The 72089-nt window shown below is 26.0% G+C and overlaps 2 protein-coding genes across 5 annotated transcripts; one reads left to right on the top strand and one right to left on the bottom strand.

The window, feature by feature from the left end:
• The first annotated feature begins 3931 nt into the window (after positions 1-3931).
• On the top strand, positions 3932-10472 carry LOC145830098 (uncharacterized). Its single transcript, XM_082937987.1, has 2 exons — positions 3932-4977; positions 6549-10472. The coding sequence occupies exon 2, from the start codon at positions 6582-6584 to the stop codon at positions 9372-9374; it is 2793 nt and encodes a 930-aa protein (XP_082794113.1). The 5' UTR covers positions 3932-4977; positions 6549-6581; the 3' UTR covers positions 9375-10472.
• A 31951-nt stretch (positions 10473-42423) lies between these two features.
• LOC145849971 (uncharacterized) lies at positions 42424-71823 on the bottom strand. 4 transcript variants are annotated; one of them, XR_014372377.1, is made up of 13 exons: positions 71240-71823; positions 71054-71144; positions 56762-56956; positions 55208-55282; positions 52955-53046; positions 52546-52672; positions 52271-52413; positions 51829-52009; positions 51232-51313; positions 43870-43946; positions 43473-43616; positions 43142-43337; positions 42424-42818 (listed from the first exon to the last, which is right to left on the bottom strand). XR_014372377.1 is itself a non-coding variant. In XM_082955098.1 (12 exons), exons 1-12 carry the CDS (start codon positions 71791-71793, stop codon positions 43315-43317), a joined length of 1788 nt encoding a protein of 595 aa, XP_082811224.1. In that variant the 5' UTR covers positions 71794-71823; the 3' UTR covers positions 43182-43314. The 4 variants fall into 4 exon arrangements, 2 of the variants coding, with proteins under 2 accessions (XP_082811224.1, XP_082811225.1); XR_014372378.1 differs by lacking the exons at positions 71054-71144; positions 71240-71823 and adding an exon at positions 67817-68617; XM_082955098.1 differs by lacking the exon at positions 42424-42818 and having other exon boundaries at positions 43182-43337; positions 43469-43616.
• Between the last annotated feature and the right edge of the window lie 266 nt (positions 71824-72089).

Below are 72089 nucleotides of genomic sequence, written 5' to 3'. Positions count from 1 at the left end.
ACATATCGAAAAAAAATGACGATTATTGACGTCAAAATCGACTGTATAAACTAAATACTCGTAAAAACACCGAATTATCGGAAATACCCTGCCATTTCTCCGTTTACTCCTTAAATATCCTTTTAATATTTCGTACATACAATTTAGAACATCTCCTCTTTAAGAGTTTGAACATATCGAAAAAAAATGACGATTATTGACGTCATAATCGACTGTATAACCTAAATACTCGTAAAAACACCGAATTATCGGAAAGACCCTTCCATTTCTCCGTTTACTCCTTAAATATATTTTAATATTTCGTACATACAATTTATAACATCTCCTCTTTAAGAGTTAGAACATATCGAGAAAAAATGACGATTATTGACGTCATAATCGACTATATAACCCAAATACTCGTAGAAACATCGAATTATCGGAAAGACCCTCCCATTACTCCGTTTACTCCTTAAATATCCTTTTAATAATTCGTACATACAATTTAGAACATCTCTTCTTTAAGAGTTAGAACATATCGAGAAAAAATGACGATTATTGACGTCATAGTCGACTGTATAACCCAAATACTCGTAGAAACATCGAATTTTCGGAAAGACCCTCCTATTACTCCGTTTACTCCTTAAATATCCTTTTAATATTTCGTACATACAATTTAGAACATCTCTTCTTTAAGAGTTAGAACATATCGAGAAAAAATGACGATTATTGATGTCATAATCTTATTGTAAATAAATAACAATTTTAAGTTTTTTGTGTTAAAACGTATCTATATTTTAGTTAGGATGCTCAAACTGCAAAAAATGGTTTCATTTCTGTTTCTTCCATACAATAACTCAAACGAAATATTTGAGTCTTTTGATAAGAAGAAGTGGTATTGCACACTTTGTGGATACGTCCAAAGTTCTGACGAAAAGTGTTTTAAAGAAGATTTTTTTAAACCACATACAACTTGTTTAATAGTTGATAATTACGAGATGATATTTTTTGTTTAGTTTGTTTTTGTTTATAATAAATTTTGCTTACAATATGACTGACGGTTTTTTATATGCGAAGGTGGCATTTTAATAAATGACACTCTTTAATTAGTTCAAGTATGTTACATTATTAAAAATTTATTAAAAAAAGTTACTAAAAATCTAATACTTATGAACAATAAATTAGTATTACTACACTTTTTTATTTTCAATATTCGATTTTATATAATTATACACTGAAAATGCTACTAGTAAAAAAACAAGTAAAAACTGCAACACATGTACAAATATTATAACAAAATTAATTTATGAGTATTTGGTACGAAATATTAAAAGGATAATTACGGAGTAAAAGGAGTAATGGAAGGGTCTTTCCGATAATTCGGTGTTTTTACGAGTACTTGGTTTATACAGTCGATTATGACGTCAATAATTGTCATTTTTTCTCGATATGTTCTAATTCTTGAAGAGGAGATGTTCTGAATTGTATGTACGAAATATTAAAAGGATATTTGAAGATTAAAGTGAGTAATGGAGGGGTAAGTCGATTATAGAACTTGTATTCGAATGTGTGTCTAACTTGAGTAACTTAAAGGGGGGGGGGGGGTAAGTTATGTTTTTTACAAGTTGATCTTATTTTATAGAATTTTTCTAAGCTCTAGATGCTTTAAATGGTTTTAAAAATTTCGAATAATTTTTGAGATATGACTAGTCAAAGTCGAGCCGCATAATATGTTTCCTATGGGAAGGGAAAACTAAAACAACAAAAAAAGACTATTTTGTTTAAAGTCTATCTCCTCCAACATTTTTCAAGCAATCTTCTTTAAACTTTCACAGTCTAATCTTTATACAATAGCAAAAAAGCGTTACTTGTGAATTAAAAAAAAATTTAGTAAAAATATATTTCTTTTGTAAAAAAAAGATTTTTTTTAAATTTGTAAATTTATTTTTAATTTTTAAATTATCAAAATTTATAAATAAGGTTTTTTTTTAAATTGTAAGGAACATTTCCTGAAAATTTGAAGAAGATTGCTTGAAAAATGAAGGAGGAGGTAGATTTTTAGTAATATTTTAAAATTTCTGAGAAAATTGACACTGAAAAATTTGGGGTCCATACATTTGTATCCAAAAAAAAATTTGGTTATGGTTAACTTTAGGTGAGCACCAATATCAAACTGAAATTATAATATATTCGATGTCTTATTAAGGGCATAGGGGGAGGTAAACACCCTTTTTTGGTTTTTAATCTTATTTTATATAGTTTTTACTAAGCTACAAAATGCTTTTTACAGATTGAAAAATTCAAAACAGGTTTTGAGATATAGCCGGTCAAAGTCGGAGCCAACAATAGGTTCCTTATGGGAGGCACAAACTAAAACGGCAAAAATAGACTATTTCACTAAAAACCTATCTTCTGCTACGTTTTTTGAGATAACTACCTCAAACTTTCAGGAAATGTTCCTTGATATATTTAGAAAATTCTGTTGCAAGGAATTTTAAAAAAATTGAAAAATAAAAATTTTATATAAAAAATAAACAAAAAAAACAGTTTTTTTTTTTGTTTTTTGTTATAAAATTATAATTTTTTAATATTCAGGGTTCGTGCGCGTCAGGCTAAATCAGGCTAAGTCAGGCTAAATCAGTTTTTTTGCAAAAAGTTGAAAAACGTCAGGCTAAATCAGTTTTTTTATTTAAAAATCTGAGAATTTCAGTTTTTCTGAGTTCAAATGCTTCAAAATTTTTATAAAAAAATAAATTGAGAAATCTTTTTAAGATCAAATTGAGATGTGAATTAATTTATAAATAATGATTTAGTTATTAAAGACAAAATCAGTCAGTATTTGTAAAAATAAATGCTTAAAACCTTTTGTTGTATCTCTAAAAAATTTTTAAGATTCTTCATTATTTTATTCTGAGTAGATTATATACGTCATAATTATGAAAATTCATAAAAATATACAGTTTAAACATTACAGTTTAGTTCAACAAATTAGCTGTTTGCCTGAATTTTAGTACTCGTGTAAGCGTTTCATTTTAAATTTTAATAAAACACCACAATGCACGTCGTTTTATTATAAATCTTCTAGTTATAATGTTGTTACATTGAACAATTGTGTTTAGTAATATATATTAAATTTTATACTAGTAATAGATTAGATATAACACTTATTTTAAAACTTATCACTGAATTTGTTATGTTAAGGGCATAGGGGGGTTCAATCACCTTTTTCACAATTTAGTCTTATTTTATTGAGTTGTAACTTGTAACTAAGCTATGAGTTGCTTTTTGCAGATTTTTAAAGCTCAAAATATTTTTTATATTAAGCTGGTTAAAGTTGGAGACTACAATAGTACTAATCAAGACCCCCCAATATCTAAAATGACTTCTAAAGAGGATTTTCCTTACTTTGAAAAAATGTCAGGCTAAATTGGTCCCTGTCAGGCTAAATGAAAAAAATTTCGCGCACGAACCCTGAATATTTTTAAATTTTGTTCCGACAGAATTTTCTAAATATTGCAAGGAACATTTCCTGAAAATTTGAGGTAGTTATCTCAAAAAACGTAGGAGAAGATAGATTTTTAGTGATTTCTAGTTATTTGCCGTTTTAGTTTGCGCCTCCCATAAGGATCCTATTATTGCCTCCGACTTTGACCAGCTATATCTCAAAAAATATTTTGATTTTTTTAAATCTGTAAAAAGCATCATGTAGCTTAGTAAAATATATATAAAATAAGATCAAAAACCAAAAAAGGGTGTTTACCCCCCCTCACCCCTATGCCCTTAACCATAATGTTAGGCTAAAAAAATGATACTTTATTTTAAAGAAGCTATATAAATACATAGAAAGAACTATAGTGGTATATTATAAACTAAAATACTTAATCAATTTTATTTTACAATATCATTATCATTATAAATTATTGTATTGAAATAATCATTTTTATAGTGTAAATTAAAAGCAATTAAGTATATAAGTTTATTAGTTATGATATATAAGTTTAATTTTATTCATGTATTTGTAATAAATATTTTTTTAGTCTAAAATTAGGATTAAATAAGATATCAAATGTATTATGATTTCAGCTTGATATTGGTGCTCACCTCAAGTTAACCATGACCAAAACTTTTTTAAAGTAAACTTCTGCAGCACCAATCTCATTACTGAAAATTTGAGGTAATTATCTCAAAAAATGTAGCAGGAATTAGATCTTTGGTGATTTCTATTTATTTGTTGATTTAGTTTTTTATTTTATAAATAACCTATTGTATTCACTGACTTAAACTTGCTATATCTAAAGAAAAATTTAAAAATTATATGTAAAAAGCAACTTATAGCTTATTTAAAACTACAAAACAAGACCATGTTGTAAAAAAAAGATTAATTCTCCCCTATGCCCTTAATATACTAGAGTTTTACACAAATCTGAAATTTTATACAAACCAGAGCTCATTAAAGTAAATGGAAGTACCCACAAAGAAAGACTTCTAAACTTCTGTGCTCTTGTGGCAGAGATTGATGAGTGTTTTTGAGTTATTTAGTAACATACACTAATGATTTTAGGGACTTCTTCCCCAAAAATACATGAAAATAGAAATGAAGATATTGTGGTAGGAATTGTTGTGCTACATAGTATTTTGTTACTTGTAAAGGTAAAAATGATGATGGGACTAATAAGATGGGTTATCTAATGATAAATATATCTAGAATCAATTTAAAGTTAAAAACCCTGCTTAAGCGTTATATGCTAAATTGCATCAAGGTTTTATTCTTGATAGTAAAATTGATGGGGAATGTGATGCTTCTAATGAGTAATTGTTTTTTACAGAGAAATCATACCCAATAGCATCCATAGTTAGTGCTATATTTTAAAGACAGTTGAAAATAGTTGTTCAATAGGTTTTTCATTCATAAATAAAGCAATTAGCATATTTACTACTATTTATACATTTATAGCTAAATAAATAACTGCACAAACATGATCACCTCCATTCTAAAAAGTGAGTATATTTTTACAAAATTAGTTTGATAATATGTGTAGCAATTAATATTAAAAAAACAGCTGTGCTTTTTAACTTTTTGAAAAGTACAATATAACAGATGAAATTTTATAATTTTTTATGATCATGATACTATATTACATTTAAATCAAATGATTAAGATTTATTTAATAAATAAAATTGTTTATATCTAACTAAACTAGGAAGTTTAAAATACTGAATTATTTTACTTTAGTATTATAACAGGGTTCGTGCGCGTCAGGCTAAGTCAGGCTAAATCAGTTTTTTTTTTTTAAGTTGAAAAACGTCAGGCTAAATCAGTTTTTTTATTTAAAAGTTTGAGAATCTCAGTTTTTCTCAGTTCAAATGCTTGAAAATTTTTGATTAAAAAAAATTTAGAAATCTTTTAAAGATCAATTTGAAATGTGAATTTATTTCTAAATAAAGATTTAGTTATTAAACACCAAATCAGTCAGTATTTGTAAATATAAATGCTTAAGACCTTTTGTTGAATCTCTAAAAAAATTTAAGAATCTTCATTATTTTGTTTTGAGTAGATTATATACGTCATAATTATAAAAATTCATAAAAAATACATTTTAAACATTACAGTTTAGTTCAACAACTTAGCTGTTTGTCTGAATTTGTTTACGTCAGCTATGTTTTTCAGAGCTTAGTTAGTTGAACTGTTTTAATTTCTAATTTAAAGGCTTTATACCATATACTTTTTAGATTAACATTCTTAGCAGTGTATTCATATATTTTACTGTTTGTTTAAAGTTATTAGAGACATTCACAACACTAAAACTTAGCTTTAAGATATAAGTACTAAGTTTTGTGGGAGTACAAATTTTAGGTACAATTCATTTTTCTTTACAAGAACAAAATACTAAAGGTTTTTTTTTCAATTTAAGTGTAAGCTTTTTAAATCTGATACGACGTCAACAATCACTGTATTTATTTAGAGTTTAGGATTTATAATTATGGATCAGTTTTAAGTATTAGTCAAAATACTATAATAAACATTTTTGCTTATTTTAATATTTAATACTCGTGTAAGTGTTTCATTTTAATTTTAATAAAACACACAATGCATGTCAATTTATTATAAATCTTCTGGTTATAAAGTTTTTACTTAGTGATTAATTAAATTGAACAATTGTTTTTAGTAATATATATTAAATTTGTTCACTAGTAATAGATTAGATATAACACTTATTTTAAAACTTTTCACTGAAATTCTTATGTTAAGGGCATAGGGGAATGTCAATCACCTCTTTCTCAATTTAGTCTTATTTTATTGAGTTGTAACTAAGCTATGAGTTGCTTTTTGCAGATTTTTAATGCCAAAATGGTTTTGAGAAAAAGCTGGTTGTAGTCGGAGCCTATAATAGTACTAATCAAGACCCCCAATACCTAAATTGACTTCTAAAGGGAATTTTCCTTACTTTGAAAAAATGTCAGGCTAAATTGTTCTCAGTCAGGCTAAATGAAAAAAATTTCGCGCTTGAACCCTGTTATAAACTAATTGCACTTCAATACTTTTTTGAATTTTAAAACTGGACTTTTAGACTTTACTTATACAACCATAACTTTTTGTTCAAATGAATGGAGCTGGTGAGTCGAAGTGCCCATTCTCAAAATATGCAAATGTACAAAAAATTTTAAATGAAGTTAATTTTTCCTCAAAGTGCGCGTCCCCATCAACTGTAACAAATATAATCATTTTACCTCAACAAGCCAACAAAAAAGCTCTCAAGACTTATTTAAGAGAAAAGCTATTTGAAATAAATCATGATATCAGATCAGTTCTGTACAAAAGACTTATTAAAAGAATTGATTGCAACAATCACATGTTTGATAAAAGCCAGTTTGATGATTTTTCAAACCAACTTAAAACTTCAAGTTCTCAGATATCATTTGCAAATTTTTCAGTATTAGACGTCTTCCCTCTGAATTACTTGAATGATAATGGACACACAGTACTTAAAAAACTGTTAGCTAGTTTGGAGTTTAACTTTCCTCAAGTTACTTATAGTCCAATGCTTCTTGTTTCCTGTTGCATACTTTTAATGTACGATGATGATCCATCACAAGTTTTTGAGCATGTTTGTAGACTTATTTTTTCAACAACTAGAAATACTCAATATTTAGATATTACAGAAGTTGAGAACACAGCCTCTGCTAAAGTACTCCGTGATTTAAGTCAGAAGTTTGCTCCTGGATCACATAAAAGTCTCCTTCACTTGACTTCAAACCCTGATAAAGTATATAGTCAGTGGTTGCGTTGTCTTTTTAATGCTTTACCATTTTCTTATATGGTAGTTTTGTTTGACATGTATTTATTAGAAGGTTATAAAGCTTTGTATCGTGTGTCTTTAGCAATATTGCGCTATTACAGAAAATCAGGAATATCAAATGCTGAAAATGTAATTGAAAGTGTGTTTAATTTTGTTAAAGAAATTGATGGTAAAGTGCCTAAAGATGTTTTTTTCAATAAAGCATTTAAGTTTAAACTTCCATCTTCAAAAGATATTTTTAAGCTTCATGCAACAATGCTAGAAGTATGTAAAAAAGATATTAAGTTTTCAACCACTAACATTAAAATTAAAACTAGAAATCCGTGGAACTATTTACATTTAGTGAAAGAAGTTAAATCAGAAATAGTTGATGAGTCTTTAATGTCTAGTTTATACTGTTGGATACCAGAACAGTATGCTCTGAATAAACCACAGCTTCTGTTTTCCACTAAAGATCATGGATTTTTTATGAATACCTTTTTCTCTTGTGTAGATGAATATAGTAAGACTATTATATTAGTTAAAACTACTGAAGGAAGTATTTTTGGTGCGTTTTGTTCAGAGGCGTGGGATAAACGTCACATGACACAAGGGTATTTTGGTACAGGTGAAAGTTTTGTTTTTACTCTTTTACCAAAAAGTAAAATTTTTAGATGGGTTGGGACGAAAAATAGTCCTAATAAATTAAATACAAAAAATATTTCAAATATACCCAAAGCTGATGATTTAACTTCTAATATAACCTTGCCACCTATTGAAACAAATTTTATTAAAACGTCTAATTTTACTCAACATTATGTAAGTGAAGAGGCTGTTGTTTTGCCACCCTTAGTTAAAAGTAGTATGTCTATTGCAAGCTCTCAGAATGCATCTTCTGAGTTTTCTTCTCCATTTTCAAATAACTCAAATTATAACTTAAAAAATAATGTTGATTTAGCTGAAAATAACTTTATGAAGGACGCTCAAGGTAACTGTGGAACATTTGAAGAAATTCCTTCATTTAAAAGCAGTACTTTAAACAAAATTTCTTCTACAAACCTGATCGAAAAGTCTAGTCAGAAACTAGTTCAATCAGCTGAATTTTCTAAAGAAAACCTACAACGCCTTGTAGAAAAAGATTTTAAACCATCTAAAAGAACTTCAGCTGTTCCAGAAGAGTTACCACTTACTAATGCAATAGAAAGTATATTTGATTCTTCAAAAAATGTTATAGAAGATAAATCTAAGTTAGATTTAAAAAACTCTCAATTGTTTCAAAAAATATCTGAAGAAAGCTCACACCTTAAGCATTATAATTCAAACTCTAAGGAAATAATAAATGATCAAATAAATATTTTTTCTGATGGATTGAAATTTGATAATAGCTCTCAAATTATATCACTTCCTGATGTAAATAACATTTCTAATGATAGCTTAAAAGAAAGTTTGTTTGGTTTTGAATTAGAACCTAGTGAATTATCTGAAAAGTTCAGATTAATGGCAGTAGACGCTCCAAATCAAACTGGGAGATCTAGTAAAAGTTCCTTAGAAACTATTGATAAAAATAAGACAGGTTCAAAATTTGGTGAAAATTCTGTAAAAAGTTTATTAAAAAATTCGATGTCAAATAAAAATAATTTAAAAAAATCAATAAGTAGTTCTTCTGAAATAGTTGAGAGTAAAAGTTTGCTTTTTCAAAATCTCATGTATCCTCGTTCCAAAAACTATAGTGACAATGAAAGCAAAAATACTACTAATTCTGATGGAAATAAAGAGAAACAAAAAGTTAAGCATTTTACTGCACAAAAAAATTATAATGACAAAGTCACAAAAGTAAAATCTGAAACATATGGAAATATATCTGCTAAATTCAAAAGTAACAAGCAACTTAGTTCGTCTACTTTACATCATCAGTGTATGAAAAACACTGAATTGTTTATGAGATCTGATCAGAATGGACTTTATATTGGTGGTGGAAAAGGAAATGCAATATATATCGATCGGTATTTAAACCATGGACTAACACAATACTGTTCTACTTTTAACAATGAGCCTTTAGTTTCAAATGGCAAGTTTATATGTGCAGTTGTAGAAGTTTTTAGCTTGAGTTTCAATTAAAATTGGAACTGAAATTGCTAAAAAAAAGTACAAATAATCTGTGTTATTTCAATGTATTTTTAATACTTTCAGGGTTGCCAAAAAACCTGGAGTTTGATAATTTAGACTAAAAAACCTGAAATTCTGAACAAAAATCACTAAAAAAACCTAGAAATTTTAACATGTTAAGTAGTAAAATTTCGATTTGACTCAAAAAATCTATCATATAGATAAAAAAATTTTGTCATCATCAAAAATTTTTTATATAAAAAAACACAGTTAAAGTGGCTTTGGAGTTTTTTTTATAATGTTTTTCTACTATTTAACACAATTTCTTACCTTAAACTTAACTTTAAACTAAAAAAAAAACCAAAAATGTGTACTTTTAAAAACCTAGAGGAAATTTTGAAAACCTAAAGAAAATTTGCCAAAAACATTTGGCAACCCTGTACTTTTAAAATGTTATAAACTAATAAATATACTTTATAATATTTGTGTTTAACTGAAGCCTTTAAAACTTTTACTATTTAAAAGCACTTCAGGTGAAGCTTAGAATTTGTTATATATTTGAAGCATTTTTTTCAGTATTGCATTTTAATTAAAGTAAAACTAATACTAAATTTTTCATAACTATTTAAAAAATTAAGTTTTATCTGTACTCTTTTACCATTTTAAGTTTTTACAATTTTTTGTTACAATGTTTAATATGTTACAATGATACAATGCTGTTTAATGTTTTTAACTCTGCACAAATTAAAAAAAAGTTAAAATGTGTTTGTTGCAAAATTTTAGTTTCAGTTCTACAAAAATCGCGAATGGTATTCTACAATTTGGAATTAGTTGTGTATTGCTTTTATTTAAAATAAATAAATCACTTGTTATTTTTTATTATATTTTTCTGTCTACCTCTAAAAATCTCAAAAGCGTTGTGCTAACTATTTCAAAATTGTCTTCAAATTTTGTTTATTTTATTGAGCTGCATAAGTATTATTTTTCGTAAAACATCATTTAAGTATGTAAAACAGTATTTGAAATTCGTAATGATTTAAACTCTGCCGTACTGTATTGTAACTGTTATCTAATCGTTTTGTAAATTTTATTCAGCTTGTTGTTTTCTGCATGCCCATTGTTCAAAAATAAAATTTACTCTACTTTTAATATGCATAAATGTATTTAATAATACTACTATTTTTACACAAGTTTATACATATATATATATTGCTTATATTCAAATAATCATAGAAAGTTGATACAAATCCTGACTCATCAAATTTGTTGGAATGTAAAATAATAACAACAATTTAAATTTTAAACAGTACTTTTCTTTATTCAACTAACATATGTTTTTCTGCTAAAATAGATTAACACAATTTCATGGAGTTTTGTAAAAATAAGTACTTCAAGATTATAAGTAATACCTTGTTAATATTATACTAGTGTTGCCACAAAGTCAGGAAAAACGAAAAAGAAAAATCAGGAAATATGATAGAAACATGCTCTTAATAAGATAGTTTATCATCACTAAAAAATAATTTCTGCTAATGTTATTTTCTAAAAATTTTGCTTTTGCAATTCATTTTTTTTCAGGGTCTAATTGAATTTTTGAAATATTTCAAGTCATTTTTGGTTATGTAATTTTGAAGGTTATAATTTAGAATTTGATAAAAAAAGTCAGAAATATTTTTAGCTCGATTTGTGGCAACCCTGTTATACAGTTTTATATTACTCCCTAAGTTACCTAGCCTTAGATATAATAAGCATTTTTGGTTTAAAAAACAAATACATAGTTTTTATAGAATTTTCAGGGTTGCCAAAAAAACCTGTAATACTGAAAAACCTTGAATTTGAAAATTTAGGCAAAAAAAAACTTGTAAGTTGAGGAGTTTTGGAAAAACCTAGAATTTTAAACTATTTTTCCAAGTTAAGTCATTTAATGTCGATTAGGAACAAAAAATCTATCTAAAGGCTTAAGATTTTTGTATCAATCAAATTCTTTTCAACAAAAAAAGCACATTTAAACTAGCTTTACATTATCTTTTCAATGTTATTATACTACTTGAGATAGTTTTTACCCTAGGTTCTATTTCATACTAAAAATGGACTAAAGAACTAGTTTTTTAAAAACCTAGAAGACACTTACAAAAAACTTTTGACAATTTGCATTTTAGTTTGAAAATGAATACCTATTGATTTACTCCACAATCATTAATACAATTATTAACAAAAGAATCGAGTAACATACTTAGAAACATACAATAATTATATCCTTTTATTAACAAATCACCATTAACACACTAATCGAGCACACATATGAAAAAATTAAAAATATCTTTTCTTATGTATTAAATTTGTTTTATAATCTTTAGCGCGACCTATAAAAGTCTTTTAAAAACAAATCATTTGATTTTGTTTTGTACTTCAAAGACTAAGTAGCTCACAGTTTAAAAAAAAAAAAGGAATAGTTCATTGCTTAATATTTCTATAAGTATTTAATTTAAAAAAAGTGCATAGCATAATGCAGATTAATTAGTTTTGTGTGAATTTTTAAACATTTTTTTTAAATCAGAATTTATTGAGATGTACCATAATATAATGAAAACAGTAAATCGACAATTTCATTAATAAAAATTTGTTTAAAAAAATCGTACACACGGAATGAGTAAAATATTATTTTATATGGGGACCGATTTTAAAGCAAAGGTGTCTCCCCTAATATTTGCTTAATCATCAAATATTATTTTTTTAATTTTCATACCCACCTTACCCAAACATTTTAAAAACTAATAAAAATTTTTTTTATGCTGATTCCGCAAATATTGGGGGACTACTGTCACATGAACAAACGGACTCCTTTTTCTATTGGATACAGCACCATTCATACTAACCCAATATAAAAAAAAAATAGTTCGAAAACTAGATACTCTAAGCTAAAAGATGATGTATTAAAAATTTTTGTAGAAGTAACAGTAAGGATGCTAGTAAGCGTGAAAATTAAAGAACTTATGTAAAAACCGTAAATGGAATGACGCACGTGACCCATGCACGTTTTAATTGTTAATTAAACGAGAAAAAAAAGCGGCGCGAAAGTATTTGGTTCTTAGATCTGGTGCACGAAAAAGCCTTACGGTTATCGAGTCGCACACCAATTAGTTAAAGTATATAATTCATAATAATTTTTTACATAAGTTTTTTTTAAAGTAATATAAGTTTCTAATTAATATTATTTGGATTAACATTAAGATTCATCATGATAATTTTAGAAGTAGAACTCAATTTATAGTAGATGTATGTATAAAGTTGTTATTAGCATAATTTTACAAATATGTTTTATTTTTAAAAAATTGTTTTTAATACTTTTTTTTGAATGTACTTTTACTAATAGTAAAAAAAAATACTTTAATTTTAAAATGCCTCTTAAAACTTTTTTTGTATATGTGTCAATCAGTGGGTTTCAATCTTGCAATTCAGCTTAGAGAGTTTTAAAGCTGTCATTAGGGCCCCTACGTCATTGACCAACAAAAATAATGACAAAGTGTATAAATAATTTAATATAGAATTTTACAAACCAATTAGGAGCAAAAAGTTTAAACTACAAATTAAGATAGTTAGTTTTACAAAATATATAGTTTTAGATTGTAAATACATACATAAATATTTTTTACCACAGATGTTTTTGTGTCAAAACTTTATTCCGACTAACGGCGTTTCACTGCTCTCAAATAAATTTAAGAACAGATCAACATAGTCTATAAAGTATTAACACACATTAGAAAAAAAGAATGTATAATGTTTATGTGAGTAGTAACTATAAACGAACTTTATGGTTTAAAAGCAAAGTTGGGAATAAAAATATAAAATTGTCTACAAAAATTACAAATTTAATTAAAGCATATACTAACCTCAAAAAACTCTAAGAATAGACAAGTTTTAAAAAAATAAATTAAGTTGTGCAGAAATGTTACGTCATAATAAATTTAACAAATTAATCAATAATTTATGCAGGTTAAAAACTATTAGTATTAAACTTATAAGTGTATGTGATTGTATATGAAAATGTTGAAAAATAAGTAAGTGCATAAGTAGACAGATTTATTTAAAGTAGATTCGTCGGTTGTGGTGACAAATATTCGATAAACCTTGCCGCTTGTTCAGAAGTAAGTCTTTATCTTCTGCTGCAATTACTGCTCTTTCTGTATTGCAAGTTTGGCAAATTCTACTTACTCCGTTGGATGCATGCTTGATCTTTGAAACAATACTCCACTCCATGTTTGGCCTTTTACCGTACCTGTAAAAAAAGCTCCAGACATAATCCGATAAACGCGTGCTTTGTTTTTTATTTATATATTTAAAAGTATGTTTATGGTTAGCATATCTATCTTTGAAAATACCTGCTGTACTTCCGATATAAATTTTATCAGGGCCCTTAATTTCAACTTTAACTTTATAAATTACATTTTTAATTAAACAATTACATTTTAATGGACAGTTATCTCTATTTATTTTACGGCAATTACATGTTTTAGGCATATTACTTAACTTATCACTATTAGGCTTAGTTGGTTTTGAATATTTATTTATAGTGTTATTGTTATGCATTTTACTTATACTTTTGGCACAATTATCACTTACTTGTTCTAAGTTTTCTTTTATCATTTTAGCAATACTTCTAGTTATACGTTGATTATTATAATCTACACTATTATTAGTACTATTAATATAAATATTTTCAGTATCATTACTATTAAAATTATCATTACAGCTTATATCTTTTATGTTTAATGTTTTAATATGTTTTTCATTATTGTTACCATAATTAAAATTACCACTATTAGGATTATCATCATTACTACTGTTATTATCGCTACTATTTAAATTGTTATATTTATTGTTACTGTTATTATTAATATGATAAGTATAATTAGAAATATTATATATCCACGTTATTACTAACTTTATTATTAGAATTATTATTTGTATTAGCTTTGATATGTCTATTTTTAAAGTTTAAAACTACTGTTTTGTTGTGCGATTGTATTAAATTTTCAACATTACTCATGCAACTATAAAAAAATTTAACTGTCTTTCTATTAAAAATTTTATTATAAAAGTGGCTATCGGGGAAGTGTTTATCGACTAGCTTTAAAAATTATTTACCTAAGTTTATATTAAGTGAAGAGCAATATGGAGGATTATACCACATTATATGTCGGTTACGCGGTTTTTTGCGTTTTTTATCTACATCTAATTTTTCATATTTTAAATTACATTTAAAACCTCGATTTTTTAGTTCAATTTCGTACGGTGCTTTTATTTCGTTAAATATCCTTTCATTCGAAAAGAGGGTACTTAAACGTTTTTGTGTCATGACTAGGAGGCATTTTTTTACATGATAAGGGTGGTCAGAATTAATATTAATAAAGTTTAATTAAGAATTTGGTTTACGGTACGGACGGTAAGTATTATTAGTACCTTAGATAATTTTAAAGTAACATCTAAAAAATTCGTTATTTACGCTCCTATTTCTAAAGTTATTTTAAAACCGATATCAGACATCAATTTAAACGTTGATTTTTTAATATTTTGTAAAGAAGAGGTTTTGAAAGATCAATGACGCCGAGTCCATCATCTCTATACAATCTACAATTATCAAAAATACTTTTGAGTTTATCTAGAATGTATAACCCTAGAAGATCGCATACCTCCGCTCCCTGAAAACTACCCATTGGTATATCAAAATAACTATCAGTGTCATTTTTCTTCCATACATCATCACCCGAAAAAAGTAAAGAGTTTTTTCATAAAAGTTTTGACATATACCTAATTGATAATTATTGAGGTATATGTACCTAATTTTTTAATCAAGATTGTCACACAGTAAGGCTAGTTTGATATTATTTGATAAATTCATAATAAGGTGGGATTGGGTGCACGACTAATCAAATTTATAAAAAATGTTCAATAGGCCATTCTCAAAAAGTAATGAATATTAAAAAAAAAAGTTTTAACTTTATTAATTATTTACTGAGTCTTTTTTTTTTTTTTTTTTTTTTCGAGATGTGGTTTAAGTAGGTAGTTAAATATGATAATTTATATATTTATTCTTTCAAAAATTTATTTTACAAACTAAGTTTCGGTCAAAGACCTCTTCAGTGCTTAAATAAATCTTATTCAAATAGAATAAGATTCTATTTGAATAAGATTTATTTAAGCACTGAAGAGGTCTTTGACCGAAACTTAGTTTGTAAAATAAATTTTTGAAAGAATAAATATATTACTTCTCCTCCAGCAGTTGAGATCTCTCTATTTGTTTTCTTAAAACCAAAACATATAATATGATAATTTATCGTAGATTTTGAGACCATTTTTAAAAACATTTTAATCTTATTAATCAAATCTATAACCATACATACCAGGGGCGTAGCGTGGGGAGGGACGCTGGCGCATGCATGCCACCCAAAAAAATAAAAAAAAAGAAGTAAAAAAAAATGTAATATTTTTATTCTTTATTATTTATTTTTTCTGATTAATTTGCCGTTTTTCAGCTAAGTTTTTCTAGTATTTGAAAAGTAAAACGAAATTTCAAATACCAATTAGTGACAAGTTAGGGAAATTACCCAGTATACCGATTCGGTGCGTAATTTCAAATGTGCACCAATGTTGATGCAAAACTCCATAAGGAAACATTTTATAACTTCATTAACTTCATAAGAATTTACACTCAAACAGTACGCAACCAGTTAGTGCACCGCAGTAGTATAACCTTATGAGAGAATTTTCTACAAGGACAAATGCTAACATTTTGTTAGCAAACCATAAAGCTAAACCTGTTTTATAGTGATAATGATTCAAGAATAAACAAACAGTAGTAAAAATAGCAATAAATAACTGCTCATTAAATAAAAATAAATTGATAATAAGAACAAAAAATATTAACAACATAATTTAAAAGATAAAAAAAAAAATTAAAACAAATAATAAATACACAGTTCATACTGTGATTGCAGTTTTAATCTCACTGTACAAAAAGTATTCTTTAAATTACCCTAAATTTAAAATTTTTATTAAGATAACAAACAAATCAAACGTTGCTATTCTATCAGCCATAAAGTTTAAAAATTAACAATTTTTGTAGCTAGTTATTTTAAAATTTCTTCAGTCACCTCATGAATAATATTATAGCAACTTGTAAAACTGATTTTTTACAATCAATATTTAGTCTTAAAGACTTAATTGATTAATTTTAAATCTATTTAATTTTAAATCAAGTTTAAATATTATTTTAAAAAAAATTCTTTCTACCCACTGTTTGTAGTATTTAAAAATGCTATTCCCTAAAGGTCATAGAAAAACTGATTTCAAGATGAATGAAAAGCTACATTTCTTGTGAATTTTTAAAAGCATGGAAAAGGCTGACCTTCAAAAAATTATCTTTTAAACTTTTTGTTTTGTATCAGAAACATTTAGTAAAATCTTTCCACACACTCAGGATAACTCAAGATTCTATGAAGTTTTGGAAAACTTTAGTATGACTCAGTTAAAACCAGGATAGCTTTTTTTATTTTTTATAAAATTAAGTATTTTTAAGCTCAGGCTGACTAAGGATATGTTTGTTTTTTTGTTAACTCAGGGTAGATTTAGTGGTTTTAAAAGCTTTTTTTAAGAGCCTAGTTTCTATTAGCTTAAAAAGAATAAAAAATATCTTTAAAATAATTTGAAATGCCTAGGATGACACATGATATTTTTAAACCAACTCAGGACAGTTATTTTGACTCAAACAGTGGCAAGGCAATCCTGATATCTTCAAAGTTGGTTGTTTTTTAAAAATTTGTTTTATAATACTAAATAAAAAGTAAAAATCTGTTTTCCTTAATTTTTAGATTATTATATAAAAAAAATATGCAAAGTAGTATTGTATAGAATGTTGCAAGTCTAAAAATATGTCATATAGGAAAATTATCTGAAGTTCAAAAACTTGAATTGAAAAATAGCAGACCAACACCAGATATTGCTATTACTCTAGACTGCAGTTCAAGTGGTATGAAATTTTAATTTTTGTTTATATTTCAGATTTTCTTCATTTGTTAAGATATATTTTTACAGTTTTATATTGTCGTATAGCCAAAAATGTAGATGTTAAAACAAAAAAAAAAACTAGCTCTTCAGATTTTTTCTACAAAAAAATTAAAAATTTAAGACTTTTAATTTTAATACTGAAGATTTAACATTTTTATATAAAAGATAGAGATAGTATATTAAAAGCTGCAACAAACTAAAAGTATGAGTTATTTTGAGTTTAATACAATTCTATTTGTTGATATAGAATAAATATTGAAAATTATCTAGAAAATGCACAGAGAAAATGTTTAGAGGCATTAATTGTTATACTTAGTTAAGGCCATAGGGGAGGGGGTAAGCCATGTTTTTTAGAAGTTGATCTATTTTATAAAACTTTTTCTAAGCAATAAGGTGCTTTTTATTGTTATTAAAATTTCGAATTATTTTTTGAGATATGACTAGTCAAAGTTGGGCCGCATAATAGGTTCCCTATGGGAAGGGAAAGACTATTTTGTTTAAAATCTATCTCCTCCTACATTTTTCAAGCAATCTTCTTCAAACTTTAACTGTTTAATCTTTATATAATAATAAAATAACATTTCTTGTGAATTAAAAAAAATTGTAGTAACAATGTATTGTTTATGAAAAATAAAAATAAATTTTAAAGTTTTTTTATAAAATTTTTATTTATTATAATTATCAAAATTCATAAATTACGTTTTTTTTGTAAAGTAAGGATCATTTTTAAAATTTAAAAAGATTGCTTGAAAAATGAAGAAGAAGATAGATTTTTAATAATCTTGTAAATTTCCCAGAAAATTGACCCCGAAAAAATTGCGGTCCATACAATTGTATTGGTAACTTTTTACAAAAAATAAAACATCTCAAATGTTAAATGATATTCATGCATTCTATAAAAACTGGCTTATAGTTTGTAATTAAAGCTTTCATATAAACTTATTTGACCTTATTTTACTTAATGAATTTATTTCAATTATATTACTTATAAAAAGATCTTTTTATAGCTAATTACAAAAGTTGCAACTTAGGGGATTTTTTGAGAAAAAAAAATTGCGCACCCCCTGACCAAAACACCACGCTACGCCACTGATACATACATCCAGTCCTAATAAAAAACAGGTTTTCCGTAAAAAATACATAAAGTTTGCAATGTACTGAATAATAAAATTAAATATAAAATATAAAAATTCTGCTTTAAATAAGCTAACTAATAGCACTATACCTTAAAAATTCACCATAAATTACCATGGCTCATACCTAGACACACTTATTACAAAAAATATAAATATGTCAAAAAAAATATAATATAAAGTAATAAAATTTAATTTTTTTTTGACATATCTATATATTTAGTAATAAGTGTGTCTAGGTATGAGCCATGGTAACTTATTGTATTTCAAGTTCTAGTGCTATTAGTTAGTTTATTTAAAGCAGAATAATTAGGTTATTGAATTAGTATAATAATGCAAGTTTTCTAGTTTAGAGTTAAAGTATTCATATTTTTCAAGTAGATTTAGAATATGTTTACCATGAGTGTAAAAGTAATTGATAGCGAGTGAAAAGCAGTCGATTTTTTGAGTTTATGTGAAACGTGTAACGACTTCAATAGTTTGTTTTGCATGTACAACTGTTTTATTTCTAGTTTAGAACTACTTAAATTTATTTGAGAGCAGTGAAACGCCGTTAGTCGGAATAAAGTTTTGACACAAAAAAATCTGTGGTATTTTAATATTTATTTATGTTTTAGTTAGACTTATATGCACTTATTTTGAGTGCAAAACATAAAGTGGATTTTTAAATATTTCTGTTGCCGTAGCAACAAGAATATTTTACTATCACTTTTTTGTATGACTTTATAAATGCATATAAGTAAACGTTTAACATTATAATAAAATAATTTGTTAAGTGGATACAAAGTTTAAAATCTTACGTAACTGACTATATCTCAAAAGTTAATTGATTTTTATTTGTTCTATAAAAAGAATCTTATAGTATATACTCCAAACTCTCAAACAAGATTCAGTACTATTTTTTGGTAAAAAATAATGTTGGAACCACACCAACAGCCATAACGATTTTGATTAAATATTTTAAAACTATTTATAATAAACTATAAGTAATCCTGAAAACTTAATGTAAATTGTTTAAAAACTTTGTGTGGAGTTTTATAATTGGAAGTTAACTTTTCGTAATACCATAAAATTTATTTAAATAAGACACATCTAATTGTAGCAATATTCTATCTATGAAAATTAAAAATTTAACTATTAGTTTAGCCTTTATAAACAAGTTTCGTTTCACTACATTGAAATACATTTTCTTACCATTTAAATTCAAGCTTAAAATATATATTATAAGATGGTTTTCTTATAACTAACAAAGATCTATTAACTTTTGAGATATAGTCAGTTACATAAGATTTTAAACTTTGTGCCCACTTTACAAATTATTTTAATCTAATGTTAAACAGTAAAAAAAAATTAATATTTTATTAAAATAATTGTTTATTATAAAGTTAAGATTATACTCATAAATTTTGAGAAAGATTGCTTTAAAATTTTAATTAAGTCGTCTGTTTTTATTAATTTTAAATGTCTACCCACACTAGTCGTATTTTAAATGGATAATCTAACAAAATATTTAAAATTTTGCAAAAAATAAAGCGTTTATAGTTAATTCATAGTATTTAATAGTGCTATATTAATTTAAAAAAACTTTTTTAAGCAAAACAACCAAAGGTTTTTTCTTAATTAATTTTAAAAAATTTCAAAATTTAAATGTTGATTTTATCAATTAGATTTTAAAAATAGTACTTATATAACTTACTTAAATTCTAATTAAAATTTATTAAGAAAACTGTCCTGGATATGACTTTAAACTGTATCCTGGTGTATGACTCGATAACCGAAAGGTTTTTTCGTACACCAGGTCGTAGGACTAATATTTGAGCGCTTTTTTATTATTCAATAACGAATAGTCAATATTAAAAATTAACTAACTAAAATATACTAAAGAAGTTTAGGAATTTAATAAAATAAAAACTAAAGAAAACTATTTAGTTAGTTATAATATGATCGACACACTATATATATTATGTTTATTTCTTTTTGTGTTTTTTTGTTTGTTATTTTATTCTATAGCTTCTTTAGCCCTGCTTCGTTATCATCAGTTTACAATATGTTTTAATTATTAGTCTGATCCAAAACTTGTACTACTTGACCCTGTTTGAATTTTTTTATATTTATTAATTTGGGAATTATACCTGACTAAAAACAGACTTACCTTAAAGTTTATATTTCGTTTATCACATTACATTCGAAAGAAATTTTTTTTAGTTTTTCAAAATTTATATTTAAACATATAACTATTCAAAATTGAAATTTAACCGTTTGTTAACATAAGATCCTAGCGAAACAAGTTTACTGGAATATGTAGTAATAACAAATTATACAGTTTCCTTCTTTAATTACACTGACAACCTGCTTATTACACTGGAAACCTGTATTCAAATCACAGATAAACCGTGCTTATTTACCTACTACGCCTAATAGAACGGCTAGAGGTCTTTTTACTACAGGTTTATACTTAGCATATAACCACCTTAATATTTATGTTGTACATTTTAACTTTCATTTTAAACACAAACCCGTAATTTATAACATAGTTTAATAATTTTATATTTAAAACATCTGTATAACGTCTTTAATTTAGTTACCCGACTGCTCCTTCCTAAAAAAGTTATTAATTAATTGTTTTACTCATTGTAAAATATACATGTAGTTTAAGTCATGGTGGTTTTATGTATGGCGCTGTAACTTAATTATCTGTCAGGACTTTGAAAGCTTAATAACAAGTTTGATTTTTGGGCGTTGTATTAGTTTTTTTTTAAATTTAAATTCAATCTGCTTTTTAATTGTATCTAACTTTATTTTTGTTATAATTTAGATCTGACCAATATAAACATTCTATAAATAAAAAATATATTATACCAAGTTTCAGTGGCTTTTATTGCTTTTACTATTGTTTAATTTATTAATCCAATAATTAATGATAGTTTTACTTTTTATTCACAATAGATTACATATCACTTTTTTTTTTTTAATTAAAGCGCTCTACAACTTTTCCCAAACATTAGGAATAAATTATCTAACTTTATATTATCAATTAACTAGCTAGTCCCTAATGTTCATATATATTGTGACGTAATTATTAGATACATTTTTTTCAATGATTAGTAACCAGTAAATATTTTAGAATTAGTACTTCCTTTATTTTCATGTAAGTAGTTTATATTATGATTTGTTATCTTATTTTTTATTTTTATTTTCAGTTATTTAATTTAGACTTAATAATTACAAAAATTACATAGTTTTATAACAGTCGGATTTAACATTAAGTATTCTATCTATTATTAACCTATAAAAACCTATAGCAATTACAGTTATTTTTAATGGACACATGTATATACCAGTGGCGTAGCGTGGTATATTGGTCATTTTCTCAAAAAATCCTCTATATTAAAACTTTTGTAATTAGCTATAAAAAAACTTTTTATAAGTAATATAATTGAAATAAATTTATTAAGTAAAATAAGTTCGTTAACTGTTTTAAAAAATATTTATATATTACAAAATTAAACAATTAAATAAAAGTATAAATTTCATTAGAATTACTTATACTTGCAAAAATGTAAACTTACTAAATAAAAATTGTCTTTATTACTTATAGTAAACTTTATATCTTTAAAAATTAATATATTCAATAAAACGAAAGTATCTGTTTTATTTACGATAAAATATCAATCTCCTTAATATACAATACAACAGTGATAACAACACCTCATTGCACATAATTTTAATAAAGTTACACAGAAATTAAAATAGACCAACTTTATAACTGTTGTTACAGTTTATTAGAACTTTGTAAAATAGTTAAAAGTATACTTTCTAAATTTAATTCATTTGATTGTATTTATCTAAAATAAAAATCACAAACAAAGTTTATTTCTCATAGGCCGACACGCTTATCTTGTATGTTTACAAAAACAAAGTTCAGAAAACTAGCAGTAGTCTTAACAATATAGCATAAAAAATAAGTTGTAAAATTGTTTAATTTTTCTTTAAGCTTGACGTATTTTTGTAAACCTTTTGTAGAAAAATAATCTGCCATAAGGTTATACTACAGCGGTGCGCTATATTAATTGCGTACTTTTTGAGTCTAAATTCTTACGAAGTTAATGAACTTATAAAATTTTTCCTTATGGAGTTTTTCATCAACATCGGTGCGCATTTGCAAATACGCACCGAATCAGTATATTGAGTAATAATATGTACTTTCCTAACTTGTCACTAATTGGTATTCAAAATTTCGTTTAACTTTTTGAATACTAGATAAATATAGTTTGAAAAAAGGCAAATTAAGCAGAAAAATAAACTATAAAGGATGAAGATATTACATTCTTTTTTTTTAATTTTTCTTTTTTTTGGTGGCACGCATGCGCCAGTGTCCCTCCCCACGCTACACCCCTGGTATATACTTACTTTAGCTTCTATTCTTTCCTTACTGTATTTATTTTTTACAGAGCTCAGTTTAAGTTTGTTGACTCGTTTAACACACATCAACATATTTCAGTGTAATAAAAGAAGGATACTGTATAATGTGTTATTATTTTTAAAATATATATTAATAGGTCCTTAACATAGTGAGTTATTTTACTTTTTTTTTGATATTTAAGTACTATTTTAAATAAGTTTGAACGTTATTCCTTATTTTAGCATATCCAAGCTAAGAAATGTCTTTACTATTGTTTATTGAGCAAAAAAAAAGCTCAAAAGATTTGGTCCTAGGACCTGTAGCACGAAAAAACCTTTCGGTTATCGAGTTGCACACCACTTGAATACCTTTTAACGTCTTTTCCAGGACGATTATATTTCTCAAAAAGCAAACAATTTTCAACAGAATTGAAAACTTTTAAATACAACGAAAGATATCTGAAGCTTTACTTTCTGTTTTTAAAAAATTGAGACATTTTTTTTTATAGATGTTTTACTCAATTTTATTATGTGTTCAAATTATTCAAAGCTGTCTAATTTTTTTTTATGAAAAAGGCAGACTGCATTAAAACCATTAATTCTACAACTTACATGCATCCTTTTAAAACTGCAACTTCTTATATTACTTACAAAACAATCACCTCGTTCTGAAAGGGTTTTATATTGTTTTCAAAATTTAGATATTGCAATATTTTGTCAGTTCCCCTTTGGCAGCGATTCTTAAATAGGGGTAAATTCCCTTGTTTTGGGGGTAAGTTTTCTTAAATATAAGCTATGTAAACTATTGTTATTAATTTTCTTTTTAATTTATAACTTAGTATTAAATGTAATTTTATTTAAGTTGAATAAACTCTTAATACTTTACGATTTTTTAGATCAAGCAGCATAAAGTTCGAAAAATCTTTCTTTTTTTCCTAAAAATTAAACCCAGTTTTGTATATTGGGGGTAAGTTTACTAATTATTTTCCATAAAGGGGTAAACATAAAAAAAATGTTAAGAACCGCTGCTCTATGGTCTGCAACTTTTGGATAGTAAGAATTGAAAATCATCCTTTTCAAGCATTTATTAGCATGTATTATCAGATTATGTTTAGTTAGAACTCAAGTGTTTTCTTACTTACAAAAGTTTGTACTTTTCTGTACATTATAACAGCACATTAGAAGTACATTACAACAGCACATTAGAAGAAAATAGCTTAGAACCTTTTTTTTGACTTCTTTTACTTTTACTATCTCTTAGAAACGGTTTTAAGTTTAACACTGAAAAAAAAATCAAAAAAAAAAAAAAACAACAACTTAATGAACAATGTTCTGTATGCATTATTACTTGCAAATAGTGTATAAATAGTAAGGAAAACCATCCAACAATTATTCCAAACCCGAACGTATACTGTATTTTAAAATGTTAGAATAGTTGTAGCATTAATTCAGAGGTCGGAAAATTACGGCCTGCAAATATGTAAACTTGCCAGCAAAAGAAAATTTTGAAACTTGAACTAATTAGCATTGGATTTTAACAACGGGCAAAAATACAAAAAAGATCTAAAGTATTTTCAAAAAAAAGTTTGAGCTCACATTACATATCTTCGGTATGTTATGACGTGTAAAAACTGCATCTGCGGTTAGCGAATAGTTTTGTTTTTGAAATTTGGCCTGCGACTACCAAGTGCCTGCTGACCAGGGATGGTAAAAGGCAGTGCAAGTTGAATAAAACAATACTAAAAAGTTCCTGGCTGTAGGATTCAAATTATTTATGAAACAACATGCTATATTTAACATGTTTAAACAAAACACAATTTTTGTACAGTTAAATTAAATAAACAGTAAAAAAAACAACTTATTTTCAAAAAGTATGAATGCATATAATGTTGGTTTATGTTTATTTTAATTTTAATAAAGTTAGTATTAGTATATAATGAGTATATTAATCACAACGAGTTTGTCAAATGTTAATTAAAAGTAATTTTGGGTTAGTAAATTTGAATAAAAATAGTGTGCGCCACTTATGTAGATTGTAAAGTAGAGTAAAAATTTAGTAATATTGGATATAAATGATTTTATAGATATTAATATTTTTGATTTTATATGTTTAAGAATTATTTTTTTCAAACTATGATAAAATAAACATAACTGATGACTATGCTTAACTAAATTTTTTGTAGACTATGTATTATAATTTTTTTTTTCGTAAATTAAGAGTGGCTATCAGACACGAGCATAAAGTTAATTTTATAGGCAAATTTATTAATTTTTCAAAAAACATAAAACTTTAATGTGAATTATTTTCCTTATCTTAAAAGCTATCTAATTTTTTTATTTTATTTTAGAGAACGCACCTTTGTCTTTAATTTAAAAAAAATATTTGGTTTGGGGTTGGAATTATTTCATGGGGTCCCTCCAAAAATAAAGTTTTTTTTTTGTTTTTTTTTATCATATGTTATTAAAACCAAAAATAAATATTTTTTTTTATATTTTATTTTTCCCTTAGTTTGCATGTTATTTAAACTCTTAAATGTTTATTTTATAATTAATGTTAATATTTTTTACGATTTAGCCCCAAATCAAAATGATGTATACTACACTATCATTTGCCTTGGCCATTTCCTAGATAAAAAATTGATAAAAGAAAAAAAAAAAATATTAAGAATGTGAATTACAACAAATTTAATTAAATTAGTTCATTTTAATTAAATTTTATATGTAAAATGCACAAATTTCTTAAAACAAGAGTTTATTTTTGCATTTTTGTAGTAACTATAATAAGTGCAATGATGATTGAACTGTTAAATTTCACTAGAATATGTTTTTGTAAAATAGAAGTTTTGACTTAAAGTTTTTTTTGTCTATTAAACTTTAAAAATTCTTATTTTTGTAGTTTCGATCATGTATTTTTTAAAATTTTGTATTATATTTTGAAATTTCATATAAATCTTTGTGTTCCTTAAAGAAAATTTTAACAAACTAGTCTTAGCTCAATTCCATTTTTTTTTGTGAATTTTTAACAGCTTTTTTGTTTTATATCTGAAATTTAAACAAGAAATTAAACTATACAAATTAAAAATGTTTTTGTAAAATTGCTACAACTCCCAATTATAACAATAAAAAAAGTTTAAGTTATAGTTTTCTAAAATATTTTTATGTTGTGCACTTGTTCATTAATAAACATATTTAATAAGCTCGTTATCTATACATCAGAAAAATATTTAGAGTATTTAGCTGTTAATGATATAATTAACTGTTGTGTTGAAGGTTTATATAATATTTTTATTTACAATATCTCCCAGTTTGCCTTTTTTTTACAAACTTTGAAGCTTTAATTGAATAAATAAATCTTAAAGCACATAAGTATTTAAAAATAATGTTTATTTTATGGCTTATTATACGTACAAAAAAACCATGAAAAAAAATTTAAAACTTAAAGCTAAGTAAAGTAAGTTATAGATAATTATCTCTAAAATTAATTTTTTCTCTTCAAGTTAGTTTTACTCATTAAACACAATAAAGTTGTTTGAAATAAAGTAAAGTTCCTTTTAAATTTGAATCTTTGCTTTATATTATAGCCACTAATGTTCAAAGAAAAAGTATATTAACTAATTTAAAACTTTTAGTTGCGAATTCTTTTAATGTCATAAACTTTAGTAACATAAGTTTGTAATAAATTGTATAAGCAGAACAATTTTTCAAATTTAGTGTTAAATAATGTTTGTTTACATAAGCATGGTAATTCAAATTATCATTAGTTAATATTTTAATAAAGTTGTTACAGCAACAAAAATAATTAAGAAACTATGAAATTTAAGAAAACGTAAAACAAGAGGTGAAAGTTAGCTATAACTTAAAAAATTTACAAACTATTATGAAGAAATATGAGAATAGTTTAAGCGTATCATTTGTTTTAATCACTAATTTATTTTTTTAGTTCTCTCTCTCTCTTCCGCTTTAAGCGTGTGTCATTTTGAAAAGTTTTAATATAAAGAGAATAACTCGAGCGCGCTCACGCATACCACTTATTTTTCACTTTAGTTTCTTTTATTTCTCTAGGTTTCTCTCAATTTACTATAAAACTTTAAACACGTGTAAGTGCAGCTATAATAGTGACTAGTATATAATTAGTGACTTTAAAATTTTACCTTGCCTGGTGGCTATAGATGCCAAATGTAGCTTAAACGCGGAAAATTTGTCTTAAAATAAGCTCTTTTTCACAATAGCTGTTAGCTTAGCATAAACCTCTTTTAATCCGAATTTTGATTTTTATAGCATAAAGGCCTTAAGGTGAGTCACTTAAAGGGGAATCCTGTTGTACAAATATTTTGAAAAATAATTTATAAAAGTTTATAAACTGTAGTAGTAATCAGGGGCGTAGCGTGGGGAGGGACGCTGGCGCATGCGTGCCACCCAAAAAAAAAAAAGAATTAAAAAAAAAAATGTATTATCTTTATTCTTTATTGTTTATTTTTTCTGATTAATTTGCCGTTTTTCAACTAAGTTTTTCTAGTATTTGAAAAGTAAAACGAAATTTTAAATACCAATTAGTGACAAGTTAGGGAAATTACCCAGTATACTGATTCGGTGCGTAATTTCAAATGTGCACCAATGTTGATGCAAAACTCCATAAGGAAAAATTTTATAACTTCATTAACTTCATAAGAATTTACACTCAAACAGTACGCAACCAGTTAGTGCACCGGAGTAGTATAACCTTATGAGAGAATTTTCTACAAGGACAAATGCTAACATTTTGTTAGCAAACCATAAAGCTAAACCTGTTTTATAGTGATTATGATTCAAGAATAAACAAATAGTAGTAAAAATAGAAATTAATAACTGCTCATTAAATAAAAATAAATTGATAATAAGAACAAAAAATATTAACAACATAATTTAAAAGATAAATAACAAAAAAAAAAATTAAAACAAATAATAAATAAACAGTTCATACTGTGATTGCAGTTTTAATCTCACTGTACAAAAAGTATTCTTTAAATTACCCTAAACTTAAAATTTTTATTAAAAGTAGTTTCTTTTTTGATTAAGATAACAAACAAATCAAACTTTGCTATTCTATCAGCCATAAAGTTTAAAAATTAATCAATTTTTGTAGCTAGTTATTTTAAAATTTCTTCAGTCACATCATGAATAATATTATAGCAACTTGGAAAATAGATTTTTTACAATCAATATTTAGTCTTAAAGACTTAATTGATTAATTTTAAATTTATTTAATTTAAAATCAAGTTTAAATGGTATTTAAAAAGAATTTCTTTCTACCCACTGTTTGTAGTATTTAAAAAATGCCATTCCCTAAAGATCATAGAAAAACTGATTTCAAGATGAATGAAAAGCTATATTTCTTGTGAATTTTTAAAAGCATGGAAAAGAATGACCTTTAAAAATTTATCTTTTAAACTTTTTGTTTTGTATCAGAAACATTTAGTAAAATCTTTCCACACACTCAGGATAGCTCAAGATTCTATGAAGTTTTGGAAAACTTTAGTATGACTCAGTTAAAACCAGGATAACTTTTTTAATTTTTTATAAAACTAAGTATTTTTAAGCTCAGGCTGACTAAGGATATATTTGTTTTTTTGTTAACTCAGGGTAGATTTAGTGGTTTTAAAAGCTTTTTTTTAAGAGCCTAGTTTCTATTAGTTTAAAAACAATAAAAATATCTTTAAAATAATATAAAATGCCTATGATGACACATGATATCTTTAAACTAACTCAGGACAGTTATTTTGACTCAAAGAGTGGCAAGGCAATCCTGATATCTTCAAAGTTGGTTGTTTTTAAAAAAATTGTTTTATGATACTAAATAAAAAGTAAAAATCTGAATTTTCATAAATTTTTAGATTATTATTTAAAAAAAAATATGCAAAGTAGTATTGTATGGAATGTTGCAAGTCTAAAAATATGTCAGATAGGAAAATTATCTGAAGTTAAAAACTTGAATTGAAAAATAGCAGACCAACACCAGATATTGCTATTACTCAAGACTGCATTTCAAGTTGTATGAAATTTTAGTTTTTGTTTATATTTCAGATTTTCTTCATTTGTTAAGATATATTTTTACAGTTTTATATTGTAATATAGCCAAAAATGTAGAAGTTAAAACAAAAAAAAAAAACTAGCTTATTAGATTTTTTCTACAAAAAAAAAAAAAATTAAGACTTTTAATTTTAATACTGAAGATTTAAAATTTTTATTTAAAAGATAGAGATAGTATATTAAAAGCTGCAACAAACTAAAAGTATGAGTTATTTTGAGTTTAATACAATTCTATTTGTTGATATAAAATAAATATTGAAAATTATCTAGAAAATGCACAGAGAAAATGTTTAGAGGCATTAATTGTTATACTTAGTTGACTATTTATTTGTAGTTTAAGGCCATAGGGGGGGTAAGCCATGTTTTTTAGAAGTTGATCTTATTTTATAAAATTTTATCTAAGCAATAACGTTCTTTTTATTTTAATAAAAAAGTTTTTGTTTAGGATAAACATAGATTTTTCTTTGTAAGTACTTTAGCTTTTGATAAACATGACATGTTTCAGATATATGTTTTTTATTATTATATATTATTACCTGTAGTTTTTTTTTACAAATTCTATCTTTTGTCTGACTTAAATTACATTTTATTTTGTTCATATTTTCGAAATTGTTTAGCTATTTTATATAAAAAAATTTGCTTTTGTAGGAATTCAGATATTTATATATTTTGTAGATAGATATTCAGTTTTACTGTCATTAAGTCTTACGTTTAAAACTTGCCATAAAACTTTTTTTCGTTATGTCATGTGTTATACAATTTTCATTAAATGTTTCTTTTATGACAAGTTTTGATTTGTATTTTATTAAAATTAAAAAAAAAGCTAAGTTCAACTTGCTTTAACTTTTTTATAATTCAGATTTAATTTTTTAGCATTAATACCCAACTTACATTAAATAAGCAAGCAATATGTACTATTAATAACATTTCAGTTTCTTTTACTAAAACATAATTTTGTGTAACACATAAAATGCAATGAGGTGTTGTTATCACTGTTTTATTGTAAATTTAAGCGATTGATATTTTTTTCTTAAATAAAACATATACTTTCGTTTTTTTGAATATATTCATTTTTAAAGATATAAAATTTACTGTAAGTAGTAAAAACATTTTTTTTAGTAAGTTTACATTTGTATAAGTAGTTCTAATAAAGTTTTTACTTTTTTTAATTATTTAATATTGTAATAAATAGTTATTTTTCAAAACAGTTGCTTTGAACTTATTTTACTTAATGAATTTTTTTCGATTATATTACTTATAAAAAGATTTTTTTAATAGCTAATTACAAAAGTTGCAACTTAGGGGATTTTTTGAGAAAAAAATTGCGCACCCCCTGACCAAAACACCACGCTACGCCACTACTAGTAATGCTTGTAACTTACAAGTTGTAAGGCTTAAAATAATAAATTTAATTTGTGACAATCTAAAACAGGGTTTCCCAAACTTTTTTGCTAATGGCCCCCTTTAAAGCGTTTGAAAAAGTTATGGCCCCCTTCAACATATAGATTACTCATAAACTACGATAAAATACACATTAGACCTTTTTTTTTTTTTGCTTTTCATCTGAAACTCAAGAATATCTTGTGTAAGTTTCTAAACTGCCATAAAATACACATAAGAACTTTTTTTTTTTTTTTGCTCTTCATCTGCAACTCAATATCTAGTGTAAGTTTCAAGTTATGGCCTCATGGCCCCCTGTGGCTCCTTTACTGCTCATGGCCCCCTGAGTATCTGTCATGGCCCCCTAGGGGGCCACTTGGCCCACTTTGGGAAACCCTGATCTAAAACATTATAAAAGGTTCTAAAGGAACACTGATCTTTAAATAAATTAAATTTGGAAATATTAAAAAAATGCTAATGCTCATATATTTTATAAAAATATATCATCAGTATTAAAAAGTCATTTTTTAGTATGTTTTAAAAATTCTTTTAGTCATATATATTTTTCATTTTTTAAGGTAGAAAATCAAAAAATGTATTTACTTTTAACTGTAATTTTAAACTTATTTAAATTTTTTTATATTGTTTAACGAAAATAAGATTTAGAAATATATTAAGCTTAGTAAATTGTCTATGAAACCTTGCCAAATCGTTAATTACACTGAAAATATAAATTTTTAAATTTACAAAATTTTCAATTTAATGTTAAGAAGTAAATTAGAGGGTGGAGTAAATCTGATGGTTGTCTACCATAAAAAATTAAATATCTTAGAAATAAAACAATAAATTGTGGTTAAAGTTTTAAAATACTTAAAGATTTTAATCAAAAAGATGATTTCTTTTTAGTTTAATTTTTGTATTCTATTTTATATATTTGTATATTTTAATGAATTTTAAAATGACTCGAATAAATTTCAAATTTTATGATTTCATTCAAGTAATATAGTTTATAACCAAGAGATTACTATATTCAAATTACTATTTATTCAAACATAAGTTTGTCATTTTTTCAAAAATAAAAATAAAGTTTAAATGTTATTTTTCAGTTTTTAGAAATGTCTTCTTTGACTTAATTTTTGCACAATTTTTGCTGGTCACTCTTTACTCAAAAATAAAAAACAACAGATTGAATCTTAATGAAATAGGTAGATATGATTTTTTGAAACAACCTATCTGCAAAATTTTATTTAACAATGTCTTGCATTATTAAAGTCTAGCACTGTTTGTATAGTAGCCATATGTAAAGTAGCCTACAAATGAGCATATTTGTGTTAACCATTAAAATTATAAAATTGGTTAACCTGTGATAGTAAAATAGTTACATTTTATAAGCTAACTCTTATTTTAACTATCTTTAAAGACTCTCCTTTTGTAACAATGAAATTTTTTAATTGTGTACTTATTTATTTATTCAAGAATAAGCTAAATAGACTTTAGACTAGTAAAAAACATTTCACCTATTATTTTAGAACTTAACAGTTATATAATGATTTCTTTTTAATATTTAACACTTTATTTACTTAGCTCTTCTTTAGTTTCTTAAAAAAGTTCTTCTATTATTCGATAAATATTTTTGTTTCAATTTTGGTTTTGATAAATCATGTTTTTCAAACATTCTAGAAGTTATGAGTTTTTAGCTTAAGTTTATAAGTGTACAAGTTTTTCTAAAAACAGTTGTGTTTAAATCAAAATCTAAACAATGTCTTTTATTCACTAAAAAAATAAATAACAAAGTATTGTGTAAAATAATTCTAAACATTTTAAAAATAAGTTTTGTGTAAAATGTATAATAAGTATATTAAAACAATAGTTAAATAGTTGATCTTAATCATCTAATTGTTATAAAAAAGAATAATTAAGAACAGTTTTAATAAAAAATCATTAGAAAAATTTAATTGATTTGCTTCATTAAAAATTTTCAAACTCACATTTCCCATATTCTACAATATATGATAAAAAATAAAATTATGGCTTATAAAGCATTCAAATAGTCAATGAAAATGTACATTAATTTTTGTGGTAGACTTTAGATAAAATGATTGAGCTAAAAATTAATGTTTCAGTTTTAAAATTTGTTTGTATCATGTAGAAATTTCACATAAGTAGATTAGTTTTTTTATAGTATTATCCATAAAGTCTATACTAAGAATTTTTATACAATCAAAAACAGTTTTAATTAGCTTTTAAGATATACTCAGTTAAAAAAATTTTAGATACATAATGTTTGTGGCACTGTTAGGCTAGTATGAACTTATTTTTAAATCTCATGCTAGTTTTGAAATCCTTTTAGTATCTCATACCAGTTTTTATGCCTTAATTATTTCTTATTTCTTACAAATATTGATTTTTTTAATTCTTCCGTAATTACTCAGGTATCTTTTTGTATTTAAACTTAATTAGTAATATTTTTATTCAAAATTTTGCTAACAAAAACGTTTTGTTTATATTTTCTTATAAACTCTAACTAGTCTGAGGTAACACAGGCTGACTATTTTGCCTCAAAGAGTAATTCTGATTATTATTAAATCAGCTAATTTATAATTACTTCAACTAAGAAGTTTGAATAGTTAAAAGCAAAGTATACATTTGTAAGTTGTTTAAGTAGGAGAAACATCTATCTAACTAATGACTTTTTTATTAAGTATTAAGTAAAAAAAAAAATAATATTTATTTTAACAGCTTATTACTAACAAAACAATGTTTCACTCCTATATTTGCATATAGGAGATCCTCAGTTGTTGTAAACAAATCTGAACAAAATAAACGTTAGTAAAAAAAATTAAAAACAAAATATTGAAATAGGCATTAAAGTCAACAACTTTAAATTGTTTAGTTTAAAACAAGTTACAATATTAGTAAAAAAAAATATGTACAATTATGATTCCCAAGATTTATTTAATCCAAAATAATTAAAAAATATTATTTGTTATTTTAATTATCCAAATTATATATTATTTAATCCAAAATACTTTAAAAATATAATTTTTTATTTTATGATAGTTAATTTTATAACAGCCTACTCAATATAAAGCACTAAAACATTTATTTGTCACAGCTGGTTAAAAATTATAACTGTTAAAATTGAAGCACCTACTAGGAACAATAAACAAAAATACACTTCTAAATGGAAATCTGTTCCAGAGTTTAAAGGTAAACTAGTTGTTATTGCTCTACATAAATAAGACTTATTTATTAAATACAGAATATGATTTTACTAATAGACTGGATTATGTCTGACATTTTTAGTTCATACCACGCAAGGTGTAGATATTGTAACAAGAGATTGAAAGCTAAATGCTCAACTCTTAAATACCATGCTAATACTAGCCAACATTTGAAAAAAATTAGTTTTAACTAATCATCCTACAAAAATTTTGAATAACAATTAAAAACATGTTAAGGGCATAGGGAGGTAGATCACCATTTTTACAAGTTAGTCTTATAATATTGAATTTTAACTAAGCTACATGTTGCTTTTTACAGATTTAAAAAATACAAATTAATTTTTGTGACATATCAGGTCAAAGTCGGAGACTATAATGGTTACTTATGGGAGGGGCAAACTAAAACAGCAAATAACAAGAAATCATTAGAAATATATCTCCTCCTACTTTTTTTGAGATAAGATAAATGCCACAAACTTTCAGGATATGCGTCTTTCAATTAAAAAAAAAATCGTGTCGTAAAAGAATTTAAACAAAAAAAAAAAAATTGTGACAAAATGATCAATTTTTAATGTTTTATACTTAAATAAATTTTATAGCTTTTTATTTTTAATGATATTTTTTGTTTAGTATTAAATGTGCTTGTTCTAGTTCAACCCAATCTATTTTAAAAACTTTTTTGAAATAACAGGAATTCATATCACTTAATGCGCTGATTTCAGTAAAGCCAATCCAAAAAATAGGTTAAGATTTCGAGAGAATGTTCCAATTTGATAGTGCCTGTCAAAGTTGTAAAACAGATAGGATTTTAATTGTCCCAGGAGCACTCATCTCATTTAGTTAGTTTTTGTTTTAATATTTCATTTATTCTAAATAACTCAGCAGTGTTTGTAATTTATCTATTTATTTATTTTTAGACCATCTTCCCTAATTAAAAAGATACTTTAGTCTTTAAGTTAGTTAAAAAAAAAAGTTTTTTACCTTTCAAAACTTTTATTTTATTTTCAAGTTAAATAAAAGTATGATTCCAATTTTTCCACTTCATAATATTTAAATTGTTTTTCTAACTCTTCGTTTTTAAATGTTTAATAATATTATATAACTACGATAAATTTTCAAATATTAAAAAAAATATTTTTGAGTGATAAACAAGTTTTTGAAATTCAACTTCTTCTGTAAAAAGTTTCAAAAACAAACATATGTAAATCAAAGCTTTTGAAGTAATATTTTATAAGTCTTAACTAATTTACACAACTTTTCTTATTTTCTTAAGCAAAAAGCCTTGAATTTTTTTCAATGTTATTTTTGCAATTAAGAAAAAAACATAATATATCAATTTAACTTAGATATAATTTTACTAAAATGCAAAAGAAAATCAACAAATTAAAAAATTTTTTATATAAAGATTTTTATTAGAATGCTAATCCAAGTTTAAGTAAACATTAGAGATTGAAAATACTCAAAATGATTTATTTTCTGTTATAATTTGCTTTTTATTTGTGGCATGTAATACAACTTTCTGATCAAAAGAACTGTAATTTTTATTTTTAGTTAACTTTAGTATTACTTTATGAATACTGTATCGGTTGAATTGAAGTTTAATTGATTCTATAGAATTATTAAAAAAATGTATAGCTTGATCTTACTTTGTAGATTTTTAACTAAATTACATGTTGTTATTTACTGTTTATTTAAATTATAAAACAAATTTTGAAACATAGCTTTTTAAAGTTGAGAGCACAATAATTTTTAAAATAATAACAAATTTTAAATTTACAATGCTAAACAATAAAATGATTTAGATAAACATTTGAACAAGAAGAAAAAAATTTAAATTAGTTTTATATATGTTTTGTAACTATAAATAAATAAATCTTTGTTATATACCAGTTATTTTATTTCCTAATTGTTTGCAATTATAATTATAATACAGTAAAAATAACATACTTCACTGCTAGGGTAACTTGAAGTAATTTGTCCTAAATGTTTTTCCAGACAAATTGAAAAAAAAAACATTTTAAACCTTTTTAATTTTTAATTAGTTCAGTACATATTTGTTATTTTATCACTAACAGTTTTATGTAACAAATTTTGCACTTAAGTAAATTTAGTTGTGTTTAAAATGTTCACAAAATGTTGTTCTTTTGATTTTTGAAGTTATAGAACTAGTAGTTTTATCACTAACTGTTTTGTAAAACAACTTTAGTAATTATATAAACTACTTCTTTTTTAGTTTCAATGTGTTCCAAAAAATCTACTTTTGTTTTTATTAGATCTTTTAAATTTATTTAATTTCGAACAAAAACATAGATTTCTAGTTATTATTTGTATACATGTTTATTAAAAGATCAAACATTTAAAAAAATTTATACTGTAGCAGTTAACTTTTTAAAGTGGTGTATGTTAAAAGATGTAGTTTCAATAGAAAATTCCTCCTTGTGTGGTTTTTTTTTTCATTTTGGTGTTATTTTTCAACCAGAAAAATTAATTAAGTGAATTAAAGATAAAACGAGTTACTGTTTAAAGCAATTTGTTTTAATTGCTTTAGAGTTTCTTTATGTTTTAAGCCAACTTTACAATCTACAATGTTATTACTGATGTTTTTTCTACTTATTTTTATTAAATAAGAGTTTATTCAGTTTTAGTCTATTTTTTACTTTAAATGTAAAAATTTACTAACTTAGTATACTAACTTTATTAAAAACTTTAGAAATAGTAAACCGTTTTTTATTCAGTGTTTCAACTTATGAATTGTTGGTTTTGTTAAAACTTATTTGTCTTGTTGATTTTCTGATTTACTAGTTTTTTAGAAATACTTAAACAAATCAGTTATATAAACCAAGCTTATGTAACATTTTAAAGTATTTTTAATTCAAATTGTATTTTTATTAAACCTCTATTTTCGTTCAGATGTTTGAAAATTTTTGAATGCTTAAAACTAAGTTAAATTTTTACCTCGTACCTATGAAGTTTTGTTTTTAAAAGAACATTTTGATATTCAGTATTTTTGATCTTAAAATGCACTTTAAGCTGTATCTTTCTATCAATTTTCTTTATACTAAATTTAAAGTTAATCATAATTTTTTTATCATAAAAGCTTTTATAGAAATCAAATTTTGAAACTACAAATAAAAGCTCTTCTTTTTATGTGAAAACTACCTTTTAAGAAAAAGTAGTGTAGAAAATATCTTAAATCTATTTAATTAGTCTTTTTAATTTTACAGTAGATTATTTGATGTTTTTTGACCTTTTTCTTATTAATTTTTCAAATTAATACCTTAAATAATGACATAGAACAGTTAGTTATGAAGCTTAAATAGTATTACTTAATATTTTTATGGTTTAGTTTAAAGAAGTACCAATAGAAGCAATTTAATTCTAATAGCTTTTATCCATTTGTTTTTCATTATTATGATGAACAAAAAAGATTAAAAGACCAGCTTAAAATTTGAAATAAATTCTTCTAGGTTTTTTATATTGTAAAATAAGTTTTACTGTTTATAAGATGTGTTTTTTAGTTATGTAAATAGTTTTGCTGGATTTTAGACAGTGAACTATTTACAATTTCTGCAATCACTTTGATTTGTTTTTATTATTTATATTTTTTATATGTTGACTATGATAAAGCTTTAGTTTTTTAATATATTCTTTTTATCTAGTTTATCGCAATTTTTTTCAACAAGTTACTTAATATATTTCAAGTATTGGAAAAAATAATTAAATTAGCTACAAAAATTAAACTTTAAACTAATGAATTTTTTACACTTAAAAGTTTTCTGTGTCCTATAGGTAAATGCACCGAATTTGTATACGTCCAGTTATTAGAAATAGTATTATTTGTTTTTTTAAGTTTATCCAAAAGTTATGTTCACTGTAGGAATATATACAAAATAAATAAACTAAAAAGTTTTTTATTTATAAAATTTATTATAAAACTGATAAATAACCTTTTTATTAAGTACACTTACTAAATTTCACTTTGTGTTCAATATAAAAGTCTAAAACTATATAAATATTAGAGTTCAATACTTAATTATTGTATTTTTTAAATTACTCTATTAATAAAAATAAAAAAGCTTTTATCAATTATTATCGTTAAAACTTAAACCAACATTTATTACAAAAAGGTTACATATTTTAAAGTTACTGAAAATTATTTAAAAAAATCATAGTCTAAACATTATGTACAACTTCATTCACAGATTTTTAAAAGAATCTACTTATAATAAAAATTGAAAAACAATCTTATAGATTACTTTTTTTCATATAAAAAGGTTTATTACTGCTATTTTGAGATTGAACAATAAAATAAAAGTTTTGAATTAAGAAATGATTCTTTGATTAGAACATTTAGTACATTTAAAAGTTTTACGTTTTGTTTTTTTTTAATTTTCAAATGTTTTTGTATATTTATATAAATACATAAGTAAAAAATTACTCAATTAATAATAATATTTTGAAGCTTATATTAAACTCAAATCCACTTAACTTAAAATTGAAAAAGTTACATACTAAGCAAATTTTTTAATTTAAAATCCAAACTTAAACAGCAGTGCGAACTTAATATTTGCAAATTTAAACGACTGTGCGAACTAAAAAAACGCGAACCTAACGTCCTAACTGTTTGACTTCTGCATTTGAAAACTTTAAGTATGAACAAAAAACTGCAAGCAACTATTAAATCATCTAAAGAATGATACCGGAATTTGTACTTTTTGTTTACAAGAATTATTCTTTTAGTATAAAGAAGTTAATTTCCGTAAACTGAAAGTTAATAAGAATAGCACTATAGTATAGTGTTTTATTTGTAGACTAATTAATTTACTGAAATTCAAAGAAAGCCAAACTTAGCTCTTGGGCGATACTTAAAGGTTACAAGTTTATATATGTCAATTTTCCTATAAAAGTTGAATGAGGGCAAAAATAGCCGAAAAATTCTGGCAACCACTGACTAATAGTTAAATAATGTACTTTTTATTCCTAAACGTAGTCTTTTGTTGAAGTTTTTACTAAATAAATCAGTTGGAATCATTTTTTTTTGCTATCTGAGTTGTACGATTTACAATCATTTATAACCTGCGATAATTTCTACCCCGATCATTTCTTACCCGATCATATCTAACCACATCATTTATAACCTGATCACTTCTAGCCCGACCACTTCTAACTCGATCATATCTAACCCGATTGTTTTTAACCCGACCAGTAAAAAAATGTTGTTTTTTAGATTTATTTTAATCAGTGTTTATTTTGTAACCAAATTAATGTTAAAAAATTGTTATTATATCAACATATATTTAACTTTATCTTAACGAAAACTTAAAGTTTATATATAGCTTTAATTATAACAAATTGTAATTTTACTTATTCTAATTTAAAACTGTTTTCTTATTTTAAATTTTTTCTTCATATAAACCTGCTTAAATCGAATATTATTTTCTGATTTGATATGATTTACTAGATTATATAGTTCTTTCTGAAACTCTACCACGTTGAGTTCTTAAAGTAAGCTGTTTTAACTACATTTTAGTTATATATTCTTGTCATTTAGGTAACTATAATATCATTTTAACATAACTAAGTTTTATAAATTAAATTTTTACATAGTAATTTAGTGTAATGTACTTTTACTATTACTTTTACTAGTAAAATTACATCAGTAACTGATGTAATTTTTACATCAGTAAAATTACTGATGTAATTTTACTAGTACAAGTATTTTCATATAACAGTCCATAAGTTTAGTTGTAAGTCTTTCGCAAAAGTTGTATAGTTGTTGACTTATCAATACAATTTATATTCTGTATTTTCTACTTTAAGCTTAAAACCTTGCGCAAATTTATCTACAACTTGCAAAGAACTGTTTAGACTTTAGATAATGTAATTTAAAAAAACAGCAAACTATTTAGAACAATTTTGTTGTATTTATTGGAAAATCATAACTTTTAGATACAATCACTAAAACAGAATTTTTTGTTAATGTTAAAAGTCCGAGGGTTATCAAATCTCGTCTAGTTGATTTTCTTAAAAACTTTAACTAAAATTTATATGATATCAAAAATATTTTAATTACGACTTGAACTAGTACTTAAGTTGATATATTTATTTTTTTGCTATTACATTTACTTTAAAAAAAAGAGTTTCAACAATCTTTTGCTCGTAATTGTAATTAGTTTAATCATAATTATTTCTTATTTTTATGAATTTCTTTTTCCCGTTGTTATTTCGTCTATGCCTAAGATTTATTAACTTTTTTAAATTAAGTAATTGTAAAATAATAAATATATCAGCATAAGTTTTAATTTAGTTGTACTAAAAAGTAAAAACAGTTAAAGACGTTAAAAGGTATCCAAATGGTGTACGACTCGATAACCGAAAAATTTTCTCGTTACAAAACTTTTTGAGCACATTTTTTTTATCTTAAACAAACTACATATATAAAGGTAATCAAATGATAATACTTTTCATATAGTATATAAACTTAACTAAAATTTTTTAAGAAGATTGACTAAACGAGATTCTATCATCTTCGCACGTGTTGTATTAACATACATGTCTGTTTAAGTGTCATTATTTTTTTTCGCTCTAGGTCTAGATAGATATTTATTAATGAAATAAAAGGTAGACGGTCAGCTGACATTACATGCTTTTTCGGTTTGTTAAATGGCATAACATATAGAATTCTATATAGCTTTAATTCAATCATTACAAACATTAAATATATAATATACATGTTACATCGAGTTTCTGTTACTCTTATTGCCTTCACCGTCGTTAAGTTTTATTAAATTTTATTGATTCACTAACTAATGGTTAATGTTTTATTTTTGATAAATATAGTTTACATAAAGACTAAATTAATGTTCTTTGCAATAGAAATTAAATAGTTTAAATAGCCTCATTTACATCGTGACGTAATTGTTGGTTGTGATGAGTGTATTTTTCATTAGTTAACAACAATAAAATTTAAATCAGTTATTTTTCCCATTAACGTGAGTTGTTTGTTTATATTATGATTTGTTGTTTTTGTTGTGTAATTTAGCTTACTTTACTTATTTTAGACTTAATAATCACAAATGTTATATAGTTTTATAACAGTCGGATTTAGTATTAAGTATTTTACCTATTAATAACTTTTATCTGTAGAAAATATCTTATTTTAATCAAAACATGTATACACCTACTTTATACTATGCTTCTATTCTCTCATTACAGTAAATATTTTTTACAGAACCCAGTTGAAGTGTGTTGATTCGTTAACACCAAGAAACATATGTTGGTAGAATAAAGGAAAATTACTGTATAATTTGTTTTTTTTTTAGTTTGTATAACAACATTATACATTTTATATAAGATTACCTATAAATTTTGTTACTCTATCTATTTTATGTGATAGTTATACATTTTAAAAAAAGAACAACATCACAACTGCACAAATGTAAAAGAAGATCTCAATTTAACAACCTGCTTTGGTTTTATAATTTATCGTTTGTAATTGATTTAATTTCATATGCACTATGCGGCTAGAAGTAACAACACTTTACAAGGACGTAGCTAGCTCGAAAAGTTATGATTCTGAAAATAACTAAAACATTTAAAATGACGCGTGATGACGTCATATCGGAAACAGAGCAATTTAAACTACCTCTAATGTCTTTTATATTAAGAATGCAGTTATACTAGCCTTCAAAAATTAATGAAATGTTGAAGTACGAGTAATAACTGTATACAAAGCAATTTGTGTTGTTCCACACCCGCTATGATTCCTAATGTGTCGCCACTTGTGTAAACCCATAAAACTTTTATTGAAAATAAGTATAAGAAAATCAAAATTTAAATTAAAAACAGTGTAATTGTTTACTGTAAAATCTTCAGAGTTTTTGTGGTATTTTGCAAAATCGAACTTTAACGTAGCCAATAGAAACAACATTAAATTATGAAGTTTTTGTAACATAAAATTGAATAATTTATATTTTTGAACAAAAAGCTACATATTTTATTTGAATCAATTTTGCAATGCATAGCTTTTTGATAAACAAATCTAACATGAGATAAATTTTTACAATTTAGATGTATTTTATTCGTTAAATTTTACAACACTAAAAGTCCTAAAGAGTAGACATGTGTCAAAATTATTTTTTCTCAGAAGTGCAAAACTAAGTATAAATGAATACTAAAAGCTAATAAATCAGGGCCTTTTTAAGCTGAAGAGTTGAAATTATTATTTTCCCACATAAGTATATGTTTCTGCAGCTTTGCAGAAACGTACTAAGCTACGTGCCTAATACTTTCTAATGTAAACCGTACCTTTTGACTGCTTAATTATTTAATGATACTTTTTTGTTTTCTTCATAAAAACTGATTGTTAGTTTAAACTTTGTAGAGTTTTTTACTGAAATTTTTATAAATAAGTTTTAATTTTTATATGAAATAAACATTTAAAATATTACTACTTATATTAAATCCATGTATTTTGTTTTAGAGTTTGTAATATTTTATTGAAAAGCTATTGTTTAGTTTAGTTTAACTTTTTTGTTGGGAGTTTATAAAATGAAAATTTAAATTATTTTAACCAAAATTAATTAACTATTTTCCTTTACCATTAATAAAATACTACAGCTATATAGCTTGTCCTGGACATGACTTTAAACTGTATCCTGGTGTTTATAGTTTATAATAATTACGTTTAGATTTTGAAGAAATTTATACAAAGTTAAAGTTTTGATAAATATGCAATATTTTAAGTGATGGACCAAATATGAAACCAAAGGTTTCAGCAAACTGCTGTATGAAACTTTTGTATATTACAAAATAGAGTAAGCTAATTTTAAATTTGACAACAAAAGTAAAAAATCACGAAGTTAAATTATAAAGAACTAATTTTAAAAAGAAAAACAGTGCAAATTTTTACAACGTAGTGTGTTTTGCAAAAACATTACATAAATAATTTTAAGAAGATAAAAAGAACTTGTACACAGTCTAAAATTAGCGACTACTTTTGATTAATAATTTTTTGTCAAGTCAACAAATTATCGAGTTACTTATAGTTTACCAAATCCAGCTGTAAAACATTTTTTCGTTACTAGTCTTTTTTAATCAGATTTTATTTGTTTCTTTGCTTAGTGTTGTTAAATAATAGAAATATTTCGGCTTTTGTCAGCAATTCTAAGATGTTTCGGGATGCACAACTGTTCAAATTAGGACAATTAAAATTCCGAAAATAACATTTTTAATTATTCTTAGGTTTTGTTATTTATCTCTTTTCATAAAAGTTAAAAAAAACTTATATATTTTATCAGCATAACCTTCCTAATTAGACCTACAAAAGTATATTTCATTTAAAATTATTTAAACTAATTTTTTGAGATATGGCTAATATAAACTTTAAAGTTTACTGAACTATACTTACTTTTAGTAGTTAATAACTATGTTTTTTATAAATATTTGATAGGTTGTTTTTTACCATTTTAGTCTTGTTATTTAGTTTAGACCTACAATAAAAAAATATTACTTTCTGAGATATAGCCCCTCAAACATCTTTTTAAGTATTTGAATTGTCGTTTACCGATGTTTTGTACAGTGTAGTCTAGTTAGTGCTTATTTTTTAGTGTTGTGATATTTCGTAGCGTTAAATACTTATAAGCGTCCCAATTAACTTGTCTTTGCATGTTTTCGTCTAAAACTTCATCTGTTGGGTATGGTCTTACCTAAAACAATTAGTCAATGTTGTAAACATAAAACTGTCTATATTGTGTTTAAAATAAAAACTAGTTTATAAATACTAACCACCATACAATTTGAAAAAATAATAAAAGTTGTTTTAAGAATTATATGAAACCTACTATTCTGACTAAGCGTTCTTTTAGGTCACTGTTTAGGTGTCGTGCGAAATAGTTCTTTTTTAGCAAGATACATTCTGCACCTTCTGAAATTAAAGAAAACGATGAACCTTTTTCTTTTTCTTTAAAAAGCAAACAAGAAAGGCCCTGTTAGTAGAAAAAATTTGTAAAACAGTTGTTATAATAAATAAAAAATATCTATAAAGAAAGAATATTAAAAAACTTTATAAAATTTTGAAGTTTTTTCTAACCATTAATCTTACTTTTTACAACCTACATAATTTTAACCAAAATATTAAACTAAATAAGTAATTCATGACATCAGTGAAATTCTGTTTTTAGGCACTACTTTATTTTTAAAAATTCAAAATCGGACACAACTTATTTCAACTTAACTCACGAAAATGTCGTTTTCTCCTAATGTTGCAACGTCTAGAAAAACATTCTCGGAAGACTTAATTTTTTGTTTTTCCTGTTCTGTATATTTATTGAAGCTTTAAACAGTAGTTTTACGTTCAAATGTGTTTAAATTTATTCACTATTTCTGAAAAAAAATTTACAGTTCAATTAAAGCTAATTTGAATCAGATAAGTTTTCACCAATGTAAATTTTTTTTACACAAGGATTTTTGTTATTATATTGTATAATAAACAATGTTTCGTACAATACATTTTTTAACTGATAAAGTTTATTATGAATATTTTTCGACTGATCGTTATAAGTATAATACTTGTAAAAAAAAGACTATAGTTTTTTTTTGAACAAGAACTTTTAAACTCTAGCTTACTAAAGGACATAATAACTGTATTTTTTTTCCTACACTTTTAGTTTTTAACTCATTTAAGAATTTGGACAACATTAGTATTAAAAGTTTGAAAACTTTGAACTTTTAAACTTTAAACTATACTAAACTGAGTTAAGTTATTACAAAAAACTACAACAAGAAAAAGTAGAAGTTAAAAAAAAAGTTTTATAAAAAGGAACTTATTACTACGATTTAATATTAAGGTTTTAAAACTATTACCTAATAATCAAACTTTTTCTGTTTACATAAACTAGGCTTTTGCAATTTAAAAAATCAAGTCTCCAGATATTTAGCTAAAATTATGTTTTACCTCTGATTCCAAAGCTCGTATCTACTGATACTTGATAAATTACTGATACACTCATCGTTTTAAATTTAGGATTAAACGGTAGCAAAAAAAACTATTTTTCGTTACTTTTTCTGATAAACCCTTAATATAGCATTTGATAATTTTCGTCATCAGTTGATAAATACAAAAGCTAAATTCTTAAGACGTTTTAAACACCTACTTACTACCACAGTGACAACTGAGTTTATATTTAATGTATTTTTTTTCTCTGGCCGGAGAAACGTCCTTGTAAATTATATAAAATAGGTTCGATTAATAGACAATATTATCCTTAAATTTACAGAGCCAAAATCTTGCTAACTTCCTCAGAAATTTTATTATTGATCTGGAAATTACAATGAAGTAGTAGTGATTACGTAAAAAACATCTTAGAGATTCCACTTACGGATAGATCAGCATTTACCGAATATCCTAAATTTTGGATTAATTGTCTATCTTAAAACCAAAAAAAACTGTTTTTTGCGATCGCTTAAATTAATTGATAACTATGAGTGTGTCAGTGAATTTAAGTAAAACAAAAATAAATTCAATCTTAATGAAAATGTAAACATCTTCCAGCTACAGGTCTGCAAGATTTATTTATACATTCCTTAAAATGCAGTTTAAGTGAAATAAAAAGTTTATTTAAAACTAGACTTACAATACTTTGTATTAGATCATTGTTACTAAGATGCTTTTTATTATAAAACTTTCTTTAATAATTAAAAGTGTTTATTTTATCTTATTTTAACTTTGTAAGTGTAGTTAATTCAGTTTTTTATATTTTTATTATTACTTTTAAAGAGTTAGAGTAATGTTCTTCAAACTCTTAGTTAAGTTTTAAATTAAAAATTATGTTGCATAAAAAATATTTTTTCATTTCTTACGTCATTTTGCAAGCTTAAATCTAAAATGTTAATTTTTTGTTTAAAATATATTGTAGTTTTATTTTACTAAGATGTTATACTGATGAAGTTAGGTCGAAAGTTCATTACTATAAATTTCATTATTCATGCATGTGTAGTTTTAATTTATATTTTCAATTAAAATTTCACATGAATGGGGATATATTGAATTTGATTATTGTTAATTTTTTATTACAACTAGTAGTTTTTTAATTAAAGTTTTAGAAAAATAGAACAAATTCATAAACTATTGAATGGAGCATATTGACTAGAAAACTTACTTGCTGTATTAAATGCTTTTAATAAATTAAGATTTAGATATCCTAGTTTTTGTTGAAAGTTGTAGAACAAACCATTAAACCAGGCTTGCCAGAAATTAAATTTACTGAAATTTAGCTGCTTAAAACACTGCTTTATAATTGTCTTAAATTATTAATAGCTCTGTTTAGGGCTAATAAAATTAATAAAAGTATTAAAAAAATTGTAGAATGAATTTACGTATTTTAATAGTAAATACTCTACGGCATAGTTGGCATATGGCGATTAGCGTGTAATGAGTAAGTGTATGAGAAGACGTTCCTAAATTTTAATGGAGAACAATTCAATGTTGAAAAAGACAAAAAAGTATAAAAATGTTTCCATCTAAATGAAATATTATTATTGAGTATTGAAAAAATAAACAGCTGTAAGTTGATTTTAGGTAAATTAGTTCAAGCAAATAAAAGTGACAAAGTCTATAAGTGAGTGAGTTTACACAAAACAGAACTAATAGTCTAGGTTTATTGTTGACTCCTGTACTGACTTTCGAACCTTCCTTGTTGAAAGTACCCGTATTGTTACATTTCAATAGGGCTCTTTTTTATTTGTATTTAATTGTATTTTTTGTATATTTTAGGTTTTTTGCCCAATTCAAAAACATTCTATTTGGATTAGTCTATTAAGTGTTATTTTTTTAGTCTGAGTTTTCACTAATGGTTCTAATTTTGATTATGTTTGTGTTAATAAACTTATTTTTATTAAAAAGGGTTTACCACACCAGTTCAATCATCAGACTACAACCCTTCGTCAGTCTAAGACCGGTTTTGTCATTATTAGGACTCATCATTCAGTCATAACCGAAAATCTTGCAGTCTTCAACCTACAAACGGTCTATCATGCTTTCACATGATCAGTCACAACCGAAAAACTTGCAGTCTTAAATCTACTAACGGTTTATCATGCTTTCACATGACTTTTGTTTAAACTTGAGCTCGTCTCACAGCATACGAAAGTCCAGGTTTCTGCTCTGCAGACTTTCGCCGAAGTTTTTGTTGATTTTCTTTGTTTCTATTATATCAACCTTATTAAACTTAGTAAAACAACTTTGATAAAGTATTTTTATTATTCCTATCTAAATACGTTATATTTGCTCACTCAATAAGTATTATGTTCAAAGCCAAGATTTCTCCCTTTTAAGTAGGGAAACTCCTAGGGCAATGTAGTCAGCCCGTCTGATTGCGAGCAATAATAAAGAGGGTAGTCACCGTTCATTTCAAGCTTTTTCCTAAAAACTGCTTAAGCATGACCTTTTAAGTAAAAATTAAGAAATATTTTTGTTACAAATTGTCCTTTGTTTTTTTTTATTTCGATTTCTACCACACTTATTTGTAATTTCGCGCTAAAAATTATTGATGTTTTATTATTGATTTTTTTTATCACTTGTTTAAAAACTTAGTTAGTGTATGTGTATATTGCTTTTGTTGAATAAAACACTTGATTACAGTTATTGTTAGAATTTGATTTTTTGGCAGTAAATAGTTATTAATAATTTGTGAAAACAGTTGTAATGATTGACTAAGATAGTAATTTCAGAGTTAAACGCTCAAAACTAAAAAAAGAAGCAAAGCTATTATTTCTAAAGATAACAACCCTAACCAGGATGGGTATGTTACAAATGGTGACTCGGATTCTAAAAGGGACATGGGACCTCCTGATACTACAGATGTAGGGAGACCAAACTCTTAGAGTTTAAGAAAGGACAGTAGTGTTATGATGGCAGGAAACTTAACTTTTAGATCAAGAAAAACAACAAAAACTTTAGAGGATGAATTAAAAGAGTTGGTGAATGAAGAGCTGGAGAGACAAAAAGCAGCTAGAGCATTAGAAGATGAATTACAACAGCTGCGGCGCAGAAACTAAGAACTAACCAGGCAGATGACTCAACTTGACCACAGTGAAGAGATAGGTGAAAGAATAAGAACAAGTCATGAACAAAACAGTTCTTTCCACAACTGTAAGAGAACTGTTGCACGACAGTAAATCTTCAAATTATTCAGCCAGAGATAATGGCACAAATCATCCTGCTAGAGATACTAAAAAAAATCTCCCTACAACTGTAAGACAACCGTTGCACTTCAGGGAAAGACCAAACTACAAAGAGGAATATAAGAGTGTGCGAAGCATGAACCATGACTCAATTAGACGGGGAGATCACAGACTCAAGTGACTAAAGACATTCAAATTTGACATTGAAGATGCGAAGGCTCAGTTCTCGTACTTCGAAGAGAGAATGGCCAATCATGGCATTACTGATAACGCAGAGAAATACTGGGTGATTCGCGAATTTTGGCCTAATAATGACATGTCAGTCTATTTACGATGCACAGAACCTAATAATAGAAACTTTAGTAGTTTACGTAGAAACCTCATGGAAAAAGATGAAGTACTATTAAGGGTCTTATTGCTATAAAAACAAGATCACTCTATCAGCGGATGTGACCTGAACAACGATGACAGCAAGTGGTTGATGGAATTAGAAGATAAGGAAGTTTTACACAAGTTCCTTTTCTTACACCTAATGCCAAGTCATTTAAAAAAACAAAGTATCAACTACACATTCATTTGGGTTGGTTGACTTTAAAAGATATGTAATGGACATGTGTGATGCAGATTTAAGAAAAACAAGGGATGCAGCAAGGGAAATTAATTATTTTAACAAACCTCAACAAAAACATCAAATTACTTTTCTAAAGAGAAATGAACCACAAACTAGACAGGTCAATTATGGGTACGGACGTCCAAAAGCTCGTTTGACAGCGCTCACTATCAAAACTATAGTAACAGACATAGAAATCAGGTGAATGATGAGAGTTGTTATAGATACCGAACATAGGGCTACAATGCTACTCGGTGCGATAGTCCTAACACATGCCCAATGAGGAATATTATTGCGCCGTTAACATCAAAAATTGGCCACCCGTCCTCCTCACAGTGAGAAGATCAGAGAATTGGGGTAGATTCCTCTCTCAATGACTGCTATGACTAGCAGAACGAATAAGCTAAATTCAGTTGGTAGGTACTTCAAGAAAGAAAAATAAATCAGCAGTTCTTTTACCAAAAAAGAAGTAAACTGCCAGACCAGAAAGTTTTTTATAGATAAGATTGTTTTTAAAACTCATTTGACAAATTTTTCAACAAACAAAATCAGCGGTTTTCATATCAAGTAAGAAATAAAATGCCTGTTCAACAGGTCAAATATGATCATTCTAGAAACTTCTTTGGCAAGAGTTTGAAGTATCAATACCAAAAAAATGGTGAACTGCCAGTTCAACAAGTCAATTATGGACAAGGACAGCCTAAGTCTAAACAAAACTATCATAAAATCAAAAAATTCTCAAAAAAATACAATTAACAAAGAAGTGATGTTTTGCAATAGCAGCAAAAAAGTAAGTCAAACTTTACTAAGACCTACTATACGTCAAATCAGTTGTCAAATCAGCAATAACAAAGTTTCACGTAAGCAGCAGCACCAACAAACATACCAAAAAAGAAGAGTACACCTCACAATACGCCTACTACAGATGAAAAAATTATCAGACCCAGCAAGATGTCTCCCACTAGTTTTAATTTTGATTCAAAATAGCATTATTTCACTTGAAAACACCCACCTCCCAAATTATTGTTTGAATTCCCCACATAGTAGATTGCCACCCCCAGGTTTTAATTCTAAAACTGTGAATTTTTCTCCTTAGCTGTGCATTTTCAAAGCAACTTAATCAAACTTCAGCAAAATGGGCAGTTCTTGCCTGACATGAAGTTTTCAAACACATCAAAAAATGCTAAAAAAAGAAGTAACCAAGTTAGCCAAATGACATCCAGTATCTTCAACTCTATGTTTCAATTGGTAAGCCTTCTGTCAACAGTCAATTAACAGTTATAAAAACAATATCTTAGACATTTTTGCTCAAAAATTTTTCTATGTTGTAGGAAATATTAAAATAAAGTTCAGGAAATACTCATTAATATTTGTTTGATGAATGACATTATGTTTAGCGCAGGTCTTGTTGTAAGGAAAGTATTATCATTTATGTGTTCAAAGTGCTAAAGCAAGTACACCGCGACACTGGAATATCCAGCAAGGTCATAAGCATCATTATCCTTTCATTGCCGCTGAAGCTTCACGTATGGCTCAGAGCAACAATTGATTTATCATCATGTGCGGTCGTGGTAAAGAAGGAAAAGGTTTGAGAAAAGGAGGCGATAAACGCCATCGTAAAGTTTTTCGTGATAATATCCAGGGTATCATTAAGCCCGCCATTTGCCGATTGGCTCGTCAAGGCGGTGTCAAGCGTATTTCAGGCTTGATTTACGAACAAAATCGTAGTATGCTAAAATTTTTTTGGAAAACGTTTTTCGTTATGCAGTCACTTATACTGAGCATGTTAAGCGTAAGATAGTCACCGCTTTGGATGTTGTATACGCATTGAATCGTCAAAGGCGTACCTTGTTCGGATTCAGTGACCGAGATTGTCCTGGGAGAGAGAGATAGCCAGTGGAAGCGGCAGCTAATGCTTAAAAAAAGAAGAGGAACTGATAAAATGAAGGAGTTTTAATGTTTGTTGTGATAACCTTTTGTATTTGTATATGTAATAGTTTGTTGAGCATTAAATATTTGATTTTTAAACTTTAACTTTATTTAAAAAAGATATATAAAACTCCTCCATTAGTTTTCAGTTAGAGGATTTGAGGAGGGAAAATGTAACAAATTGTCCTTTGTTATTTTTGATTTTGATTTCTACCACACTTATTTGTATTATCAGTTGCTTAAAAACTTAGTTAGTGTATGTGTATATTGCTTTTGATAAATAAAACACTTGATCACAGTTATTTTTACAATTTGATTTTTTGGCAGTAAATAACTATTAATAATTTGTGAAAACAGTTGTAACGAGTGACTCAGATAGTACTTTTAGAGTTAAACGCTCAAAATGTGTAGCTAAAAAAAGAAGCAAAGCTATTATTTCCAAAGATAACAACCCTAACCAGGCTGGGTCTGTTACATTTTTAGGTTAAAAGGAGTCTTTATTTCTGACAACCCTGCTTTACAGTGCTAGTTTAGAAAAAAACTAGAATGAATTATAAAAAAAATATTATTTTAATTTTGTTAAAAGTTACATTACCTTTTTTGCTTCTTAGTTTTAGTTAATTAAACACGAAATTAGTTAAAAATAAGTGTTTTTTAATTAGAATTCATTAAGAAGTATAATAAACAATAATGTATATCGTTGATAATAAGTTTTTATCCGTTAAAACATAGTAGTTTATAAGTATTTCTTTTATTAAAAAAACATGTTATCTATTGAGTTTACGTTTAGTTTGTAAAATAAAGTCCTTTTTTTTATAATTTTTGTAGTACTTGTTAAGATCATGTTCTAAAAAATAAAACTTTTACAGGGTTAAACTAACCTTTTTTGTTTGAGTAAAGTTTTACTGACCGATGTAGTTTCGGTTTTTTAATTTCAGCTTTTTTAACCACTTTGCACAATCCCTATAAAAATAGCAAGGAAGTCGTTTAGGTCTTTATGTAGTTTTCTTAAATTATTTATAACTGTAATAAATGGGTGAAATTTTAAATAATTTTTATAAGCTTTGTTTGTTTTTTAATTAAAGCATTTTATAATTTTGATAGTTTTACTGATTATTAAAAGTTTAATTGAGTTTTTAAATAGAACATACAATTGTGCATAGAATTAAGTTGTCATATTATTTAAAACTAACTGCTATTAACAAGTTTTAAAATAAACTAAACAAAAATCTAATATAATTCAGTTAGTTAGCTATAAAATGATGTTATAAGTTATCAAAATAGTTAACTTTCTTTTTAAGAAACATCTTAGAAATCTGACTTATGTTTTTATCATGTCCTGCACAAGACTATAAAAGGTATCCATGACCCGATTACCGAAAGGTTTTTTCGTACACTAGGTTTTAGGCGCAAATGATTTTGAGCGTATTTATGTCGTTCAATAAACAATATGCAATATCCTATATCTTTAAACTTACCGCTTTTATTATAATTATATAGTCATTTTTTCTACTATCACTACAAATGACCATTCTTTTTCTGAAATAAGTAAATGCAAAGACAGTTGGTCTGTTTTTTGGTAACTTGTATAATGGATATCCTTTAAGTTCAGGTAGGCAGCGTAAAAATTCAAGTAAATCTGTTTCCCTTTCGTCCATTCTGTTTTATTTATAAAGCACATTAAGTGTAAGTGGTTAGAACTACAATTATACGATAAATTTTTTTGCTTTATATCTTATAGAATGTTTAAGCTTGATACAACAGATGCTTAGTTTCAGTTATAAAAGTTATGAATGATTTTATTTTTTTTTATAATTTGCTTTGGAAGCTTTATAAACATGTTATAATAAAACTAGTATTAAATTAACTGTTACATCAAAAAAATAATACTGTTTATGTGAATACTTTATTAAATAAAACCTGTGAATAAAAATCTTTAAGAAATCTTTTCTACAAACTGTAAGTAATAAGATGTTTGTATAGCTAACAACATTGTAAGTTCGTTTTTCATTTCTTAAAATTGCCAGTTCTCCAAATGTTTTACCTCTTTTAAGAATGCTTACCTTTAAAAAAAACAAAGTATTTTCCTTGCTATTGATTAGTAAAAGTTAAACATATATACTTATGTTAATTTCATAACTTATCTAATATTAAAAATAGCGAATGTTTAATCTTTATTATATTCAAAAAGTTACCGTTTCAACGTACGCTTCATTGTAAGAATTAAGTCTGTTTTTTGTGATAAGAGCAGTACCAGAAAGAATGAAATAAAAGTTCTGTGCTGGATGACCTTGTCTTATTATGATTCTTTTTGGTTCAAACCTTTTGGAAAAAACATTTTAAATAATAACTTTGATTTGTGCTTAACTACTAAATACTTTATATGAGTTATGTTGTTGGTCAATAAAAAAAATTACAGCTACTTTAACTGAAAACTTTATAAAAAAGTTTTACTTATACTCAATTATAATTTTTTTCTATATTTAAATTTCATTAAATCCAGTAAAAGCGTTTTAATGGGATAACCATTATTTTTAGAATAACTAAAAAAAAAAATTTTAAGAAAACAAATACTTAATCGTATGAAAACTAATTTATACATACTGATCAAGCCATGCAACTTTGATAATTTCTTCTTGCATTCTACGTGGAAACTCTGAAAATTCATCAACAGAAGCACGCATTATTTTGATAGCCTTAAATTTGTCTTAATAAAACATTTTAAAACTTGAATATAGACATGTAAATTTGTTTTTGTTTTAAGCTATCAAAAAAAAATATCTACAAAAAGGAACAAAACAAGTTTTTCATATTTTATATAGAGTCTAATTTTAAAGACTTAAACTAAGATTTAAGTTTTCATTATTTTTTCTTTAAGTATTAAAATAATTATCATGAAGAGTTCTTATTTCAAAACGCGAGTCTTCGAAAACTAAAAGTAATTAAATTTCCTTTAAGAGTGTCACTAATCAGCTGAAATGTTTTTAGTCTTTAGTCTGCAATCATAATTTCAAAATATCTAAGATCGTTGTAGAACTTGTTTGTACAATATAAAACTGGAGACACAAGACGTTCATAAATGATTTATTCATGTACAAAGTAAAACATATTTTAAAGCTAACCCTTTGTGGCCGAAATATAATAAACAAAAAATATATATGTAAATTGCAATATAGAAAAACTTGAGATCTCAAAATTAGTCCAAAATCTATTTTTAAATAAAAGAACGTGTTAATAGTTGCAAACATTTCTCTAGATGTTATTTTAAATTATGTACAATTTCAATGTGTTTAATTTTTAGACTGATTGATTTATTGACATAAAAGTGATTAAAGTGTTTGCTTTACTTCATGTGTATTTTAACTTATGTTTTGTTCAAGACCTGCAGATACTTCTGAGTCAGTTTTCATCGGCATGATCAGATTTCGGCCTTACAACAAATCTCAAAAAAAAAAAAAAGTGAAGGAACATATATTCCACTTTCAATCAAGATCAATGGCAAGGATATCAAAATTAAAAAATTAAACTTTGTATACCTAAGCTCAAATGTTGCGTCAAACGCAAGATTGGACACATAAATCAATAGTTGTATTGGTAAGGCTTTAGATACTTTCGCTCATTTGACTGCAAGAATTTGGGATAAAAAAACTTAAGCATTTGCACAAAAGCTAACGTTTATTATTCCTGTATATGCCGTATTCTGATATACGGTAGCAAAATATGGACGTTGTCCAGCGTGTAGGATAAGAAGAGCAATACTGTCGATATACGATGACTTCGTCGCATCCTTAGGATTGCATTGCAACAAAAATCACCAATGAAAAAGTGTTGAAACAAACTAGTCTAACCACCATGTACTTTACCCTCAGTCAACGCAGAATTTGTTGGCTTGGTCATGTTCTAAGGATGGGTGAAGAACGAATTCCAAAGTTTCTGTTGTATAGCGAGTTAGTCGTTGGAAAACGCAATAAAGCTCTCCAAAAACTAAGTTTTTAGGACATATGTAAGCGCGACTTAAAAAGCTTGTGAATAAGAACTAATGAGTTGGAGTTGCTTGCACAGTGACCGCGCCAAATGGTGATCTTCTGTTCACTAAGACTGAAAGAAAGGGGAAAACAATACCTTAAAAAACCGAAGCAGAAGAAGAAATGATAAACAAATTACTTTTTTATTTTTCAATATTATCATCTATGTTTATTATTTTTTGTATTAATTATTGCATTACTATGTTTAAAATTAATTACCTTTTTTATTATTATTCTTGTATGCACACGCATAGCCGAAATCGGCTGGTTGCGGGCATATCTTTATTATTGTTTACTATCAATAAACTGACGGAGGATATTTTCCTTTCATCAGAATAGAGAAACAATTGTTTTATAAAAAAAAACGAAGTATTAATTACCAAAGTTTAAGATGTGTAATATTTATATATGATATAAAGAAATAAAAAAATATGTATGATATAAAATTTACTTTGTACCTGAATGAATCATTTATAGAAGTCTTTTGTCTAAAATTTTAGTAAAATAATTGTATTAAACAATTTTTAGTGTTTTATCTGTTCAACCTTTTTTATTTTATCAACAATTGTAAATTTCTTTATTTTACAACTAAAAATTGTTTGCTTTGATATAGAATCATAGATATTTTTAAATAGATCGTTTCAAAAAGCAAGTTGTACTTAAATAAAGCAATTTTAGCGGTTTAAAGTTTCATATAGTTGAAAAAATAAGAATATTTTGTTAAACTTAGACTGTTTTTTTATTTTTTAGAATTTATTTACTTGTAGTAAATAAATAGTTTCATCTATAGAAATAATACCTATAAATAGATAAACTCATAAAGTATACATACATACTCAACTTGGTCCGGTGTTCTATGTTCTGGGACAATTGTCAGTATATTTCTTGTTAAGTCGTTAACTTGATTCTAAAAAAAATTAAGTTATTTAAATTTCAATTATATTTTCGAATGTTATTACTGGAGTTTTGAAACTTGTTATGTTGCTATTATTGAAACATAACATACAAATCCTTAAGCTATTAGTTATTAATTTTGTATTACAATATAAAGTCTGAACGTAACAGGCTAGTGGACCTAAATCGCTTTGAAATAAAAATAGTATATATCAATTTGATATGTATTTGGAAATATTAGTATTTATTAATCTTTCTAAAACCTAGATTTAAAAAAGGCTTAAAGTTTTATTAAGATAAAAGTTATCAGACTTAAAAATAATTTAGACTTGTGGGTGTTCAGACTAATAAATTGTTTTGTTTAAAACTTTTATATGAGTTAAGTTATACTCACATCTTAATTGTTTTTGTGTAGTAACAACTTTCAAATTGTCAAATACATGAATAAAATAAAAATTTGATAGTGGTAAAGAAAAAGTTCCAATTAAATTATAAAAACTAAATCAAAAGCTCTATAGAAAGTTTTCGAAAAATACATAAGTTAAACCGTTTAAAAAGTTCTATTTTCCGTTTTTGTCAGCGAGTGTTTTTTAGTTTTATTTAAATCGACTATATCCAGGGTTTTAAAAAGTATAGATACATAGAGTACTGACGATAGCTGATTTTTTTTTCAAAGAAACTGAAAAATTTTGATGAAAAAAAACTTATTAAACTAATTATAATATACTTAGAAAAACTACATAATGTTTTTGTATGAAATCAGCGTTTTAATGTTTTTTTTTTAACTAACTATTATCTACTTTTAAAGGTATCAAAATTTGGTCCTAACAAAAAAACTATAATGTCCTGGACAATGACGTTAAACTGTATCCAAGTGGTGTAAGAATCGATAACCGAAAGGTTCCTTCTTACACCAGGTCTTTAGACCAAACATTTTGAGCACTTTTTTTTGTCGTTCAATAAACAATACTTAAAGCCTTGCTTCAACTAGCACAACTTCTGTTAAAGACGATTTTTTTTATGTTTTGATGCTCTAAATGTGCTAGAATTTAGGCTTTGGTCATAAGTTTTAAAACAGAAGTTCAAAAATGATTTTTTACTTTGAGTTGCGGGTCACCTGTAGCTAGTTGAAATTTAATCTTTTTTCTTTTTTGAATTCTTTTGAATCTTTTTTGAAAGTATAATTTGAAAAACTTACGTTAACAAATGTTTTTACTCATTTTATAACATAATAATTGTCTATTTTGATTTTCAGAAATTTGCTGTAATTGAGGATCTGATTAATCTTATTGGTTGTTTCAGTTAAAATTTGATAAAAAAACAAATTGTTGAATCAATAAATTGGTACACATATATAATAATTTTTCATTGTTTGAAATATATAGAAAACAGTCCCTTTTTTTACTTATTTTATTTCTATACAGTTCAAACAAACTTAAACATTTTAAAATCAATAATTTAAAAACAAATTATGCTTTAAAAGGTGAGTAACCTCAGAATTAGCTTTAAAGTATGTAGGATCAAAAGATAGTCCATATCTATATATTTTTTTGTTTACAATTTCATTACTCATCATAGCAAAGGACATTTGACTGACATGCGAAACTACAGAAACTCTCTTGTAATGCCTTAAACAGCGTATTAGAAGTCTTATTACTCTGGTGACACGCTGTAACTTTTGTAGGGGCTGTATAATAATTAAAAAAAATTAACTAATGTTATAAAGTAAATAGACTATCATTATACTGATCGTGCGTAAAACTTAGAGTTAATTAAAATTAGTTTTAGAAAAAGTAGTAAGTTACCAAAACAGCAAAAATTAAAAAGAAAAACATGTTTTAACTTCTCTGATATCATTAGTAGTAATTCTAAATTTGCTTTATTTACTATAATAAACAATGAACTTTACCGCAAGATCAACAACAACAGCATCCGAGACAATCCTACGACCGGTTTCGTCCTTATTAGGACTCATCAGGCAGGAATAGTCGCGAGAAACCGCTATTGTGATCTTAAACAAGCGGGCTTAAGTACGAAGTACTGAAGCGATCGTTTGTGGGTAAAGTTGAAAAAATGACACAGCTAAATCATTCACAGCCCAACGTCTCAGACATGTCTGTGAATGATTTAGCTGTGTCATTTTTTCAACTTTACCCACAAACGATCGCTTCAGTACTTCGTACTTAAGCCCGCTTGTTTAAGATCACAATAGCGGTTTCTCGCGACTATTCCTGCCTGATGAGTCCTAATAAGGACGAAACCGGTCGTAGGATTGTCTCGGATGCTGTTGTTGTTGATCTTGCGGTAAAGTTCATTGTTTATTATCGATTGCATAAAACATCTCAACTTCGTTGATGATGGCCGAAATAAATACTGGCTTTATTTACTACAAATTTACAATCAAGATGATCAAATAATTTCAAATAAAATATACGAAAAAATGCTTTTACAGTAAAAGAAAAAAAATCTCATATTTTAGTAAATAATTAGATTTATAAGGATTACAAATTTTTACTTGTTAGTTATTACGTCTGTTAGTTGACATAAAGATAAGACTAACGGTAGCCATTATAAAAAGCTCTAGAAATCTCCGAGCAATTAAAAGAATATAGTTCAAACTATTCATTATTTATACTGAACTTATGATATTTAATTTAGCTTAGAATCTAGCTTGATTTGTATAATAGTTCATAAAATTATTTCTTAAAGTTTATTTATCATTTTTTTTTAATGTATTTTCTATTTTTATGCTAGGTAGACTCAATACGAAATCAAGTTGATTTATAAAAAGTTTTACGACTTATGGATAGTTATATCAGAGGCCCAATAGTACAATAAACTGAAAATATTACACCTTATCTTTCTTACACCTGCATCAAAAAAATAAATTTGTAAAGCTGAACACTAATCAGCTTAAATAGTAACTTAATTTTAAGAGGAATTTTAGATTTTAATCTTTACGTCACGAATAATACTTAAAGAAAAATAAAATTGAAACTAGTTTTATATTTAGTTTAGGCGGTTTGGTTTTTAGAGTAATATATCTTGGAGAAATTTGAATTATTGTTAGTTTTTATCAGTGTAAATTAATCAATATTATTATTTATCGATAACTTAGTTTGTTTAATTATACATAAAATTCAATAAATGAAAAAGTAACCCTATAGCTAAATTTGCTAATAAGTTATAAGTTAGGCTTTTAGTTTGATTATAAGGTCTACTACAAGTGATTCTAAGTTAAAATGAGTGCACCGGTAAAGTGCTATTGTAAGCAGTTTATAGAAAAGGGTACTACTAGTAAGCTTACAACTGGTGGAATCGCGGATGACACTCTCCCAGTGCAAAATCCGGGTGTGTGTTAGAATGGCACAGCGACAATTTAGCACTGATCGCCACTTTAGCACGATGGGTCACTTTTTCCCAGAGTCATTTTATTGCAGTGCGTCACTTTTGCACGGAGCGTTGTTTTTGCACGAACTAAAGCTTTACAAAAGGAAGATTTATGAAACTTTTTATTCAACTGATAAAAAATTAATGTTAATACTCTAAATTTGTAGGAATTTTAAGCTTGAACTAAACCATTTTTCTTTAATTTGTCTATTAGTTTTTTAAGGAAAAAGTAATTTGATATTTTTTAGTACTTTGTAGTTGTAATACTATTAAACTTTTTAAAAGTGTTTAATATTTAACCTAAAAATGTTAAAGTTTGTTACTTAATTGTCATATACATTTTAAACTAAATAAATAATACGATAAGATAGTAAATATAATAAATACAATAACACATTTTTTAAAATTTAAAGAAAGCTGAGATTTTTCAAAACTTTGTAAAAAAACTCAAGAACACAAAATAGGAAAGTAGTTTAAAAACAAATTAAATTCTGCTTTTAAAGACTTTTAGTGTATCATTATTTACTGATTTTATAATAAATGTATAATATTTTTAAATTGATTTACCATATAGTAATAAAATACCTTTAAAAAACAACCTTGCAGAAATTTATTAATAATTTAAGTTTTATTTTTAATTGTATACTCTTAATAACATCTTTGATTATAGTCTTGTTATTTCTGCAATATTTTCATTATAAGCCTTTTTTATTCAATACATAAATATGAAAAGCGGTGAAACGTAAAAAAAAAGAACTTAAGGTTTTTTTATGTGTGTATGTATGTTGTCTATGAAATTAAATTTTAAAGTATCTAAAACTAATGCATCAAGCAACTATAATTTTAAAACATTAAAATGAGTTTTTTGTTTTAATAGTTATCATCAATATAAAATAATATAATTAAAAGTTTAATAACAGAGGTAAATTTAACTTTGTTCTTAAGTTTTTAAAAGTTTTACTTGATAAAAATGAATAATAAATTTATCTGAAATTAAATTTTTACAATATTTAAACAAGTAAAACTAGTTACATGTTCGAAATAAAACTTAAAGTCTGTAGTGATTGATTAATCTTTAAACTTCTATTTCTTTATTAAACTTTGTTATATATAGTTTTACACCATTGACAAAAAAAAAGTTCTACATTTTAAAAACTATTAAAATACTTCCTAAATAAAGTTGTAAATTAAGTTTGAATTTTTTACGAATCTATTGCGTGTTTACTATTAGTTTCTAATACAGTATTTAAACACGTGTTTTATATATTACAGAGTTCTAAATATTTTTAATTAAAAATGTATCATCGAATTATTTTAATATGTAGGTTTAAAATGGTCTAGCTTGTGCAAAATAAAGCTAAGTCCAAAATAAAAAACTATAAAAAATACGATGCAAAAATGACGCTCGGTGATAAACTGACGCCGTGCAAAAGTGACACTTCATTAAAAAGTGACGCACCGTACTAAAGTGACGCTGTGCTATACTGAACCGCTCCCCAAAATCCTCTGTCGGCTTTAGCAAGCCCGCTGATCGGATTTGATGATCCAGAAAACCGAGTGCCCAGCCTCGTGTCCAGTGTAGAAGACAGTAATATCATGGAGTCAGATACGCGTAGTGAGATTGTAATAGTCATCATAGAAGGTAACATTAATGTAAAAAGAGAGTATAGGACACATGCAAGAAAATTTATACACAGCGTTCGAGTCAAGAACAGATAACTAGCGCACCAGCAAATCAAGGCGGAGAAGCAGAAACTATCATAATGTTGAGAGAGAGGGAGCTTGGACTTGAAAAAATTATTTGAGAGTAAATTGATTTAGGTAGGCTAGATTTTAATTGATTTGTACTTGAATTTGCTGCTTTTCGAAACACAAGTTGTATATTTGGCTCTGAGTAGTTGAATTTGAACCCAGCAATTTGTTTCCAATTTGAATTAAAATAACATTTTTTAACTGCTGTTATATATAATTTAGTTAAGGCTTATACTAATTTAAATTATTCCACTGCTAAGTTTTGTTTATTTGTACTGATTTTATAGCTGAATAAATTCGTACCTTAACATTGCTGGCTTGTCTTGATTTCATTTATTGATTGAAATTATCTCAAAGCTAAATCTAAAAAGGACCCTAATTATAAACCTCCCTCCAGTCTAGATTTAGCTATGCTACCTTAAAGAAGACCTTCACCGCGGTTGAACATTACCACTTAAGTGACCACATCTCCGAGGCATCTCCCCGGGAGTTTTACTTCGATGAGAAATATGAGTAACAAGGTATAACAAGCGACCAGGAACGCTATAAGTTGTTAGATGAGAGATTTTTATCATTGGCTGATATAGACCTTTACAGAAAAATGTATGGACCTATCCTTTCTAACTATCAGAGGTTTAAAAATTCTATAGAGGTGGAAAATGAAGCTTGAGCTGTGTGCTGTTACCTAGAGCTGAAAGGCACTCGACTTCTGATCGTGAATTAGAGGTTGAGAAAAGCAAGTTGGTGACAGAACTTTAGGATTTAGATACTTTTCAAAAATTTGTCGCTATTCATTTTGTACCACCTCACCTTAAAATAGAATTCGTGAGAAGTCATACATGGGCGGCGGGGACTTACATGTGAGAATCCGCAGCATATGCGATACTGCCAGCCAAGAAGTCATTAATGATGCGAAGACCGTGAGTTATTCAAATCAGAGGGCCGTAAAGAACTAGGGCCAGAGCAGACCGTTTCAAGCACCACAACCAGAACAGGCTTACAATAACAATGGGAGTGTTACATAAGACTCGAGATTTTTTATGTAACAAACATGCCCAGTTTGGCCATGGAGCTTTTCAATGCGAACAATTTGTAATATGCAGCATGTACGTTATATTACGAGGCCTCCACTAAATAAAAGCTGCCAACTTTCCAAAGATAAAAAAGTAGTGGTTTGTGGGTAGATAATCTAACGCTGACACTGTCAATCCTGTAAATAGTACTACTTTCCGACAGCCAAAACACCCTCCAATAAGGTTAGTGGGTGGTGTCAAAGCTAATTATTCCGTCAAAGTTAACTTGAATAGAAACTAAACTTATCTGCTGTACTTGAACTTATCTACGAACAAGCGAGCAATGTACCTTCAAATAAAAAATATGAAGCGAGAATAGCTGAGACATACAACATTTCTTTTTCAAGTGGCATTGAGGCCTTAGGAGCTGTTAGCACTAAAACTTGTAAATAAATGACAATGTACAAGGGGTGCACAAATGGGTTTTAGCAGAGACTCTCATAATCAATCCAAAATAGTTACCTCAAAACGTTCTGTTTGTCTTAGATTAAAAAACAAATGTATTTTTTCTCGTAGATTCCAGAAGAAACATTATGACTCTCCGAAAAGAATTGGTGTATACTTTCCACCCAAAATCAGAAGAAGGTTTTTGATATGAAACGATTCACCCAATCAGAAGCATGGAAGTCCAACTTTAACTAGGAGGTTTAGAGCCTATTAATTACTCACTTAGGGTGACTCAACAACCAGAAGCTACGGGATTATTGGGAGTTAGACGTGCTGATATCACATAACTTAGTTATTTTTTCCTCCACGTCCCACTGTGTAAGATGGCTTTAGCTAAATCAGCAAAGATGTTCTTAGCAGCTAGTTTACCTACGCCGGTAATAGCCTAAATTAACAAAATTGAGTTATTGAACTATAAGAACCCTTTGATCTATTAGAATCCTGAAAAGAAATGTGAGAAATTAAAACTATCATTTAGTTTTCCTGAGATCATCAGGAAACCGTCCTACGACATAAAGCTTAATGTCATGACCTCGAAATTATTCTAAACAACTACAAAATCGAATTAAGCAAACCTAGAAGAGCTGGATGTCGGGCTATAAAAGTACATTTTAAACAAATTTTGCAGAGAGGTATTGTGGTGCAAGGAGACGAAAGCCAAAGGTGTCACCCATCACTTGAGTTCAGAAGAAAGGTAATACTTTACGCGTCTGTGTAGAATACACAAAGCTAAATGCGTCGATCTGTTCTCTATGTTATCCTTTACCGAGATATGATCAGGTCAATGGCTATGCTAATTGAGCTAACTTTATAAAAAAGCCTCTTCCTGAGCTTACAACTAGAATGTCAGTTTGTTGGAGCCATCATTGACTAAACAGGTGAGTGTATCGGAGCAATTTAAAAAAAAAAACAGGCCAGAATTGATGTTACGGTAAAAGTAATTCCTGAGCAGCTGAGAAAGCTATTTCTATCAATAGTTCAGTTGAAGCTTGTGGGTAAACAGATGAAGCAGTTGTTAGCGTTTTTGATATTTTTAAAGAAGAAGAAAAAAATGAGCAAATTTAATGAAGGAGGTTAACTAAAGATGGACGGAAGGAGGTTCCATTCAAAATTCTTGTTTACAATTTATTGATTGGTAGTATTCATAAGCAAAGAAGGCCGTAAATTGAAAGCTATTAAACATTTATAAGAGAAAACAGGATGTAGAATTGCTGCTTCATGGAGTTAGAGAAATGCATGCTAATAACTTTGAGCGCAGAGTTTTTGTCTATCGTGAAGAATGTGCTAAAGCACAATTGCTTTTATTGGAAAAGCTTAGGAGCTGTTACGAAAATGACATGAGGGCAGTTTGTCAACAACCATTATCAATTCTTAGCATTAGTATGAATGCTGTAATCATGTTCCCTCACATAGTGTTGGAATGAGAGGAGATGGTCTAGGAGGTTCTGGTTACAATAACAGAAATGGACCAAGCATGACTGAAGTAGCTGCTAAAATTTGAAGTGAAACCTGTCTTTCTTATGGTCTAACAGAGACTGTAAGAGCTATTATTGCTTCAAAAAGAGCTCATATTATTTTTTTTTTTAAATGGCTAACACCTCTATCAAAATTGTGATGAGTGTGATGATAAAAGTTAGTAAGGCTAACAAATATGGACTGTCTTGAAGGTCAATGGCGCTCTTAATGTTGTATTTTTGAAAATCTCAAACAAGACGATTACTTCCTGAATGACCATGATATGAACTTGACAGCAGACAGAAGTGTTGATTTAACGATAATTTGAAACCTAAAGTATGGAGGAAGTTTCAGTAAAAGTGGATGGTCTAACTAGAGAGTTTAGAACAAATAAATAAGACACAGTAATCTATCCACTAATAGGAGATTGATAATTAATAATTTATTATTTTTGAGAATAAACAATTACTCAGTTTCACCGCAGAGCGGATTTTCAAATTGTAAATCTGTAGTAAAATAATAATATTAAAAATGACAAATACTTAAAAATTGGTTTGAGTTAAGCTTATATAAAAAAATGAAAAAAAAAAAAATTAAGAATTATATTAATGTAGAACAACCTTTAATTTCAAAACTATCAAATTATAGTCTACAAACAATACAATTAAACCATAGTATACTGTGGGGTATTGATATCTAATGGATTTAAAGAGATAAAAACTTTTACAGAGTTAGAAGATATGGAGTAGTATATACATATTATTAAGCACACAGTTCTAATAATAAATTAATAATAATGTTCAAAATAAATCCAGGGAGTAAGCATTAAAAAATTTTATGAAAGCATTGTTGTTGTTATTGTTAACAGAGTTGTATTATGATGACAAAGTATAAAATGGCTTTTTGTAAAAAATTTTAGATAAGCGAAAAATAGAATGAGGGTTAGATTTCAGATGTTAAATTTAAAAAATAAGATAAAAAATTGAATATATTTAGTTGAGAGATAATTAAAGAGAGTATGGACTACTAATAATTCAATTCAAGAAAAAAAAAATATATATACTAATTCTCCAATAATTATGATTTACAACTGGAAATGGGTATATCATAATGTATGCACAATTTATCTTATATCTTAATAAAATATATTTAACTAATCAACAGACTTGAAAAAAAAAAAATATATAAATAAATAAAAAATAAAATAGTTTTAACAGTTTAAGACTGAGAATGGGAATAATATTATAATACATGCACAAATAATAAAATATTTTAAAAAAATTCTTTTGTAAAAAATTCTTTTGTAAATCTGTACAGACTAAAATTGGCAAACTTTTCCTGGATTTAGTAGATAAACATTTTAAGAAAGACACCATCTATCACAAAATAATCAACAGAAATTCTATAAAAATATCATACTGCTGCACTCCTAATATTATGGCCCTTATAAATTCCCACAACAAAAAACTCACGAAAAAATCAGATAAAAACGAAAAACTTTGTAATTGTAGAATAAAAACAAACTGCCCCGTTGATAACAAGTGTTGCCTAAGTAATGTAATATATCAAGCTAAAGTCTCCACATCCGTAAACGACCACAAAATTTATATTGGTTCAACCAAAAGAACATTTAAGTCTAGATATAATGAACACAAAACCTCTTTCCCAAAGCCTTTTAAAAGCAAACCCAAAAATTGTACCCAACTTGCAAATCACCTATGGGATCTATACAGTAACCATATAAAATACTCAATTGAATGGAAAATAGTAGAATCAGTAAAATCTAACACAAACCATACTAACATGTGCACTTTATGTAACCTAGAAAGACTCCATATAGCCCTAGCAGACAAAAGAAAAACCTTAAACAAGAGAAACGAACTGATAACCCAATGCCCACATTACTTAAATGAATATTTATAATTTATATCTCACATAGGTATCAATTTTATAAAAATAAAAATATTTTTAAAAATATTTTATTATTTGTGCATGTATTATAATATTATTCCCATTCTCAGTCTTAAACTGTTAAAACTATTTTATTTTTTATTTATTTATATATTTTTTTTTTTCAAGTCTGTTGATTAGTTAAATATATTTTATTAAGATATAAGATAAATTGTGCATACATTATGATATACCCATTTCCAGTTGTAAATCATAATTATTGGAGAATTAGTATATATATTTTTTTTTTCTTGAATTGAATTATTAGTAGTCCATACTCTCTTTAATTATCTCTCAACTAAATATATTCAATTTTTTATCTTATTTTTTAAATTTAACATCTGAAATCTAACCCTCATTCTATTTTTCGCTTATCTAAAATTTTTCACAAAAAGCCATTTTATACTTTGTCATCATAATACAACTCTGTTAACAATAACAACAACAATGCTTTCATAAAATTTTTTAATGCTTACTCCCTGGATTTATTTTGAACATTATTATTAATTTATTATTAGAACTGTGTGCTTAATAATATGTATATACTACTCCATATCTTCTAACTCTGTAAAAGTTTTTATCTCTTTAAATCCATTAGATATCAATACCCCACAGTATACTATGGTTTAATTGTATTGTTTGTAGACTATAATTTGATAGTTTTGAAATTAAAGGTTGTTCTACATTAATATAATTCTTAATTTTTTTTTTTTTTAATTTTTTATATAAGCTTAACTCAAACCAATTTTTAAGTATTTGTCATTTTTAATATTATTATTTTACTACAGATTTACAATTTGAAAATCCGCTCTGCGGTGAAACTGAGTAATTGTTTATTCTCAAAAATAATAAATTATTAAAAGTGGATGGTCACTTTTATTCAATACAGTTTGCCCAAAATCAAAATAAGGGACGTGCTAAACAAGGCTAATCAATAGATAAGATTCTTCATATGTTAGTGCTAACTAATTAAATACTAACCATAATGATTGCACTGCTGTGACCTGATAATAATGGACTAGAGATTGACGCATACACTTGTTCATGGACAATTGTAAGCTATGAAGAACAATCTAGTAGTGATAAACAGAAAAAATAAACAAATTCAACAGATGTTAGATGCAAAAAATTTTGTAATAGTTTTTTAAACATCAGTATTTTTTTAGCACGATAAGCAGCATTGAAATTTAATTAGAGAAGTTAAAGTAAGTTCAAAAAAAAATCTTAAGTCAACAGAAAAATCAGCGAAGTAAAAAAAGAGTCGAAAGTCAAAACAGTACATAGTAGTATAATTGAGTTGAAATTGAGTATAATCATTTTAGTACTAATAAACGTGCAATGTTTAAAGCCAGCAAAATATTACAGTTAATACCCAAAAACGTGACTTTTGCATTCGAGTATAATGTTAACAGTAAAAAATTTAATTAGATTTTGGCTTACAGCCAACAACGTTTGAAATTATCCTAGTATCTTAGTGAACATTATTTCTAAAAGCTACAACTCATTCAAGAAAAAATTTAAATAAAACTATGTTGTAATAAATTTAAGTTTTACTTTTTCAACTGGTTTATACTAGACGAGCTTTAAATATAAATTTTGCATAACATAAGGATTGATGCATACAATTATTATGAACAGGCTACCTTCATAACTAAAAAATGTTTCTCTACTAACACTACGGGGCTGCATGTTTTTCATGATGCTATATTAATGTAGTTTTTTAAGTTTTTTGAATTATAGATTTTTTAAATATTGAAGCCTGTTTTGTATAAATAAGCTTTAAATTCAACGATATTCTAATAAATCATTAATCCAAGTTTTAAGTTTTATAGCGGTTAATCGTGTAATGATTTTAAACAGGAAAAAAGCTGGAAGTTTTTAAAATTACAATTATTTATGTATTTTAACAAAACTGTATAACATTTTAAAATAAAATTAGGCTTTGTAAATTATTATATTACCAAGGGATAAAGTTTATAAACTTTCCCTTCAAGTACTGATGTTGAAGTACAAGTAATATAAAAACACTTTACTTTGTTGCTATATTAACTTGTAATACTTGTGTAAAAGAAAACTTGAATTACTAACAAGAATAGTTGCTTTCTTTTTAATTATTTTAGTCGATAAAGTATAAAAAATAATGCTTTTTTAGTAATACAAACTGTTGAACTGTAATATAATTTGTGAAGTTTATAACCTTTAAAAATGTTTTTGAAGGAAATTAAGAAAATATTTAGCATCTTTTTTGTTTTTAGTGGATTTGCTTTTAGCACAAAGTAAAGTTTAGATTATTAATAAACATAATTGTTTTTGTATTTAGTTCATAAGTTTAAAAAAAATGTTAATAGATGTTTTCTAAAAGGGTAAATCGATTTTTTTTCTTTAATTCAAATAATTTAAAAGCCACCGCTAAAACAAAGCTAATCATGATAATTAATTGTTTTATTGGATAGAAGCATTGCAAAGATCTATTCACCCACCAGTAAAACACATACTCTGAAAGCTTCAAAGTCCTCGCCAAGTTAAAAGTGCTGGAATCCACTATAGCGAGCTCATCTCTGGCCTCGAAACTTAAGATAGAGCTAATAGATGATCAACTGCGACTCATCCTGTGCCAAAACTACAGGGCAACGCTCGTGTAATTTCTTGTAGTTAAAAACAGCACCTTCTGCTGAGCCGAGTCTAATGATAGACTGAGCAGCAATTGAGAAAATTGTAGTTGACAATAACATAACTACCAATGCGTCAAGTTTAACATATGTTGAAGAATTAACCAGTCCCGAAGAAATCCTTAGGTATTATCATTAAAGACCCTAAGTCACCTTTAATAGAGCAATATTAAAAACATTGGATTAATGTTAAAAAGATTTTTCCAAAAATGGAAATAACAAAACAATTAAAAATATAAAAAAAAAAAGTCTTCATGCATTTTTATAAGTAATTTAACAAGTAGTAACTTAAAAATTAAAGCTAAAGTAAACTTGAAATAAAGTTTAAGATTTTTAAACTTTGTTCCAAATGAAATACTCAAAAAAATTGAATAAATAAGTTGTTAAAGTGTATCAAAAGGACACCAGTCTCTTTAAATTGAAAATTGCGTTTAACAGCGAATAGCATAGTATGTATACTTGGACCGTATATTAAACAAGTAATGAATATCAATCATAATGAAAATAAAAAATTCTGAAAAGACAAGCAATACATTTTAAAATAATTTTTGAACAGCTTTTTTCCGGTGCATCACTTATTTAAAAAATATAACAAAACACATTTCATTTTTCTTAAATTTATTTGAGTACTTTCGTAGTAAGGCTCATCAGAAATTGTATCTTACTAAATTAAACTGAATTGAAATTGAAGTAAAATTATACTTTAGATTCTACAGTACAATTTTATTTGAACAGTAGAATAAAGATTTTAAATATATTATGACGTAATAATAGAATGTTAAATCTAACTTAAAATTTATACTATAGAACTTTGCTGTACTAATAAAACTCGTTAGATTGAATTCAAACTAAAATAAACCAGCGATAAAAATGAAAATAAAACTACAATTAAATAAAAAAGTTTCCCGTTAAAATTTGTTTTAAACTGTAGTTTTACTTTCATTTTTATCGCTAGGTCATTTTAGTTTGATTTTAATCTAACGAGTTTTATTAGTACAGCAAAGTTCTATAGAATAAACTTTTAGTTAGTTTTAACATTCGATCATTACGTCATTTTATATTTTAAATCTTTATTCTACAGCATAATTTTATTTCAATTTCAATTCAGTTTAACTTAGTAAGATACAATTTCTGATGAGCCTTACTACGATAGGACTCAAATAAATTTAAGAAAAATGAAATTTGTTTTGTAATATTTAAAAAAAATCAGTTTTCCAGATCATAATAAAATATTTCATTTATTTTTAAATGTGTTCAATCTAATTCTATTTCACTTATAAATAAAACTTAATAGCTGTAGATATTTTTTTTGAATTTTATTTTAACTTAATTGTTATTAATTAATTTGTGGTTTACTACAAATATATTTCAGATTCATAATCTAAGCTTGAATTTAGTTTTAGATAAACTTTTATTTAGATCGATGAAATAAAATTTATGCTTATTAAAATTTAATGTTTAGTTTTATTTGAAATTCAGTAAATTTAGGAGTGCTAAATTGATGTCTTGCAAAAGTGACTGTTCGCCAAAAGTCAATACCCCTGCTAAAGTGACGACGTGCAAAAGTGATGATTTGTGCAAAAATGACTACTTGTGCAAAAGTGACTACTAGTGCAAATATAACAACGTGCAAAAATGACTATAGTACAAAAGGTTCGAGTTGTGCAAAAGTTTTTTTTTGATACCTAAACTCATTTAAAAGTTTGTTTTATTTTTTAAAGCACTGAAAGTCAACTCTTTAACAAAGCTGTAAAATTATGACACAGCTATCAAAAGCTTTCTCAGTTTGTTCTGGCTCATATAACTATTTAAACTTATTTTTTGGCAATCTATTAAACACAACGGGTCAGATTTAATAAACATAGACTTTTGCAGGTGTATATAAAAAAATTCTAAACAGAAAACTTTAACTAAACATCCATAATACTATCATTACAGTTTAAACACAATTAAATTTTTGTAATATTTGTAAACTTTTATTGAAATCCCTTTTGAAATGTTTATAAAAGCTTTTATAACTACAGAGTAAGTCGCAGGCCGCATATTTTCCACAATAAATTATTTCGAATTTAAATAAAAAATAATAAAGTTAATAAATTAACTTATACTAATGTGTACTAAAACCATCTGAATGATTTATTAGAAAATTATGGTTAAAGTTTGTACTTGTTTATATTAATTAAAAAAAAAGTTAAATTCAAACTTATTCAGTTTATACTTAATTTTATTAGTAGTTTTGATACAAATGGACTTGTTAAAGTATTTTGGGTCAAAATTGCTTATATTTTAAACTTAGAGTTATATGATGACTTAAGAGTGAATGTTAATACAGTAATAATCAGTGGACATAGATTAATGAAAAAACATTCGGTTATCAAATACGCACCGACTGTTTTAATTGCTGCTTTTTTATGCTAAAAGTTAGAAAAAATTAAAGATAAAAAACTAAAAGTAATAAAACACAAAGAAAACTATACACAATTTCAAATAAAAATAATCTTATTAACTATAAGTGCTGCTAATTGACTGAAAGGCAAATTTTTAGAAATAGAAAGTAAATTATCCCAGTGATTAATTTAACTTTAATTTTTACAAAGCTTATTTAAATAAATTAAATTCATTAACTAAAGTAAAGGTAAAAATCTAGTACACTAAAAATTTAACAACTAGTTATGTTGCAATAAACTAGTACTAACACTAGTTAGTTAAAGCTGTTTTTAAGAATAATTTATAGTGTTTTTTAGTTTGTTATCTAAAAATATATTTAAACTTTATTAAATTATTTATTTATTATTGGTAATGACTTTGTAATTTTCAATAGAAAAATCTTAAAAAAGTAACGATAATGTTTAGATTTTTTTATGAGCAAATGTTTTTTGATTATTCCTTTAGTTTCGTAAGTTATATTCTAAAAATCTGTATTAATCTAAAAACACATACTGGTTTTTATGCTTAAAATGCAAAATAAAAAAGTAGCATAAGCTTAATAAAAATTATTTCTTATTCTAATAGTTCAAACTTGACTTGTTATATAAAAATTAAAACAACCGTTAGTATTTGAAAAAGAACCGATTTTTTATTACCAAATCGCGATTTTCTTCTTTTACTTGTTTTTGAAGTATGTTCGTCTTCTTTGTAACTTTAAATATTGTTATTGAATTTTACATACAAGTGTTTTACAAAAATACTTATTATTATTATTTTTATAAATGTCTAATTATACAAAAAAATTACTTGTACGAAGGTGAAAAAGATTTCGTTGAATCCGATGAAAACTTCAACTCAATTCTATGGTGGTTATTATTAATTTTCAACGATGATCTGCGGACGTGTTTAATTTTGTGAAATTCGGTTGAAAGATTATCATTACTAGATTCTCTGTTTCTCAATGATGGTTTTTCATTTAAAACTTTTTTATCAAATCTTTTCGAACTTTTAAATTTTTCATCGTTATAAGACTGTTTTGATCTAGGATTTGAAGATAAAGTGTTTAAACTATTATCATAAAATAAAGACTTGTTGATGAACTTTATTTCTACATCGTTGTGTGAAGATGAAAAACTACTAGTACTCAAACAGTTCTGATCTAATTTCTCTAAACAAAAACTATTGCAATCAGATTCAGACTTTTCTAAACTGCTCAAAAGTTTTTTGAAATCTATAGTAAAATTAACTTTACCACTTAGTAGATTTTCAGTTTTGAAAATTGTTTTTAACTTGTTAGTCTGGTGGTTTACTGGCTGTAGTTTAATAGGTACAGAATCTGTACTATTCAAACCGTTCTTCATATTTTGTTATATATTGTTAGTTCTTTTTTAATAATCTATAAAACGAGTAAAATAAACAAATAAAGTATTTTTTTTACTAATTTGTAACTTAAGTTGAACATTGTAAGATCGAAACCTACTAGTCGACCCGTTAAACATATTTTGGTAGTTAGATAAGTAAGTATGATAATAATAATAATACAATCTTTGTACAAAAGTATATGAAGAATATTGTTATATCAACCTCTCTAAACCTATAGTTTATTTTATTTAATGTTACTAATAAACCTGACTGTTTACACAGCTTTTAATGATGG

Source organism: Thalia democratica, chromosome 2, assembly GCF_965202585.1.
Source record: "Thalia democratica chromosome 2, ktThaDemo2.hap1.1, whole genome shotgun sequence".
In the NCBI taxonomy this organism is placed as follows: Eukaryota; Metazoa; Chordata; class Thaliacea; order Salpida; family Salpidae; genus Thalia; species Thalia democratica.
This window is presented reverse-complemented; position numbering and strand designations above follow the sequence as displayed.

Coding starts and splice junctions, on each gene's coding strand:
- LOC145849971 (XM_082955098.1), bottom strand. CDS start 71,793: ATGAAGAACGGTTTGAATAGTACAGATTCTGTACCTATTAAACTACAG. Junction 55,283..56,761: donor ACTTTAAAGCTAATTCTGAG/GTTACTCACCTT, acceptor AATTTTTTTTAG/AATCAAGTTAACGACTTAAC. Junction 43,338..43,468: donor ACGCTTAGTCAGAATAGTAG/GTTTCATATAAT, acceptor TAATTGTTTTAG/GTAAGACCATACCCAACAGA.
- LOC145830098 (XM_082937987.1), top strand. CDS start 6,582: ATGAATGGAGCTGGTGAGTCGAAGTGCCCATTCTCAAAATATGCAAAT.